The sequence below is a fragment of the Platalea leucorodia genome, assembly GCF_965183815.1.
Source record: "Platalea leucorodia genome assembly, chromosome: 6".
NCBI classification, from domain to species: Eukaryota; Metazoa; Chordata; class Aves; order Pelecaniformes; family Threskiornithidae; genus Platalea; species Platalea leucorodia.
The window spans coordinates 79890572-79954135 of NC_138828.1; the positions used below are offsets into that span (position 1 = coordinate 79890572).

The 63564-nt window shown below is 45.1% G+C and overlaps 1 protein-coding gene across 9 annotated transcripts; it reads right to left on the reverse strand.

Moving 5' to 3' along the window:
• Nucleotides 1-28977: 28977 nt before the first annotated feature.
• On the reverse strand, nt 28978-54498 carry ST3GAL5 (ST3 beta-galactoside alpha-2,3-sialyltransferase 5). Of its 9 annotated transcripts, none has more exons than XM_082315621.1 (7): nt 54400-54498; nt 41870-41991; nt 39964-40078; nt 37361-37704; nt 35737-35923; nt 32951-33109; nt 28978-31690 (listed from the first exon to the last, which is right to left on the reverse strand). In XM_082315621.1, the coding sequence occupies exons 2-7, from the start codon at nt 41911-41913 to the stop codon at nt 31427-31429; spliced, it is 1113 nt and encodes a 370-aa protein (XP_082171747.1). In that variant the 5' UTR covers nt 41914-41991; nt 54400-54498; the 3' UTR covers nt 28978-31426. The 9 variants fall into 9 exon arrangements, with proteins under 9 accessions (XP_082171747.1, XP_082171741.1, XP_082171742.1 ...); XM_082315615.1 differs by having other exon boundaries at nt 39970-40078; nt 41880-41991; nt 54400-54493; XM_082315616.1 differs by having other exon boundaries at nt 35755-35923; nt 41880-41991; nt 54400-54493.
• Nucleotides 54499-63564: the final 9066 nt, after the last annotated feature.

Sequence of the window (63564 nt, forward strand, 5' to 3'; positions counted from 1 at the left end):
AGAGACCATGCAAACCGCGCGCTATTGGAATCGGTTCAAACTTTTACAGTCCTTCAAATTGGGGCTGGAGCCGGAGAGGAAATACTAAAATCCTGTATATACAACTTCTGTCTGTGAGGGGGAGAGAAATTCCATGAAAATTAAGAACTCAATGATGTATAAATTTATATTCTGTTTAAAGGGTGGGTTGGGTTTTTTTCTTTTTTCTTTTCTTTTTTGGGTCTTTTTATTTTTCTCTTGAAGAAACAATTGAACTCTTATATAAAGAAACCTAGGATCTTTAAATAACACTGGGTCCTGCGAGCTGGTAGTAGAAGAGGGGCTCAATCTTTTTAAGCCAAGCCATCTAATTAGCACGTGAGCCAAGTTTTATGAAGGTGAGTCAGTTCAGACGTGTTGCTCCTGAGAAAGCCAAGCCAATTTCTTTTAATGGCATGTGCTGTGAGTAATTAAACCGGATTCTGCAATCAGCATATTGTCCTTCCTGGCTGCAAACAGCCGGCGGTAGGCTACAGTCAACAAGCACATCCACAGCAGCTCCTGCCCGGCAGGGACCCGCCAGCCCCACGGCCAGGATGGAAGGAGCAGAGGATTCAAGATGCTTTTAGCACCCTCTGATGGTTGCACGGCCTTGCCCCAAAGAGCCTCTCAGTACAAAAAAAAAAATCAAATAGAATAACCTCATCTTGGGGTTTCCTATCCCACCAGTGCAATGCCCAGTGCCTGGTACCCAACTGGCCCCGCTCCGCCAGTATGGCCCTAGCACAGCACCAGTTTTGGAAACACAGATGCCGTGACCCACCCTCAGTGGCTTTCCAAAGGGATCTTGCAGCCTCCCCGGCTTCCGCGGACGGTTCTCATCCAGAAGGAAGCTGCTCTAACCAGGACTATTCCCATATTGTTTCCATTATATTTTTATGACTGTCATGTGGACAGGGGAAAAGGGGAGGCAGGGGGAGACAAATAAAAGAAAAAGAGAAGCAGGACGTCAAGTTCTGCCTTTGAGGAGGGAGCTAACAAAAATGTGACGGTCAACTCCCTCTATAGCACATACTTGTAGACACTGAAAATCTGAGTGAGCACAGGCAGCCCCGCAATGGGAAGGACCAAGTGCTTCCTCAAATGCAGTTTTACAGCCCCTCTTGCAAGCAAGAAGGCTGCAACCTCAGTCCCCTTTCCTTTTTTGGGGTTTTTTTTTTGGCCTGGGCAATTTGCTCTCGATCACACAGGTCAGGAGAAATTAAGCACAGCAATTTGACAAATTGCTTTCTGCCTGGAAACCCACGCACGCCTCCAGCGGGATGCAGTGCTCAGCCCTTCGCCAGCCAATGCCACTTGCTTTTGCTCCAGTGGTGACACCGCAGGACCCTGTGGGTCACAGCACCGAAATGGGCACGTTGTAGCGGGGCCTAGCACCCTGGCCATTTGCAGCTCACGTCTGCAGGTTCACGCACACTGATGTGTGTCCCCAGATCCTTGCTGGCTGCTGGAGTGGACCAAACCGTTTTGTCCCCCATCCTTGTGACAAATATCTGACCCTGCTGGGCCCCATCTGGAAAATGGGATCGTTTAATTTCAGTCTGGGTCCCTCAGCTGGCTAGTGCTAATGGGTTAAAAAGTGCTGTGGCTCGGCCCCAGGTTGATGGCACCATGCTGGAGCAGGAGAGCTCATCTCTCTTACTCTACACCAGTGTCCATGCCACTGGGGTTTGGCTCTGCTGTGCTGGTCTCCATCAGTCCCTGCCCTTCCTCCACACACTGTAACATTTCTGGAGTTTGTCCTGCTGCAGAAGGGGAGAAAAATGGGAATCTCGTAGAATTTTTCAATGAGAAAGAAGTTTGCTAACCTGGTCAGGACATGGAAGGCAGAACTGAAGACTTCTCATTTGGTCAAGAAATGGGTGGTGATAACGGGACTGGCTATCAAAGGAAGAGACAAGAGAGACAGATGAAAAGGGGAAATCATCTTTTCCAAGTACTTTTACTTAGTAAAAATCCTGCACTGGATGCAAGCTCTTTCTATAGCTGGTCCTCACTGTGATATTTCTTAGAGTTGTGTCTGAGCACCTCACCTTAACTCTCCAATACCTCCTGAAATAAAGCATGTGCAGTTATTGCCTTTCTGTCAGGGTACAGGCAAGGCTCAAAGCAGCACATCACATGCAAAGTGATTGCATCCAATACTCTTATAACATGACAGTAAGGGCCAGGTGCACATAACTAGGGTGGATTATCTTGTCCATGTATGGCCACGTGTCCATCAGTATTGTTTTAACTTTTCCCCAGAAAATGTCATTTTTGTCACAGAAATTTTTTGACCACAAGCAAACCATCAGACCTAAAATGTGCATCGCAGTGCTTTATGGGAGCTGTGGTTTTCTCTTGGGGTTTCCAGGGTCAAGAGGCACAGCCAAACCATCTCCACAAATGCACCACAAGAACAGCTTTCAGCCAAAAAGGAGACATCAGGATGGGCAACCAAGTGGCAGAAACAAACCAGGATGGGAAAAGCAAATTACCACTGCCACTTTCAGCTGCAACATTTTCAGTTCCATTTTGACAGACCTGAAAAGACTTTTGTTTTCATCAAAAGTTTCTGCAAAAGAAAAATTGCTTTCAGGCAAGGACTCATTGTTTCCTTCCTTTCTGCTGAGTGATAACAGATCTCGCAGAAGCCCTAAGCATAGGTGGAGTAGGAGAACCACATAAATATAAGCTAAAATGCAGCTATACTTCCTTCCCGTGGAATATCGTAAACCCTTGTAAATTCTGCAACGTGAGCAGCTGGGTCGGAGGCAGAGGAGAACAATAAACGACGCAGGAAGCGATTGCTGGCATTGCTGGAGAAGCTCCTGGAAAGCCTAAGAGAGGGGTCCCCTGCGGTGCTGTGGGCTGTGTACTGAGTTCATGTGGTCCCCAGGGAGGTTACAGGCCAAAGAGATGATGAGAAAGCAAGGAGAGGTGGAATAGCTGCCACAGAGTCACCTAACACATCCATGGCAAAGCCATGCTCTCCATCCCTTTGCACCCTGTCTGGAGACCTGTGTGTAGACACCAGAATAAATCAAAGATGGGCAGCAACCTCTCGCTCCCACAGCTTGTGCCTCTTTTTCCATCCACATGCTCCATGATGGCTGGAGAGAGCGGGACAGGCTTTGGTACATTTTTTTAAAAGCCATCCAGAGGTAAAGAGTGCACCACCTCTCCAGCTGAGTGACTTATGATAAGAAGAGACATCTCTGAATGGAAATGTCATGGTTTGGTCTCATACTTGCACCTTCTTAAACTTCTTAAAGAAAAAGTAAAACGAATGACTTTGGGCTCTCTCACCAATGGGTTGTGCGTGGTTCCTGAAGCATCAGCACCGCTCCTTCCTCAGTTGTTAGCAATTTCTCAGCATCCTTTTGGATGTAGCACAAAGGCAGCACGACTGCAGCACACAATGCCACGCGGACTCAGTCTCTTGGGCGTTCTCACACTCGTGTGCTCCTACCTAGGACGTGCCGGCAGGGACATCGGCTGCCCAGGTTGCCCTGCAGCTCTTCGTTGGGACTGCACAGCTCACTCTGCCCCGACACCCCGGGGCTGCCACAGGCGCCAGCCACTGTCAGGCCAGCTGAGATGTGTCTACACATCTCTGCTCCCTAGGTAGTCATCTCCTAAAAAAGCTCATTTAGGCCACAGAATGAAAGCTGAGAGGAGACACGGTTGCTGTCTATAAATACATCAGGGGCAAGCACCAGGGAAGCAGTTGAGCTATTGAAGCTAAAAGACAATGTTGGCACAGGAACAAAGGGGCACGAAGAGGCCAGGAATAAATTAAACAAGAAATTAGAGAGAGAAGACAACCCTCTGAGAAGCTCTTGCCTGGAACAGCCTTCCAATAAGGACTACAAGACACAAAGCGCTTTTCTGTCAGATGGATCCGACTAAATTAATGAAGATGTGGGGTGGACGCGGGGTGGCTGTATGTCACTGCCCCCTGAAACACAAAGGGTCACAGCGTGCATCCAGGTGATCCCTCCTAGTCCCACATCCCACATTCTTATGAATGTGTAGGTACCACTATGCTAGACACGTAGGCAAATACAGAGATGTAGCTATAAATGCTAGATTTGACCTAGGCTGCCCCATCTCCCATCAAAGGGTCCATGTTTGGAAATGTAGCTAAGAGAAAAAAGCCCATTATAACTTCGAGTTTGGCCATTTTTGTTACCTGGTTTGTGCTGATACCCACCAGGACTCTACTGCAAAACGTGCTGATGAGTAACCATGGTCCCTGCTGCGCAGAGCTAGTGCAGGTCTTCTCCAAAGTGCTGGTGAAACTGGAATCCACCCCTCTGACAAGGAAGGGTTAGGACTAGACTGCTCATCCTATGGAAAGAGGTAAGGAAATGGCTTGATCCATCTAGAAGACCAGATGTAGGAAACCAGTAAGACTTACCTTTCTTGCTGTCAAGAGCCACTAAGATAACACATCCTGCCATCAGTGGTTGCCACCACCACCTCATGCCCCCAGCCCTCCGCAGTCAAAGGTGGAAGTTAGCCAAAGGGGTGCAACCACCCGAAGCATCACTGCCCCACGCTGGGGTCTGATTTTCCCCCTTGGCAGGAGGAGCACGCTGGCATCCCCAGGGCTTTAAACAGGTTGACAAGATCCAGCCTGCACAGATGGAGCCTCCCTCAATGCTGCGCCTGCTGCAGGGCTCCCCAAGCAGCCTTTTCACCCTGCGTGCTGCAAAGCCAAGGGTGGGCAAGGAGGTGGGCAGAGACAGCTGCAGTTCACTGCCTTGTTCATGCATACAAATTGGGGATTTATGGCAGCTGAAAGAGGAGAGCCCAGCTTTCCTGAGGAGCTCTGAACAATTCCCAGCAGCCTCAACACCAACATAAGACTAAGTAATAACATCTACTGCATGGAAAGCGTAGGTGCTCCAAAAACCATAATCATTACATAATTTTTTCTCCTCCTCATGCCATAAGAAAGCTCTGGTTTAGCAGCTGGAGATTTGCCAAAAGCCAGCCCCCATTATAAGGTCACACTTTTGAGAAGATTGCAGAAGTAGGTTTGTGCTTAAACATGTATGATGCATAAATGTATATGATAGACGGGTTCCCTGACATCCCTGAGATAACCTGAGTATAGTTTAGATAACTCAGGTACTGTAACTCAGATTCATTCTGTAAATGCTTCTAGGCTATGTTATCTTTCACATCTATTTTACTCAGGATATATTATCCAGATCATCCCAAATGAGAGCCAATAAACCCTTGCTACCACACCCCATATCATATGTTCCCTATATACTTCATATTTAACGGACAAAGGGCACTAGGGATGTTTTAATCATCTGATTGTTTTAAAAAAATACATCTAGAAAGCCAATTCAGGACAGATGGGTAGGTGAAAGGCCTAATTACTAAACTTATAATTCATATATAGCTCTCAATTCCTCTCTACATTCAGGTTCAATCCTGGGAACGCTGTAACCAAGCACAGCACTCGTTACGTATATTTTTTCAATAAAAATCAATGGCGGTTCTCACAAGCACAGAATCAGTTTACATAAAATCCCACAAGCTCTTCTTCTGGCCCGCTGTCTTCAAGTATTTTTAGGAGCTTTCTGACCATCGGAGACTCTGAAAATGTGAGCAATTATATCAGGTTTAAGAGACATTGGATGGGGGACTGTCAGGAGAGGAGCCGTTTCATGTAACTCTCCTGATTCCCAGAGAACCACAAAAGGCTCCACCATGTCTGCAAGTGCATCGAGAGGAAAACAACTGAACTTAATTCACTTTAACAAGAGAGAGAAATGCACACTTGCAGCCATGCAATAATCAACCATGCAATAGCCCATGCATTACAACCTTAATATTTACTCCAAAAACATTTTCACCTCAGATGCACTTGGTTTGCAGACTTCAGGAACATGCTCCTACTCCTCCCAAGGGAGATGAAGGCAGGGGACGTTTGAAAGTCCCCTCCATTCCGCATTGCCCAAAAACATTTGCCCCCTCACCGCGTGCCCTGAAGGAGCGTAGCACGAGCCCAGGAGCTAACCCCACACTTGTGAATTGAGACCATCGTCCCATTCCAGCACACGGCTCTCACACATTTTTGTTTCGAAATGAAACGGTGTTAAGGAGGCCTTTGGGAAATGAAACAAAAATGGCGTTTTATTTCTTTTTTTTTTTCTTTCTATCCATCACTTCTCCTCAAGACCTCAAGTCCCAGGACATCCTGCCTGACACAATCCAGAGCTGGCCCCTTCAGGCTCTAAATGAAGTCACAGCTTCAGGGTTTCCAGGTGGAAAGTTCACTGGAAGGGCCATGGGAAGGGTTTTGTCCTTCCTAAGGAGGATGAGAAGTTGCAAGAGAAACCTGGACGCTGGTTGCAAAGGTAGGAACTCAGCTCTTTAAGAAGCAGGACAAACCCATGAATAATTTTTCTTCTTGTGCCAGTATTGATGGTGTTTTAAGAAGGTATAGCTTAATTCCAAAGTGTTCACAGCAGCTCACAATAGTGACAAGAATAAATGAGCCGTGACATTTCACTCCAAGAGTGGTAGATGGGGAATTCACAGATGGGAATTTGTGAAACCTATGAACTCCCTGCAGCCCCCTCCTCTCTCTGTATTCATCTGAAAGACTCATTTTTCAGTTCACTGTTGTAACACAGGAACAGTCTCCCCTTACTCACCAGGCAGCCACAAGAACGTGAGATGCTTAAATATGCTTGCATGGGAACATCTCCTGTGTACGCAAAGAACATCCCTCCCTCCATACCCTCCCATAGAGGATAACGAGCCCCAGCTCTGCCTAAGTAACAGCCTCAAGAAGGAGGAAAGGAGCTGATCCCTTTATGCTTTTTGTACCCTAGAAGTAAGGAAGCATAGGAGGGGCACACGCTGCAGCTAAATATGCTTCTATTTCAGGAGATATTTCTCCTCTTTATGATCATGCATCACTTCGTTGTCACTGCGCAGGGACCTCAGTAGATATATCTGCTGTGTCTTCAAGCATAACTCTTGGGAGCTATGTGAAGACTCTCAAGTCCCTAAACTTCAACCTCAATTTCCTTGCTTTGCTTATCTTTCAGATGCAGTAAGAAAAAGGGATCCACCTTGAAACCCAGTGACAGCAAGTTAGCCCGTTTCACCCCCACTCAAAGCAGGCAGGAACATGCAATCTGGAAATCGTCATCGCCTTGTAAAAGTGGCCACTTATTCTGAGGACCCAATAAGTCAGAGTTAGATTCATAAGTGAAGTTTGGCACCACTTTCCTCCCAACTTTCCTATATGAAATTTTAGGCTTAACACCTTTTTTTCTGTAAAATTTGCTTTTGAGCATTCAACTATTTTCCTGCTAAAGTTTGCCTCATGCTGAGATACGAAAAGCAGAGATTTTGGCTAAAAATGAATCACTGAGGTCAGAAAGTTTCTACAGACCTCATAAACTCCAGAGCCCTAAGTGATTTAAGGCTACAACCCCAGGGTTTCTTTTGGGCCAGCCTTTGACCAAACCGGGAATTTGGTTGACCACTGTTCAGTTCCCAGTGGAGATTGTTACTTTGGGAGATATTTTACAATTTGAGATTGATTTCAAGATGGTGGCTCTGACAGAAGCATCTATTGTGTTGCATGGACCACTGAGACAAAGGTTGTTGCAGCAACAGAGCTCTGACCGCCATCCACACAATGAAGCAGTGCAGGAAGGGAGGAGCGATCCCTCCACGGGCTGCTCTCCTCCGTCTCTGGTCCTCAGCATCATAGGCTACTGGCTTCCCCTGCCACGCTCATATTGCTCCATCCCAGAGCATTGCAATCTCATTTTTAGAAATCTTTCACCATTTCCCTCTAAAACCCCCTCCTCTGCCTGCTGAAAGGTGGCTTCTTCGCCTCCCATGTTGGGATGCAGAGGGGCACCCACCCCAGCTCAGCCACCTGGGAGCCGGCAGCCATGCAGGATGCCAGGGCTGCGGTTTCCAGCGCAACAAAAATAACATCAAGACTATCAACCTATTTCAGGACCGTTCCCTCATGCAGGGCTACCCGGCCAAACTATTCCAGGCTGCTACTGTACTTGCTGAGGGACGCTGCCTGTGTGTGCCCGGCATACTGTACATTCCCTTGTAAGGGCTTGCCCCATTCCCTGCTATGCTCTGAGTTGTCATCTGGCCATTTGCCCCACACCTGCTGACGGGAAGGTCCCCGCAACACCCACTCTTGAAAACCCTCTCCTGAGGCTCTCCTGGGAGCTCCCTGGCAGGCTTTGATGGCTTTGAATCGAAGGAGGTGCTGCCAGGGCAGAGCTGAGATGGTGCATCGTGCTCCTGTGGTGCAGGGTCACGTTTCTCCGGTCGTGCAGCATCCCATGCAGCAGACAGATGCTTCTCATTAGGAAACTGCCTTAAACACCACTCCTGTATTTGTTAGATCTTCTGCAGTCAGCTAGAGCCTGGGACTAGGGCATTGGAGGAGGGAGGTGGATGTGAGAGTTGGGTCCAACACAGGATCCTCTCCTCAGTCTACATTGGAGATCCTAGAGTTGGAGCTTCGCTTGGGGTTTATCACTGCTGACATCAACGATTTATAACAGCAAACCCAAACTTTTACAAGGTTCACGGGGCACTTCGATCATCGCTCAGGAGCAAGATGGCAGCAGGCTGTGTTGGTGTAACACCTTGTGAAATGGGATTCTGGGCCACACCAAGGTCTGCAGGGATGAGTGATATTAATGAGGCAATCTTGGAAGAAAAGTAGATAAATGCTGGGGGATATGGGGCTTTCCAAGAGTCAAAAAACTTCAGATCTCAACGCAGAGTGCTAAGGACTGGGGTCTTGAATTCATCCTATCCAGCTGTATTTTTAATAAGATGTCTCACTGCCCTGTGTTTTCTTTACAGCTTGTGAAGACAATTCAAACTCTAGGTCTAGGGCAATTCATCTCTCTATTGACTTCACAGGGAACTTAGACCAGGTGCCACATCAAAGTTAAGGACCTGAGTTAGTGGGTGAACCTAAGCTGAAACCTCCAGTTTACCACCAAAGTGAACACAGCTCCTACACGAATGCCCCCATAACACATTGACCCTGATGTCTGCCAACACTGGCCTGTGGGGAACCCCTCAAGAGCGGGGAGGAGGATGTGGCCTCCATGGCCAACTGGCTGCTGAGTCTCTCTGCTGAAATAGGTGGTCATATACCCAAAATTACTGCCGTGGAGGGGATGACTTCTTGATTTTGAGAGCTCTTCAACAGCAGCCTGATTGAAAACAGCTAGAGATGAGCGAGTCCCTGATGGAGGTCAGCTTGCAAGCCAACAGGCTGGCTCTGAACTTTCTTTGGGGAACAGAGCAGCCCCTCTGAAGTGACACACTTAACCTCAGTAATACAAATGTGTTTTTATTTTCCCATCTGCGTTTTTGCCCCACTGAAAGCACAGAAGACACAGTGGTCAAATAGTATTATTTCATCTGTCCTCCTCTTCCTCACCACACTCCCTTCAAAATCTGCCCTGTATACAAGCTACTCTCTCCCTCTTCAGCTTTTCAAGGGCACATCTCCTCCAGCAGCCTGTATCCACCGAAGATATTGGGCACCTAAAAGATGCATAGCAGGGACTTTCAACTCTTAACTCAACATTCACATCCCTAAAATTCGCACAGCTGCTGCTTACTTCTGGAGATGCCTGACATTGGTAGGGACCACGGTTCCCACTAGCAAGGTCCCTTCCTGCCTGTTCGTGGGCAACACCTCGCTCTGTAGCACTGTTTTTTCATTCTGCTTTAAGGCTTTTCCTTACAAGAAAATGTTTAAATACCCAATTTAAAAATAAGCATGATTCTTACCATGCAATGCACGCCAAGCTAAAGAGCAGCATGAGTATAGAGAACCACAGCCCTCTCAAAAGACTCAAGACACATTTTGGCATTGCTCATTTCTCACACCACACACAAAGACAGTCACGGTGCTGTCAAACACTTGGGTTTTGCTCTGGAAATGGATCCCTCATCAGTGCAAAGCACAGCGGCTGTGACACCTCATGTCACCGGAGGCACTGAACACCTGCCAAGAGCAACAGCAGCGGACGGGGCCATGCACGGAGGTGAGCTTGCAGCAGGAGGTGCTGCCTCCTGCTCCAGCGACCCTCAACCATCTCGCACTCGTATCTGAGGAGCTGACAATGTGACTAACTGACACCTAAGCATGAGATTTTGCATCTAAGGAGCATCATTTGCTGCAAAACCTCCTTCCCATTTGCCATCCTTGGGGGTAAGTCAATCAGGGTAGTTAAGCTTTCAAAACCAACAGAAGCTCTGCAGCTTTTTGGCAGCGATGCGTCCCTGCTGTCTCTGCAATACTGCTTCCAGACATGCACAACCTTCAGTCAAAAGCACCGCTTGACACTAGGCACCTTCAAAAGTTCACCCAGCGATCCCGAGCCAGCTCACTGCCCCATCACCCCACATTTAGATGAACCACTTTGCAAAATTTGGAGGCCGTTCCCTTGACCCATCAGATAAGGCTGCTGCAGGAGCCAGTTTCTCAGCAACGCTCCTGGCCTGCAGCTGAAGCAATTCCTGCAGTAGCCCAGCCTGATAAAACTGCTGCTAGATTCCTCCCTTTTTGGCTGAAGATTTAATTTGAGATCTAGTATCCCACTGTGCACTCCCCCAGACTTCCAAAGCCTTCTTCTTTAAACAGCCTTCCCGTCTCGCGCTGCCAGGCTTTGCACATCTGGAGTCCAGACTTCATTGTCACTGACCCAGGACTCACCATAGTTCTCCTCCTCCAGCTCAAAATTAAACACATACAGCCATCCTGATCCGAGCGCAACCCTTCTGCCAGGTGGTGTCAGCATCCCACAGCGCCAGGTCCAACAGCTCATGTTCGCTTTTAAAACAAAACAGCCCCAGTTCAAGGCACCCACGCTGAATTTCTAGGAACCCCAAAAAAACTCCACTGTGTCCTTAGTAATCACTACGGCCTCTCCACCCACATCAGTCTGAGGATGAAATCAGGGAAAATCTATTATCAGGCTTTTTATTTCTCCCCAAGGGTGCAAAAAACCCAAAATAGCCTATGGAAATGGGCTGTAATGGTACCCCTGCAGAAGCATCGGCAGTCACTGGTTAAGTCCCCAGCGGTGGGAAGCCTCTGCAGGCGAACACGCTGGTGGGTGTAATTTCTGTCCCCTGCCGTGTAAGCCCATGCACCATTTGGAGTCCTGGAGCGGTCAGGATCAGGCCATGGAGGCCAGGCTGTCCCCAGCCCTGTAGGAAGTGCAAGGACTACCCTCTCCTCTGCCTCATTTCTTTCTGAGAAGGTTACCCAGCTCCATGCCTGCCTTGCGCAGGGTGTCTTCTGCCTGTACGTCACCCTGCCCAGAGCCATCACATAAACCTCTTGCAGCTGTAGACCCTTATGACGCCACAGGAGCACAGGAAGAAAAAAAGATCCACATTATATAGCCACTTTGCTCTAACATAAAAACCTTCCCCTGCTCCATATTCTACTGTGCAACCAGTTTTGAATTTGTCTGCAGCTTCTGGTGACTTTCAGGGCGTCACTGGAAACATTCAGGAGAGTAAACTTCTAGCAACTAAAACTCTTTCTTTTGCCTCACCAAGATTAATCCCTTTGCTTATGGAGCTTGACCCCACCCAGACATCCAGCTTACTCGAGCAAAGAAATTCTCCAGGTGCAGTTTCTCCTGCTCCTGATTGAGGAGAACATCCCCATCTTCTCCATCTTCTGCTCTGAATCATCAAGTGTAAATTAGCAGTAACATTGCCCACAAGGAGGAGTCTGGAGGAAACATGGACTGGACAGATGTTCCGCTTTCAGAAGACAGCAAGTGATCTATATGCAAGAACAACAGATGCTGTAAGGGGAGTGAGACTGCTATCTAGCAACCCCTGGAGGAAAGGGTCAGAACCAGCCACTGTCAGCTTGATGCTATCAAGCAAAAGAGAGAAGCACAGGGAGATCTGAATCCCTCCTTCCAAAACTTCCTCTAGCATCACCTAACCTGACCCTTGCTGTATTAAAAATATAATCATTATTGCTCAAAACTTGAATACTAAGGTCCAATCCATCACTGGACACTGTGATGGGTGGCAGAACCATGTCCTGTGCATGTGTCTCTCCTCTTTAGCAGGCACCTACTGTATCGCAGCGCATCTGATGTTGACAAGATGGGGTTTAACTTTGTAGAGCTCTTGGGTGCCAGAATGACAGCACTGACATCTGCTGCTGGAACGGGCGCTTGTTCAACACTGACGCAAGAGAAGAAAATGCCACTTATTGAACATCCAATACTCATTTCTCAACAACCCAAAGCTCCTGGAGGTCTCCCATCTAAATGCTAACCAGGCCCATTGCTGCGTGGCTTTTGAGACCTCACAAGAACAGGCGCAGTACAAGGAGGACGCTGAGCTATTCGGGGCAAATCGGGAGAGGGTCAATTTATAGAAAGACCCTCCTAGATTTTTAATAGGCTAATACTAAATGTCTTATTTGAGCTCTCCTGCTTCAAATTTCAGCTATCAGTGGGTCGGTGCATAAAATACACAGGTTTTGTTTGTGTGCATTCGTGTCTGAGTGTGGTGCTTTGAGCCAGGGAGTCTGTGACCAGAAGGGAAACAAAAGGGAGGAGAAGGAGGAGGTGGCTAGTCAAAGAAAAAAGATATTATTACCTTCACGCGTATTTTAGGGTGGTAGTTTTCTGCTGGCATCACCTCCCAAGGTCTCTGCAATCTGCTCTCACTGTACTTGTTCAGGCAAAAATCTATGGTCAGAATATGGGATTTCACCTGTGTTCCCGCCCAGCCCACCCTGAATCACTCACTCAAAATAAATTATGCCAAAGAGAAATCCTCCCTAAGAACTGTGCAAGAAGTAGCATCCTGCAGGGACTCCTTTAACCCGCCGTCGTTCTACCAAAGACCTGCACCAAGCTCAGCTTTTATGGGCCGGAGCTGCAGGCACTATCCTCCTCAGCTGGGGAAACGAGAGACGGAGCCTTGATCCTGCCAGCTTCTGAGCAGCCTGGCCTCATCCAGCAAAGCAGTTAAGTATGCGGCTTATGCTACAGCTTAATTGGCTTGCAATCCCTGGCTAAAGAGCCTTGGAGAAGAGCAAAATAGCGCTTGGCGTCCGTTGTGCATCCATCTGTCTGTCTGTCACTGCCCTCTGCCGGGGAGCGCGGCGGCTCCGGGACCCCGCGTGTCCGGCGTGGTCACACAGGCCCCGGACACGAGTGGCGTGAGTGTCAGGCAGCGATGCTGAGGATGGAGAGGGGAGGATGCAAACCTGCACCCGCTCTCAGGCAACCTTCAGCTCCCCCCCGCACCACGCCGGGAAGATGAAACCCAAGCCGGAGCAGTGAGCAACGCCGTGATGCCGATGCACCCACGCATGAGAGCCCGCCTAGCCAATGCAGACATCCATAAATTATAAACATACTGACCAGTGTAAAATTAATATTAACTTGCCTTGAACCACAGTACAAACTTGCTAAAATAGTGTAGCTAGCAAGAGCACGCGAGTGCTTTCTAACACTGATGACATAGCCAGACACAATTTTGCATATGTACGTCAGCGCCGTGATCACCAAAAAGGCAGACAGAGATGGTGTGGGCACACTTAGGAGGCGTCCCGGTAACAAAAGTTGCCAGAGGGAGGCCAAGATAAACACAAGGGGCTGCAAAAATGCAGAGCATCCCCCCAGTACACAAGGAGGATGGCTGGCAAGACAAAGAAAACATGGCAAGCGGTGCCAGGAGCAGAGGAACAGACCACCACCACCCCGCTTCCCCTTTTTGGGATCGGGCAGTTGCATAAAAACATCAGGCGTAAATGAAGAAAAATGGGGAAAAAAGAAAACAAGCAGTTTGGTTCTGACTTGCTCTCTCAAGCTTGGTCACCTCGACCTGGGTGACCAGGAGCCACCGAGACTGCAGCCACCAGCGCTCGCTGCACAGCATCCACCAGTAGCGTGTTTTTACAGCTGATGTATATTGGATTGCTGGAGGCTGAGTCTTGTGTATGGAGCGATGCTGATTAAGACGTGGAAGACCTGACCATCAGCAAGAAGCCTCTTGGGAATTTAGCAAAGTTTAGTTCTACAGCTCAAAACTGGCCTGATGTGCCAGTCTTCTAAATACTCCCATGGCAGCCATCTCTAATTCTGCCACAGATGGATGGATGGGTGTGTGGATGGATGGATGGACGTGTGGATGGATGGATGGACAGATGGATTCATATGCAACACAGGGCTCTGCTGGACAGGGGCTACAGGTTCAGCAGTGTTTCACTCCATGCCTGCTTGTTTAGGTACCAAACACCACCTCCCCTCTCCCCGGGCCAAAGCGACCACCCCAGCACCCAGGCAGAAGATGGAAGTGGGGAGCTGTACTCTCATCCATCGCCTGTGGTGTCTGCAGACCTCTCCTGTCCCCTTCGGTGGCTTTATTTGTACCAGAGACTGTGAGGAGCACAGCTAGTGACAGGGGGCCAAAGTAACATGGTGGCCATCAGAAGTAGTTGTCACTTACCTGCCTGGAGGGTTGGGGAACCCCCAGCCTGCACAGGTGCCTTGTTCTGCTCGTTGTTCACGAGGGGTTTGGACCCTCACACACCCCTTTCTTAGCCCTGTAATACAGGGTAGGGAGAAGAGAACGAGAATCGCCTCCCAAATGACACGAGAAGATACCCCGCGTAATCGCAGCATCCAGCATGGGGCTGGAGGCAGGTTTGCAACCCCAGCTCTCCCTGCCAGAGGCCCCCCTGTGCTGCCTTCTCCTTTGCTCTGAGAGCTGGCACAAGCACGACATTTGTCAGGAGCATCCTATTTACGCTAGGCTACACATGCTGCAAAGGAACAACGCAGCAAGGAAATATGGATCAGAGCTATGCTTTCTCCAGCACACAGCGATGGGAAGGTACAAGAAGACATCAAGGAAGCAGATATTTGGGAATCTCTCAACCACGAGGGTCTCCTCCTAAGCTCTAAGCGCTAGAGACAGCTAAGGCTTGAAAGCACTGTGCAGATCTGCTCCAAAACATGTTAGCATAATCCCATGTGGGTCTGGACTAGTGTTGTGATCCATACAAACATCCGAGCTCCTTTTGGATTTTGCTAAGTGCCTGGATTCAGCAATACTCTGCAGCAACATGTTCCAGAAAACAACTGCACTTTCCATGAGAAAACCGTATTCATATGCCCCTTGAATGAGGTGTGTGACATAAAAAAATACAGTACAATCACATAAAACAGTGGGAGATCCTTGCTTTGGAGAGCACAGCAATAGTTAGCTCATCTCAGAAAGGAAATTCTTGATGCTAAGGCCAGGTCCTCAGCCTGGATTTTTCCTGAGCTCTGCACTTCTCTAACCACGCAGCCTAGGAAGCACTGCAATTGATAAAGAAGTGAAACCCATCGCTTTTTAGCTCCTCATCCCTCCTTTTCATTTCGAAGGAGGCTATTTCAGCGCTGAGCTCCAGGATCTAAAGGCCACCAACTTGGGCAGCGGTCAATGGAAATTCTATCCGAGAGTGTGAAGGAAAAGAAACACATTCGCACGGGGAAATCTGGCATCAGTAGAAGCAGCAAATGAGACAGAGAAAAAGGTTTCCTCTCTCTCAGGGGGAAAGCACAAGAGCTATCGCAACAACTTTTATGGACCGCAGTCTTGCAGCCAAACCTGGAATCTCCTGGCTGCTGCGAAGGACTTTATGACGTTCCCCTGATAAGCGCACTGAAGTAGCCTGTTTCATACGCTCCACTTGTCCCTTTTGATTTATGTTCCTCAAGCTTTGTCTGCTGGAAGGAAAACAGAGCCAACGGCAAGTGAGGCACTTCAAGGAGAGCATGACTGCCTTTTGGAAAGGGCTTTGGAAGAGCAGCAGCACAAGGTGTATAATCACAGCAGCGAGAGCACGGGAGAGCATCTCATCACTTCTGCTGCAGGGCAAACGCAACGTGCAAGGCAACGGAAGGTGAGCGTGGTCCTTCCATTCCCTTCCAGCCCAACCTGGTGATGAGGCTGGGCTGTGTTTCCTGACCCTAACAGGATTCCCTGCTCATTGCTAGCAAGGAAGCTATTGAATCCACTGGTTCCCTCCGGTGAGGAGGAAACTCCTGCCTGCAAAGTCTCCCTGTTGTAATTTCAAGCATCATCTTTTCAAGCAAAACTGAAAAACACCACGGATCATGCTTCTGCACCCCTAAAGTCACCCCTACTATTGTACCTTCAAAAGCCAAAGTTAGAAGGTCTGTGAGCAGCAGGATTAAGCAAGCGTGGATTCCCACCAACTATCACAGCCAGAGCCGGCTGGCCAAAACAGGGTGGGAAATGACCTACCTTTTTCCTCCCCCACCCAGACACAGATATTTACATTGTTTATGAACTTGTAATACCTTTTACAACACTCCATGTGTAAAGTTTATTTAAAATTGGCCATGAGCTAGCTGGGGGACCAATGGGCAGAGGTCACACTGCGTCATCTTTATTTCTTCAGGAAACCTATTGAAAAAAGAAAGAAAAAGGGGAAGAATACTTGTCATTCAATGTACCAACAACTTGTTCAAGAACAAAGGGAAAGCTAGATGCAGGCTACGGTGGAGGCAACACGCTGAATGGCATCCATGTCCCCTCCTACCTGCCCTGCCTGCCTGCTGCGGGCATGCCTGCAAAAAGCAAACTGCTCTCATACTGAAATTGGGACCCGAGCTAAAGGGCTCACAGAGATCACGCAAAAGCAAAATTTGACCTGCTAAAAGATCCATCAGTTTAAAACTTCCCCTGGTGCTCTCCATAGGCAGCTAGGGATATTCCATGGTTCTCCTATGGGAACCCACTGCCGGACTTGCAGATCCTCCCGGAGCGACGTCCGTACGCGTATGGTGGATGAGGGGCCTCAACACCCAGTTGCCTCCTAGTCTCTGTATAAGAAAACACCCGCGTGTCCCCTGTCTTTCCAGGGAGCTGGTAACACAAGGGATAATTGCAGGCAATACCCTGGGCTTTGGGTTTCAGCTGCGGCTTTCAGTTTTGGGTTTTAGCAGGGGGAACCATGTGCCATGGACAGCACATTACACCTCCTGTGATGTTTCTATTCCTTTCTTTCATGCAGCCCTTTGATGAGATGATGAATTGAGCATCATTTAGTTCTCATCTAACAGCTAGTGCAGACGGGAAGAAAAGTCGGAGCCAGAATAAAACCGCTCCAGGTGTATTTGCTTCATTCCTGCATTTTGCAGCAGTATTCCTAACTGCTGGTTAAGAAATGATATGTTCTTGGCTTACACTTTTCATGGCAGCTTGACACTGGGAAACATCTCTGTCAAAGGATCGAAAGCTGCACAGGAATGTATTTTATTTGGAGCTCTGCGTGTTGATGATTGCCAGCTGCTACATCAGGATCTCTTCACGGGTACATCAGGAGGTTGTTGTACTACCAGGTGTGATCATTTTATGGCAACTCTGTCTTTTGTGGACTGCAGAGAGAAATGACAGCAAAGCTCTGATCTGGGAAGCACTGTTTGGAAGGACAGTGGTGGGATTCTCCCTGTCTGGCCCACATATGCTCAGGAATCAGCTTGGGGTTAAAAAGGATGAGACCTCCAAGAAATGTCAGCTGGAGCGAGGGCCCAAAAGATCTCATTGCATTGCCATAACCCACCACAGCCGTCACTAGCAGCAAGCAAACCAGTCCAGAACAGGAGAGGAGGCTTGGCTGTCACACATGCTAGATCAGGGACAGGCTACATCCCCTAATAACAGCCACATCAAGCTCGCGAGACTAGCTAAGGGCAAGAGCGTACGCCAAGAACAAATAATATGGGGTCACGCTTGCAGGCATATCCCAAAACAAGAACAGGAGTGGTACGCACACAATCCCTTTATAGTCAAGGATTGGGCCAGAGATAAGCAAAGCTTGGGAAAAATGCTCAAGTTTTCCAGGCCAGTATTTTAACCAATTATATTTTTCCTCTCTTCTCCTCTCCCATAATAAATGTGGAAATAACACAGTGATCAGAAAACTTGGAGTAGAGAAAAAACTGGGGTCCCCTCAAACACAAGGAAAAGATTCTCCAGGGACACCAGACGTGGCAGAAGTGGCTGCGGTTGATATCGATGAGTGAGCTCACACCCTGCTGTGGCATCAGTCAACGCGGCTCCCAGCTCTTTGCAGATCTGCGCCTGCAAAAAACCCACCATTTAGCGGGGAAGTGTTTTACAGCGTCAGGGTCCATTGCATCCCTCGGCTCCAGCTGGCTTCTCCAGGTTTCACACATTATTTTCACAGGAGGAGAGAGAAGCTAAAGGGAAGTGCAGAGAGTAGGTTTTCTGCAGTTTTTGAGCCTCCCCTTTATTTCTGCACAATGTGGAACCTCTTTTGTCCCCAGATCTCCTCTCCTAAGCTGACATTCCCAATCACCACTCAAGAAGAGAGGTAAGTCCAAGCCCCGGTGCTCAACGATACCTGAAGACTCATCTCCAACTAAATAACAAGCTGATAAGGTGTTTTTTCCAGGATTGTAAATTTAAAATCAATCCAAGAGATGCTCTAATTTTGGCCATGGTGGGGTTCAACACACAGCTCCTTCTGAATCAAGGGCTTGCAATTCCCTCCCCTCTGCCCCCAGCATCAACTTTAGCTACAGGAGAGAGTCTGTCCCCAGTGTTACAGCTGGGCTTAACTTTTTCACATGTCCTATAAGTAGAGCTAAAAATGCTTCAGGAGGAAGGGTGAGTAACCGCAAGCCCAGCATCAGTGTCTAATATCACACATCGAGCCGAAAGAGAGAGGCTGGAAAGAACACTCTCTTCCTCCCGCCGGGGCAGCTAAATCCATCCCCTGCCCACGGTGGGATCAGCTACAGCTGAAACAGTCCTGGCTGGAGTTCATCCAATGCAGTCTTCAAACTTTCCAGTGCTGGAAGACCTCCCGGCACAATCCATGCCAATGCTTCTCTAATCTCACATTAGAAAAATCTTCTTGCTGAACCTAAACCTCCCAGGATGCTATTTGTGTCCGTTACAGCTTGTCCTTTCCCTGGGATGATGCAGAGGGAAGAAGGGAATCACTCTGTCGTTGACCCTTTGCATCGTCTTCTCTGGACTAGTTGGTCTCCGTTTGCTCATGTAGCCTGGCCAGCCACGTTTTCAGAGATGTCAGGATTTTTGTTGCCCTCCAAGTCTCTCTGGTGGCATAGAGGACTGAGCCAGGCTGGACAGACCTCCATGCATTACTCCAGCTCCCTGGGAAATGGAGCAACCCACAATGTATGTAGCAACGCTCCCTCTAGAGCTGGAGACTGTTCCCTTCCACAAACCTCTGTACAACAAGATTTCTAGAGTATATGCACATGTTGCTCAAGCTGGTAGAAGTCCTGCTTTTCATAGAATCATAGAATAGTTTTTCTCCAACACGCCGTTTTCCTTAAATTTGTGCTCCACATTTCCGAACACAAAGAGCTAGAACTAAAAATAAGAGGGAAAATAGGAAGGTTTTCTCAACCAGAGCACAGGCAGCTACTGTCTGTACCTTCACGTGCCTGAAAAGACCATCTTGGAGTCTCCCTGTCCTGCCAAATACAGAAGGGTTTGGGTGCATTCAGCAGGCAAACACCCAGTACCTTCATCTTGGTGCAAATGAATCCCTAACAAGTGAGAAGCTACACCCCCAGAAGTCAGGTAACTGCTTGGTTTCTGCGTGATACCTCCCCTCCTCTGGCACTACACCTGCGTGGAGCCACCAGTACAATACATGGGAGTATTTTACTGCTCTGTAAAGTCAGCTCCTCGCAGACTTGGTCCAAAGCCTTTTGAAGTCAATGAGCCTCTGCATTTTAGTGAGGTTTGGACAAGGTCCAAAATGTCCTCTGTGGCAACTTCACAGCAGAGAACTAGGAAACACTATTGATTTCAAGTCTTCTCTTGAACAGCACTGTGAGTACCCAACGCAAGAGACAGATCAAGACTGACTCATCACTACAAGCTCATGGGCTCAGACTGTTCCCAGGGCTCAGTCCTGATCTCCTCCCTGTTTGCCTGTAGCATGAGCAATCTGCCAAAACCATCTCACACAGAGAGGTGTCAGTGCTGAAATGAGCTGCAACATTAGCCACCATCAAACGAGCTCTGGCTTATCAATTAAGTGCTTCAAAGCAAGGAACAAACTTGAGCATGATTCCCAGTGTCCTGAGTTAAAGCCAGGGCTGCTGAGGATTTTATATGCATCACTGTTGTCCTGTCCATTATGGCTGCCCAGACTTTCCCATGCAGATATATCTCAGCTTTCCTCAGATCCAGAAGATTCCTGCTGCCTACAAACCTCTGGGAATTGTGAGCAACAGCCTGTATGTCCATGCAGGCTGGAGCAGGAGGCATCAGTAATCCTGCCCACGCACTCCCACACCCAGAGAAATGAAGATCCATCATAAAATCTCTGTCTCAAGTGCCTTCTTCCACTTTCTCATGCTGGAAGGGAATAAAATACAGGGGAGATTCCTTCAGATGATACCAAACCTCAGTGCTTTGTGAATCCTCAGAGAACAGATTGTCTGGGCAGCCCGTGGTTTGCCTCCAGCCATAGCCAGGGCTTCAGGTTGGCAGTGAAAGGGCTGAGACCCCTTTTGAGGTCATTTCTGCAGGGCTCAGGGGTGCAACCACTGAACCAAGAGCCAGTTGTGCTGCATACAAAGGAGAGCTCATTCCTGAGCCCAGGGAAGGGCCCTGTGCTAGGCCACACCTGGAGCATCTGCCTTCCAAAAGGCCCTGCAAGGTGGTACGGAGGCAGCTCAGCACCGCAGCATCTCTGCTGCTCCGTGGCTCGGTGCCTAACGCCACAGTTCCCAGAGCAGGGGAGAGGCTTGAGCTTATGGAGGGAAGCAAGGAGACTCCTCCACGTGTGGGGAAGGACCACCAGTTCTGGCCTATCCAGCCCATGAGGTGGTTCTTCAGAAGCAGCACGAAGTAGGATCAGGGCAGGAGGTAGCAGAGACCTTGACTTATCTCCAAAATACTGTGTTGGAACCACAGAGATTCAGGGTTTCTGGTAAAGGTGGTGGTATTTTTTGGACTGTTCTGAAGAGGCCTGGTGAGTTTCCACCTTGGTAGGCAAGCTCCACGCTTCCATCTTCACCAACCTCAAACACAAAGCGAGCTTTTCCTTCTGCACTGCTGGTGTGCGGAGCAGCAGTGTCGCAGCCAAGCAGTGACTTTCCCTGTCCGTGCAACCTGCAACCACTCTCCAGCCTGCCCCTTCCAGGCCTCAGGGTGCTGGATCGGGCTGAGGGAACAGGAAAAATTCCCTTTTCCAAAATGCTCTTAAACACTGTACAGGGAATAAAATACCAACATCTCAAATCACTAAGTGGTCTCTCCCACCTATTTTCCCTGCAGCTACCAGAGGATGAAAAATAAATAAAGGCGGGACAAACCTAAATACCTCTATGCAGAGCGTGAAGACCCATAATTATTTTTCTCCAGGTGTGGGCAGTAGGTCCAGGGCTGGTGCTATGTTCTGGCCACCTGAGTGCCACCAGCACTGAAGTTGAGTGTGATGCTCTGCTCAGAGGACACACACTTGTGTCTGTGGGGCACAGAGTGGGGACACAGTGAGTAGGAATGGGGACACCAGCTCTCCGCCCTCCAGCCCATGTAGCACGTCCCATCTCTTCAGATGGCCTTGCTACAGCCGTGCCTTCGGTCCGCACCTCGCTTGCTGTGAGAACATGCTCCGCACCAACAGCCACCACCCACAGAAACATTGCTGTAGAGAAACTGGCTCGTCACTCAATGAGCTACCGAACATCACGCACAAACCCACGACAAGGCAGGGAGGAAGCCCTGCTATCCCATCCCTTGGTTGTCACTTTACACCCCTCCTGTATAAGAGCTCTACGACCCATCTTGCACCTACCCTGCGCTCCCGGCTCTTCTTTGGATGCCCCATTTAGGCTGATTTGTCCCAGGCAAAGGACACACAGGTGCGGAGCTGGACACCCAGGTCCTTCACCAGCTCTCAGATACTCCTGCCTTGGTCCAGCTCTCACACTATCGATGGAGACTTGAACTCTGAGGAAAGGGAATTTAGAAATATTATTAGATACAGGTTTTGCTACATTCGTGCCTACACAGAGGAAAGAAACTGAATTTACAATCCAAGAAAACATTATCTAAAAAAACCCACTTGGGTCCTCTCGGAGAGAGCCAGGCCTGGGTGTAGGTTGATATTTGCCACCTTGGGCTGCATCCTTTGCTGTGCTGTTGTTGGGCCAACAGCTGACTGTATTAAATACTCAGCCATGGGATAAGAGTCCTTATCCTGAGATCCACTTGTGTGTTGAGCAAGGAAAGCAGTTCATTCCCATGGCCTTCACCTCCGGCTTACCTTCCAGCACCCAGCCCACAGGCGTTGCATTAGCGGTTAAGGATTTTTCCTGTTTTCGTCCTTTGAAAGGGTGCATTGCAGCTGGCGAACCTCAGCCATAGCCTGAGCAGCACAATTCACACCAAAGCACTAGATGGGGCTACGCACCCGCTTCTCATTTCCAATCCTTCTGCAAATGGGAAATGGAAGAAAAGTCCAAGCTGCATTTACTGACCACAGGGAGCCCTCCTCGGTGCGGCTTTCATGGACCACTTTGCCACATTTGCTTTTATACCACAGCGTAAAATTCAGTATCTCTTATCTGTGAACCTCCAGATCTGCTGTCGGGCATGGGGACATCTCTTTTGGCACCCCAGTACCAAAAACCATTGACATTCCTAATGCAGCCTCAGCGTGAGCCATTACAGGCAAAGGCTGGGACTGTCCCTTTGCGGCAGGAGGTTCCAGCCCTGGATACCCCAAGTGCCTCCCCAAGCTGCAGAGCTACAAACTGACCTTCATCCATCCACTTCTGAGTGGCGGCCAGACCTGGGGACAAGCTGGCACGAATTGCTGGCTGGTGAGACGAGGGACAGCCCATTAGGGAGGAGAAGTAGGCTTAGAAATCAAGCCTAATAAAACCAGATGGGAGAAACGGTGACAGGCTTCAGACCCTTGTGACCACACAGAGGAAAACCCCTTGGGGTTTTGAGCTAAGCCCTCATCTGTCCCAATTAACTGCCTTTATACACAGGAAAGGACTTGCTTAAAAATAAGCCCAGACCTCTCCACACAGCCATAAAACTGAAAATGCTCACGATAATCTCGATACTCAACTGCTAGAACAAACTAACCTTTCTTTCTTTTTGAGGATTTTGCATAAAAAAGGCACGGGTCGTGGTTTAACCCCAGCCAGCAACCAAGCACCACAGAGCCTCGCGCTCACCCTCCTCCCCGGTGGGATGGGGGAGAGAATCGGGAGAGCAAAAGTAAGAAAACTCGTCGGTTGAGATAAGAACAATTTAATAATTGAAATAAATAATAAATAATAATAAATTGTAATGAAAAGGAAAACAAAGAGAGAGAGAGAAAAACAAAACCCAGGAAACAAGTGATGCAACCACTCCCACCCACCGACCGATGCCCAGCCCATCCCTGAGCAGCAATCGCTGTCCCCGGCCAGCTCCCCCAGTTTCTGTACTGGGCATGACGCCATACGGTACGGCACAGCCCTTGGGCCAGTCTGGGCCAGCCCCCCTGGCTGGGCCCCCTCCCAGCTTCTTGTGCACCGGGCAGAGCAGGGGAAGCTGGAGAGTCCTTGACCAGTGTAAACTCTGCTGAGCAACAACCAAAACATCAGTGCGTTATCAACATTATTCTCATCCTAAATCCAAAACACAGCACTCTACCAGCTACTAGGAAGAAAATGAACTCTATCCCAGCTGAAACCAGGACAGTATGATACAATGAACTACAATAACCTGCAAACTTCTTTCCCCAACAGAGCAGCACAGAGGGGTCATAAAATTGCCCCGGATTCACGTCCTGATCTTTTCCTGCAGGTACAGCAACGCCAAGCCCTAAAAAATCACAGCAGCTGCTTCTCATGAGCATCTGCGCTCCTCAGTGGAAAGAAGTTGGCCAAAAATTGTTGCTGAGATATTTTGTGGTCATTTATGTTACAGCAGCGTGCAAGGCGCAGGCAGGCGGCGCGATCGAGGGTCAGGCGGTGCGATAGAGGGTCAAGCCCGGCAGCTGCTGTCCCGCTGCAGGGGCATTCCTAAGGCTGCACTTGGATGTTCAAAAGAGATGCATCTATTCCCGCCTTCTCCAGCCCACCGCTAATGTCCTGGTTTCATTCCCCTCCAGACCTGCTTGTCCCAAACCTCCTCCCCACCGTACCCCTTGTTTCCCCAAGTCCTTTTCTCAGGTTTCTCTGCTGCAGCCTCTTAACCCCGCAGCAAATACCTTCACATGCCTTGGGCACAAACCATTTCCACCTGAGCTTCTCCAGCCGGCCAGCCTCAAGAAGAGGCCAGAGAGACACCGCAGCCCAGTGCAGCACGCAGGAGTATGCAAGGTGGCAGGGAAAGGAGTAAAACAGCATGAAAAAAAACCCAAATATATTGATGGCCCAAAATAAAGGAGGCAGAATCAAAAGGGATGCAAAGGTTAAAAAATGATGAGCAACAATCCAGCTCTTGCAGAGGAAAAACTCCTTTGCAGCTTCTCTATCGGCTCCACCGGGTCCTCACATCCTCTCATCCGTAACTCGGCCCGAGGTGGTGGGGAAATAACTCCAGGTTGTGCAAAATGTGCTTTTTTTTTTTAAGCTGAGATCAGGTATAAACAGGCTGGAGAAAGGCAGAAATCTGCAAGGAACCTTGTTTCTGCTTCCCTCTCGGGACTGGCTTACATACTACAGGCCCAAGCGGGGGCTCAAGGCTTCCTTGAGCTACAGGACAATTATTTTAGCTACAGCAGGAAAGCAAAGGCCGCTGAGAAGGAAGCGTGCAAGGCTTAGCACGGCAGCACCTGCTTGTATTTCTAGTTCTCGTGTCAGAAAGATGGAAAAAAACCAAAAGTTTGTTTTTCTGCAACGTGCCCATCGCGCTCCTGCTGACCCTTGGCAGCCCCTTCCAAGGAGCAGCTCCAGCGCCCGACCGCTGCCGAAACCATCCCGTGCAACTGGAAGCGCCTCCTTCCAAAGGCCGGGGCTCCTCGCTGCCCACGAGGAGGGAGCAGGAGCGGCTGCACCGAACAAGGCGGCTTTGTTCTCCTCAAAGACATATGTAGGAGCTGGGAAACAAGTTGGTTTTGGCCTGAGCACAAGAGAGGCAGGCTGTGAAAATGAATGATGGGGCAGATGACTCCAAAGGGAGGTAAACCACCTACGTTCAGCCCCGCTCAACCCTCTGAGCACGAGATCTAATACCAGTTCACAGGCTGGAAAATACAAGTGTTAACAGGTATAAGAATTTCAATCAAGATTCAATCACAGGGTTTTTTTTGTTAAACCACAAAGAGGTGAGGCACAAGTGCTTGGGCAAGAAGAAAATGGTAAATCAGCTGGAACAGGCAGGTAGCTGAAGAGATTAACAAAAATCTATGGGCCCTGCCACTCCACTTCAGCACCTGAAAACCCAGCCCTGGTAATTCCTGGCCTTGCATATCAATATAAACCACAGAAGTTGATTTAATGCCTGCCTCCTACCTTGACCATCAGAGTTGCCACTGGTGGCATCTTGCAAGAGTCAGTCACACGTGATAAAGTCTGAACCCCAGCTTGTGAGAAACACATACCAGGTCCCCACCAAAAGATCCCTTGTCATGCTTCAAAGAAGGCATTTTATTGTGTTCTTTTTAATTAGAAGAGTCTCACTGCTTTCAGCACACAGGTGCAATAAGCTTTACACAGAGAGGAGCAAGGAATAAAGGTAGGGCTTGAGCAGAAGGATTCCCTCACGGCAACGTACAGGCCCATCACCAGCGATACACAGGCCAGCACAGAGCTATGAGCCACTGCGGCTCCTTCCCAGGAACGGCAGGGAGGATTATATGTGTATAAAATGCGGCATGTTTTGGTTAAAGAGTAAGAGCGCTCACCTTGCGCCACGCACCCCCTGCGCCTGGGGACAGGTTGTGATTCAAGGTTGTGATTCACGCCACCGGTGTGCACAGGGGTGGGTGCTTCAGTCCCTGCTCACAGGGTCGTTTTAGGGAAAATAAAGAAAATAGCCATGGAGGCAGAGAACGCAGGAGACTCTGCTTGTAGCAAGAAAAGCGCTTTTTGTGTGCCTCTGCAAGGCGATGAGATATACAGGGAGTTGTAGGTGGGGTGTGACCAAGCCCCCCAGGGACTGGAGGAGGGGGCCGCCTGCCTTCCAGCCCCTCATGAAACATGGGGCAAGGCTGACGCCAAACCACTCCAACCTGTTGCGACCAGGATGCGCCTACATGTCGTGGTGTAACCCCAGCCGGCAACTAAGCACCACCCAGCCAGTGGGATGGGGAGAGAATCGGAAGGGCAGAACTTTATCTCAACTCTCCTGAGTTGACAGTTTAATAGTTAAAGCAAAAGCTGCGCACACAAGCAAAGCAAGGAATTCATTCGCTGCTTCCCACGGGCAGGCAGGTGCTCAGCCATCCCCAGGAAAGCAGGGCTCCATCACGCGTAACGGTTACTTGGGAAGACAAGCGCCATCATGCCAAACATTCCCTCCCCTTCCTTCTTCTTCCCCCAGCTTTCTATGCTGAGCATGACATCATATGGTACGGAATAGCCCTTTGGTCAGTTGGGCTCAGCTGTCCCAGCCGTGTCCCCTCCCAGCTCCTTGTGCCCCCCCCAGCCCCCTCGCTGGTGGGGTGGGGTGAGGAGCAGAAAAGGCCTTAGAATCAAATCATAGAATTGTCATCTAGGTTGGAAAAGACCCTTAAGATCATCAAGTCCAACCATTAACCTATCACTGCCAAGACCACCACTAAACCATGTCCCTAAGCACCACATCTACCCGTCTTTTAAATACCTTCAGGGGTGGGGACTCAGCCACTTCCCTGGGCAGCCTGGGCCAGGGCCTGACTACTCTTTAGGTGAAGAAGTTTTTCCTAATATCCAACCTAAACCTCCCCTGGTGCAACTTGTTTCCTCTCGTTCTCTCTCTTGTTACTTGGGAGATGGACCGACCGCCACCTCACCCTGGACTTCGTGTAAGCACTGCTCAGCAGTGACAAAAACATCCCTGTGTTACCAACACTGTTCCCCAGCCCAAATCCGAAACATAGCCCCATACAAGCTACTATAAAGAAAATTAACTATCCCAGCCAAAACCAGCACACTACTTTTGTCTACAAACCTAACTCCTGGGGCTTTGGGAAGTTTCAGGTCAAGCCCTGTGCTGCTGCAAGGCGGCAAACATTTCCAGGGCTAGGTGGCTGCAGAACAAAGGGGTGGCGCTTCACGGCGGGGTCAGCTGTCCCTCTCACACCCCTCCATTCTTTGGTTCCTATTTGGATCTGGTCGTCTGCCACTTCAGGCAATGGTTTCTTCAACAGCGCCCAGCTTCTCAGCAGTAGCATTCTCTCATTCTCCAGTTTTGCTGGAGCTGGGCACCATTTCAGCCCCAACAGGCAGGATTTTGCTGGGCTTTTTGTTCATAACACACAGGCAAAGTTGTTCTTTCCTGGGAAACAAAGAGCCTGCATTTTAGATGACAGCAACAAATGTTAGTTCGTCAGCATATAACCTGAATTTATTTAATAATAAAAGAGCTACGTGCAATACCATCACTGTAGGTACGCTGGAAATTAGGAAAGGCAAGAGCCTTCCCAAGCAACAGAAATTTCAGAGGGCAAGATCCAGCTGCTGGCAAAATCAAGCATTTGTACAAAACCTGGCTGCTGGCAGCCTGGAGGCAGGAATCCACAGCCAGTCTTCACAGAGGTGCAGGAGCTCTCCCTTCACCAGCCCTTGGCAACCACGATCCACAACCCGGGTTCGGCACTTGCCCACTCTGCACCCCCGTGGCTCCGTACGCCTCCTCCGGCAACGCTGGCACGTGCTCGTGGCATCCTAAGAAACAGATCATAACCTTGCCCACGGTAGTTTTCTCCGAGGCGACATCGGGTTGTCTGCAGCTGAAGATAAACCAGCTGGGTGCAGGACTCCTATAAGCGCTTGAAAAACAGCACCATAAAGTCACACTTGGCAATTCAAAGTTCCCATTTGTTTGAACAAATCGGATCTAGCCAAAATAATTATGCTGTTCGTCTCTTTTGCTATTCCCTAAGCGGCCATACAAGTCTGAACATATTGAAACAATAATAAAACAAAAGCTTCACTGATTATCTACATCTTCAAAACAGTTTCAGAATTGGTCAGTGCTAACACAGAACTTCTACTTATCTCAGCTGAAAGCCTAAAGCATAACAGATAATGCAAGTACATAACGACCACTCTAAATTCAAGTTGAAGTTCTGTTCCACACACAGGAACCATGAAAAAATTCAGCATCAGAACAGGTCAGACACAAACGTAACTGCGATAGCTCCTACGCAGAAAGCAGAGTTACAAAGAGAGATTCTGATGTGGAGCACAATGGCTTTATCGCAGCGCTCAAATTCTCCGTTGACTTTTTAAACGAACGCCGTTGAGGCGCATCTACAAGGGATGATGCGGACTCTTTGCAAAGATCCGGGACACAGCAGCACGGAGACACGCACGGCTTGTGTTCTTACCTCACCTCCAGCGAGACTGAAGCACAGACCAGAAGCTACAGCCTGTCTCCCCCATGGGAGGGGACGCACCCTTGAGCTTAAGGCCAGTGCTCTCACCCAGTCCAAAATCATCTCCACACTGGTCAGTGTGGAGATGGATTCTCGCTTCCAGGCACCAGAGAGAGAACTCCACTGACAGGTAATAAACAGGCATAAATGAAAGGAGAAAGAGTTATCGTCAGCCACTAACTCCCCTCTTCGTCAGTGCCTGGGATCGCACCAAGACTTTCAACTGGACCAGTAAGACACATAAAATCCTTAATAAATGAGGCAGAACAAACTGCAAACCGAGACAAATACGTAGGTAGAAAGTGGTTTCATCAGTTTATTGCTTTTTGCAACCTGAAAACTTTGCTGCCATTTCACGGATGGTTGAGTCTGTGCAGGCGTATTCAATGCAGTATACACTACCACGGAGAACAATGGTTTATCACAAGCCATAAAACCGCTGGGAAAACAATCTAATCCTACAGCAACGTAACTTGGGAATTGATAGTAAATACAGCATCTCCAAAAAGCTACTGGCATTTACGTTAATCAACCGATTACTTTTAAGTTACTGAGTAAAGCAAACTGGTGAGGGACCAAGTGCTCTGAAACACATACTTTCGGTGTATTCAGGATGTCCCAACACACACGTTCTGAAATCTTCCAAAATTTCACTAATACCAAATGAAATTAAGGTACTTCGCTTCCAGTTTAAATACCAGGCAAAAATAATTAGCGCATTTAAATATATTAACTAAAAGACTATCTGTATAAAACTCTTTGCACATGAAATATTTTTAAATTAAACAATACAATCGTTATACTTACAAGAAAAACACAGACTAGAAATTTATTGCTAGTACAAAATTAATGTGTTTCACAGAGGAGAAGAAGTTAGATTAATATTATTGCTATAAACACAACCAGTGCCAGAGACAAGAATCTGATTTTCAAATTTGTTCACCATCCACAATTGGCTTTCAAGGACATGTAGGTACATGGGACTTACGAAAGATGAGGTCCACAACTTTCTTCAGAGTTATGCTTTATGATCCGCTGTCATTTTATTGCCTTTTAGTAAAACGGCCAGAATCAGTCTGCTGCTGCTGTGTTCTAACATTATCATTCATTAGAACTTCTCTCCATGGGAAACACAATCCAACCAATAAAAAAAAAGCCCCAACCACCCTAATCTTGCTTTCCCACATTAGTATTTTTCAAAATTTAAAACTACAGCTACATTCATATCTTAATCAGCAACAAAAAAAAAAAAGTGGGATTGTGGAGAGTCTCCACAATGTGGAAAGTCCATGACTATGAACAATGTTTCTAGGCCGACCTTTGATCAATTTGCTAACAAGCTTTCATTCCCAAGGAAAGCTTTTTTCACATAGTGTAGATCGAGTATCAACACTACTCAGTGCAAACACAGTCAGACCTACTACTCTACTAGTAACAAAATGAATATGAACACCAAAAACCTGCTTGCAGATCCGCACAGTCCAGTTTCTTTGCAATGCACTGATTTCCAGTCACAAGAACATGTATTTATAGCCTTTTTTTGTTTTTTAAAGTATGCTGCTTTCAGCAGTTACCTACCTTGCTACTAGATCATACTACTTTCTCAAACTGATTTTATTCTTAACTTATACACACTCACCTAATTGCTGACTTAAAAGCTGATCTGGGAAAACCAACAACTCTACCTCTCCCTTCAATTAAATAGTCAACACTAGAGTTCATAAGGGTCATCATCATTGTAAACTATTACGGTTACAATATCTGTAAGTAGTTACTACAGGATCATAAAGTAAACCAATGGAAATTTTAGCCTAGCCGTAGATTCTATTATTGCTACGGGAAGATTTACACAAACCAGTGTTTCATAGAACCAGCAACTCTCAAGTCACTCAAAAAAAAAAGGGGGGGGGGAGCAGATTTTGTATTAATGCCACTGCTTTAATTGGGGTAGCTGAACTCTGCTGCAAATCAACTAGTTAGAAAAGTTTATCTGGGTATTAAGGAGTGGAAATGACAAAAGATCTGAGTCAGGTGAAAGTCTCCTACTGGCTAAATCCTCTTACAGTGTGCCCTGGGCCCAAACATGCCTCATGATAAAGCAGGATTCTAACCCAATACAATAATGCACCAATGATTTTAATATCAATCATGAATGCCAAAGTACTTATTATTCAGTTGTTGCCACAACAGTTCCTTTTCCTTCACCTCCGCTCCCACATTCCTCCTCCATCCCCAACAAAATATTAGTACAAAACCAAAAGAATATAAATATTTGAGGGGGAAACACAACACTCAAGTTGCAAGAAATGAAGGACTTGAGAAGCATACGCCTTTCTTTTCATGGCATGCATGAAAATGAGTCATACACCAAGAACTGGATCGACAAAGACAGTAGTTCGGTGGAAAATAACTCTTGTACGCTGTTAGACAACTCAGGCTAGCATTGTGCATACCACATACGTCTGAAAACAAAGACTCCACTTTTCAGACAACTTAAAACATTAAATATTTTAAATGGATCTCTTTCAACTCCAAGTTGTATTTACATAGTTATCCACAAAAAATGTGCAAAGTAAAATCTGACAAAATAAATGTAAAAGTCCAACAAATTGAACTTGACATTAAAAAAGGCAGCAGAGATTCCACGTCCATTCTATACACACTTTAAACTACTCCTTAAGACAGTGAAAAGGTTGTTCCAGCCGAACCTCTGGGAATTTAACGAATCCAAACCGTGCCACACTTCAATCACTAGCTGTCTTCCCCGCAGAATTCACAATGTATCCCACCAGTGAGGTCTTTGATAACTTTTTCTTTGATCAGTTTTTGCAGGAATTTTGTTTCGCTTGTCACATTGTGCATAGTTTGTCCGTTCATGGCAGCCATGCAGAGGTTGTTGTAATAGTGCAAAGGTGTGCTGGGCTGATCGAGGTCATATCCAAATCCTGCTAAGCTCACTTCATCGCATAAATGTGTGGCCAGAACAACTGCTGTGACCCCAATTGTAGGTACGTTCTAAAAAGGGGGAAAAAGAAGCTTGCTGAATTCAAATATATCCTCCTTTGCTAGTTTTATAAACACTTTACAAAATTTCATGGCTTTGTCCATTCCCTCTCCTCACTTAAAACTGAAATCAATTAATCAATTAAAACTAAAATCAATTACAACTAAAACTAAAAATGAATTAAATGATCAAGTAAAACTAAAAACTTCAGGGCCAAATACTAATACAACTTGAGTACTTGCCTGTAACAAGACTTTTGGCTGTCAACTCCAAGTTTTTTTCTGTGAAGGCAAGACGCCCTATTACTGTGTAATTAAACTACAAGTGAACCCTCGCTCCAAACACTCAAACAACTCCTGACAGGCAATTAAACTTGACATTTCTTGACGTACGCTTACTTCAGTCTTGAACAACAGGCTCTCTAAGAGTATTCTTCACGATATGACTTTTCACCGAATAACTCATGAAGAAGGCAAGTATACTACGATACAACTAAAAGATACATAGCTTGGTATGTTACATTATTTTTATAAATAAACCTGAGTAGATCCTTCAAACGTTTGTGCAATAATGCTACCATTAATTGGTTTCACACAAAAGGTAAAGAGATGATGGTTATTCGGTATTTTTCATAGTTCAAGAGAACTAGTGACATCCAGTTTCTCAAACAAATAATTAAATTAACAAAAATGCAGTGTATAATTAAAGCAGGCAATTCATCACTCCCTACTATTGCTGGTGCAAAGGACAGAGGGAGGATATACCCATCAGTTGCTACTGAGCACACCAGCAGTTGGAAGGTTGCTTTACAGCGGCCTGGTTTCCACACTCTCTGCTTTCCCTGCAGCTAGAGACACATCTGTCTATAGCTGATTGCTGGTTTGACTTAACAGCGCTGCTCTTAACACACTTAACATACATCAAATGTGTGTTTTGAATATTTAACGCCAGTCACGATGATGTGTGAGTGAATACACTGTACTGGGATGAATTTATGTCTCGCTGCATCTGAATGCTTTGTAAAACAGGCCATTTCATGTCAGCCTGCACAGGCATAATACCTCATCTAAAAAGGTGAGCTGAAATCCTACTTCGATTTCACACAAGAAAATACAAGAGCCTTTTGAGAGTGCATTAATTTCCCTATTACTTGAGAGCAGCTCTGAAATTGCACAGAGACACTCTATTGAAGGAAGAGCCCAAAACTTTTTTCAGTTTCTTATTTTACTTTGTATTTTATAGTCTCCTTCTCCTAAAAGGAAACTTCTTACCTTATCCCAACCCCAGAATTTTGATCGAGGTTCAGGGAACTGTAAAATGTCCAAAGCTGTCTCTTTGATGATGACTGGATTCAGAATCCGAAACTGCTTTGACGTAAAAGGAATTTTCTCAGCAACCTCCTTCCAAAAGAAGAGTCGCATCCACAGAGGCTAAGAGAAAGAAAAAAAACAGTTCAGCAAAGGCAAACTCAGACTGCAACGCATATGGCAGACAGTACACAAGTTACAGGATTCATCAGTGATTCTGAGAAATTCAGGAAAGAGTTTATAGCTAAGGTGGGTTCAGGAATACCAGCGTACAGCTCAAGTGACTGACCCAAAAGAGGAAAAACCTTCCAAGTATTTGGAATTGCAGAGAGGATAGCAGGAGGAAAAGTTGTTTTTCTGAGTATTTGACTGCAATTTGCGTTTAATCAGTCAACATGTCCCCCGGAATCCACAAGGTTCTTTGGACCTTTATTTAAAGAAATGGGAAAGGGAACGACAGTTTTCCACAAACATTAACCAGGCATTCTGAAGCAAGCACTGGATTTAAAACAATTTTGCTCAGACTTTGAAGCGAACAGCTGTTGTTTGACAGCATCCACCTAGTGATAAATGTAACACTTCAGAAGAGGATTTACACAAGACTCAGCAAGCCAGATTCTGATCTCATGCTGCTTCCAGTCAATTAGATGCATGCTAATGGAAAAAACAATACTAAATCAAGCTCATTTTACAAATCTTTCCATATAATGCGTAACACTAAGCAAGTGATAAAACTCACATAGCTGCAACACAGACCTATATTTTTTTTTAAACAGGCTTATTGCAACCCTAACCTGCAACTCTACAGCGGCTTAAACTGATCAAATCTAGGTTGCCATGGTCCCGTCTTCCCACCTGTGCTCTGAACAAGTTTACTGAAGTACCAATGCCTGCACAGAGAGCTGATCCAGCTGAAAGCCTAGTATTTGAAAGAAGTATGTTTTCAGTTCACAGAATCAGAGTGGTTGAGGTTGTAAAGGACCTCTGGAGGTCAAGTGGTCCAACAACCCCGCTCAAGCAGGGCCACCTGGAACCAGCTGCCCAGGACTGTGTCCAGACGACTTCTGAATCACTCCAAGGATGGAGACTCCACAACCTGCCTGGGCAACCTGTGCCAGTGCTCGATCACCCTCACAGTCAAAAAGTGTTTCCTGACGTTCAGAGGGACCCTCCTGTGTTTTGGTTTGTGCCCATTGCCTCTGGTCCTGTCACTGGGCATCACTGAAAAGAGCCTGGCTCCATCCTCTTTGCACCCTCCCATCAGCTATTTATGTACATTACTAAGATTTCTCTCTGAGCCTTCCCTTCTGCTGGCTAAACAGTCCTCTCTCTCAGCCTTTCCTCATAAGAGAGATGCTCCAGTCCCTTAAGCGTCTTCGTGGCCCTTCAGTGGACTCTCTCCAGTATGTCCATTCTCAGATCAGTTCCCAAAACTGGCTCTCTGCACCACCAAAAACACCAGAGCAAGGAAGGTGGTGGGAATCAGCAAATCTGCTCCTAAGCCATGCAAACCAAGAAAAGGTACTCTTTTCATAAAGCACATACTTCAGTCTTGTAACTCACTAACAGAGGATGTTGCAGATGCCAAAAAGCAATCACTCTTTCAATCCCTCCAAACAAATTTTAATACAGAAAGCCATCCTTGTACTAGTCATTCTTCAAAACCAAACCTTAAAACATGAAATAGCCAGATAGCTTGTAAAACAAGTTAGTCAGAGATTCAACTCAAGTTAGAAAGGCGCTGGTCATCAAAATTACCACACCGCTGCAGGGAAGGTCATAGACCAACATTGTCTTGTCCCTGGTAAAAAAAAAAAAAGTCAGGGAGCAAAAGTTCTTAAATTTGTGCAAATTCACGCATTCAGGAAAATCTCCCCTCTACAAAACATACTCAGATTATTCAAAACAAGGCAATATCCCTGCACACACTCTCGGGACTAAAGTAGTAGTAGACAGTCATGGTCAATATTAAACAGACCTTCCATATGCTCTCATGTTGTAAAACTCACAGAATTAAGAAGGGAACTTGGGGTACCTAGCCTAGCACGTATCAAATTGTTAACAAACTTGTCAGGCTTTCTTCTAAATCTATCTCAATAATTTAGAGCACTCATTTTCAATCTGTGGTCAGAGAAACCTAGCTACTGGTTTTCAATTTGCAGAAATTATCTGCCTGCAAACAGAGAGGTGAAAACCACCAACTTAAATAGAGTTTGGAAGCACGGAACCCTTCTATCAGTTCCTTAGGAATCTCTGCATTTCTTTAAATATTCAGTGAGAAATAAACGACCTCTTAATTTTGGAACCACAGACAAATGTGAACTAACAACTGCGATGCTTCAGTTACACATTAACTGCAGGTATGCCTATTGTAACAGCACAGGCTTTAGCTGTTAAAAAAAATGGACTGGCATCCAGAAATCTCATTTCTGTTCCAGGCTCTGCAGACTTGAACTAGTCACTTAAACCTAATCTGAACTGAATTCCACTTTAGTAACCACTTGATATGTCAACGTAGCTTGGTGCAAGCCACCAATATATGCAGAAAAAAAAAGTGTTATGTCAGTGTGGGGCTTCAACATGAATGCTGGTACCAACTGTAACTAGGACACATAGCTAAAAAACCCAAAGTTACATAAAAGATCCTTAGTATAATAAAACAGAAAGTAACAGATCAGCCAGCTTCTTATGCATTAGAGAAGAAAAACCAAACAAAAATCGCAGGTACCTAACACTGCCACATTACATACCAAGGTTTCATTTTTTACCATTGCTTGAAGCCAATTGAAATCAACACTTTTAAACAAAACAGCCACAAACAAGCTAGCAGGAGGATACTCGTGTTCAGAAAGGGGGGCTCCTTCCGGGTAAGTCATCCGTATAGTAGTTTTGTTACCAACGTGATCTGTGTATCCTTGAACTGGTGCATCATTTAACCTAACAAAAAAAAAAAAACCACAATGGAGAGAAACTGTATTTAATAAGCATGGGTTATAATCTCATTAAAGCATCAGACACTAAGCAAAGAACCTGTATTTGGCCCACAGATTTTTAACAGAGTGGAGTACAGCATTTTCTCAGTATCTCCATGTTCCTCGCCTCACACCCTGATCCATCCCTTATATTTGAGAGAAAGCCAATTCTATTTCTGGATTAACTGGCACAAGTGCAAAACTTCAAAAAGAAAAGCTTGAATAGGAAAGTAACTTAAAACAGCATTGCAGAATTTCATATTCATTGCCTTGTGCCAACTCAGAGAGGCTTAAAAGAGGAAGGGAAAGAAAGCACACAGGAAGTTACCTGCATTATCTTTTTTTTTTAATTTATTTTATATATATATACACACACACACATATACACACACACACTCTAGTATTACACACAGAAAGGCATTCAAATTATCCCTTCAATGCAATGTAATGCATCCTGTGGGTTTACATCATTCCAGCTCACCAAAAATTTCAGATGCTAGCACACTGCTGACAAGAACAGCATCATCCAGCTCCATCAGTTCTGCAGAACAGCGGAAGTCCCGCAAACATTTCTATATCAACAGGAAAGTCCCCTTCATGCTGCCAACCCTAATTTCAGAGAACAGTTAATGCAAGTTCTCCGCCCCTCCACATGTTAGCAGGATTGTTTATATGTATAAAAGATACTGACTCACTATACCAAGCCCTTCCCTTTTTAAGGGAAGCAAGTCAGTTTACAAAGCAACTCGGGAAAATGCTTGTATTAAATTTATTTGTGACTTTACATGATTCAAATTACAAAGAAGGAGAGTTCAAACAGTAATGTTCAGAAGGCACGAATACAGAGCATGTATTCGTTTAATTCAGCCATTAGAAAACACGGATAATCATAGAAAGCACACACTGATCTTGTAAAGGTAGGGAAAGATAAGCATGCTATACAGTGTGTAAGCAAACTGTATACTGGAACACTAATTAATTTTTATTGTGTTTGAAATAGCTGTTACAAAAAAATCCTTCAAATAAGCATCGCAACTAACCAAGGGGAAAAAGGCGGAGGCGAGTCCTAAAGCCTACCTCTGAAAGCTTAAACGTATGAATAGATAAAACCAGGATTGTCTACTTGTTGATTTCACTGGTTTCTATCTCATTTCTGCCCATGGCTTTTTTTGTATCTGAAGTCCCCAAATAATTACACTGAATTCCTGCCTTATGAACATGACAATTTATTTTGCTCCTAAGACTTCAAATTCCATGAAGCCACAAGTAAATTTTTCAAAAGCACTTTCAGAAACAGTCTTATAAGTTGCATAAACGTTGGAGATACTTTCCCCTTAAAAAACAAAGTCAGCTCATAAAGTAGAGTTGAAGTAGTTGGAATCCTTAAATGGAAAATACATACCTTATCACAATATCAAACTGATTCAATAAGTGACCCAGCTCTGATCCATGAAGAATTCCACCACTGCCAACAACAACACAACGCTTACAGTGTTTTGACTTCAAATCTTCTGGTAAATCATGCTCAGGTAAGAGTTCAAGGAGATTTTTAAGCTTATCAGAAAACTTGTGAAATCCAAAAGGAGGTTCATATTTAAATAAAGCTTCATCTTCATTTATATTTTTTCTTACGAAGGGAGATACGTCCACGCTATATTTCTCCACAAATAGCCTCCTCATTTCTTTCTTCACATAAGAAGGCCGACACTGTTCCTGCAATGCAGCACTGGCATACTGTTGTGCTCTCTAAAACAAAACATACATGATTTCAGTCAGGAAAGCTAGCTTCAGGGACATGCAAGGCCCTCTAGATGCAACCCACCAGCGGACCACCAGCAGTTTAGCAACCACAGGGGTTTATAAAGAAAGCTTAAACATGGAAATACAAGACATTTTAAAGCATTCACTCAAACGCAGATACTAACTAGTACAGGGTGAAAACCTGCAAAGGAATGTCTCTCCATCCACTTACTTAAATCTGGATAGGAGCTGTTCTAAAGAATAAATTAGGCTACTAAAAGAGATAAGTGAAAATCAGCCGTTTGAGAACATTTGTACTGTTACTTACAAAAACAGATTAAAAAAACCTGGATGTACTTCTACCCATCTAATTCAGCAGCAAGCCAGCAAGTGAAATTCTACTCTGCTGCTCACCTGTGTGACCCGAGTTCTGCCTGCAGTAGGATTTTTATCAGAGACAGATACACTGGGTAAAAGTTCTGGGAAATGGCAGGCTGGACTTGCTTACTTATCAAAATGATATAACACTTCTTCCAGAAGTATTGCTAAAGTGATATCGCTAATGACTAAAACACAACTTTAAAAGGAATGCAAGGTGGAGGTGTTTCAGGTCTTCTTTCAAAGACTAGTCACCAAAATAAAAAGCTACAGTTCCATATCGCATAAAAAGATTAAGCTGTTAGATAAAACTACACATTGATCTGTCTCAAAAAAAACCCAAACAAAAAACTATTCATATATGTTTTTTAGAAATCTGCAGTGGCAAGCCAGTATCTGATGTAAGGAAGAAGAAAAGTAGCAAAGGTATTATTTTTATCAGTTAAAATCCTTTTGCATGTTCTCTTCCCCAATATAACTTTGTTGATCTTTCCTCCACTGTAATAAAAAAAAAAAAACCCAAACAAAACCAAAATCCATGAGCAAACACAGTGGTCAGTGTCAAGATTCAAATCTCATGCTCACTCAGTTCCCCTTCTGTACTATTAAGGAAAGGGAAGTGTGTATCTGGGTGCACAAGGAAGGAAGTTGTGCTGCTTTTATTTTATTATTTTTTTAAACAAGATTGTTCTACAGAACTGCCTCCACCACTGCTAAAAAGGTCTCTGCAAGTCTGGGCATAAAAAACACATTTCTTCCTGGGCAAAGCACGACTGAGCAACTTTATGCTGTACTTTGCCAGCAAGAGTCAGTGCATGTTTGAACAGCCTCATTTTTAAGGCTGACAGCTGTGCATCCTATCCATAAAAATTAATGTCAATCACTTGTCAACTGCCCCAAACAGTTTGCAATCAGCTACTACCTAACTAGACAAAGAGCAACGCTATTTCCTCATCCTGCATCTAACACAAACAAAATGAATCGTGGGACAGCAATAAACACAGTTCACAGAGTCTTTAGGTTTGCTTGGCTTAAGGTGGTGGTTGTTTGGAAGCAAGAATGTTATTGAGAAAAGAAATAAGTCAAATGAGAAAAGGGGAGGCAAAGAGGCTCAGAAGGGGAAACACATGCACTGAAGAAAGCAGGAGGGGGGGGAGGATGCACACACAGTGATGCTATCTCAAATCAGGGCTTCTGCTTTAAGTTGTATCTTAGCATTGAGACATTCAAAGGCAGAAATGCAACAACTCTAAGCCAGGGTGTACTGTTATAAAGAACAAACAGGTTAAGTAGCAAAGGCAGAGAAACGTCAGCAAGTATTAAGAGAAAGCTTTTTGGCATCTGCTACACCAGCTTAAAAGCCACATGCAAAACTGCAGTTGAAGTAAGTAGCTGCTACCTTAAATAAATGAACTGAGAGCTGCACCCTCTTGTACATTTGTCCTGTGATTCCAAAAACAGCTGAGCAACTACAAGGCAAAGCAGACTGGGGAACTGCCTTAGGTAAAAATAAAACTTTGGTTTAATGTGTTGGGTTTGGGGCTTTTTTTTTGAAATAGGTTAATTTTCATTTGCATCAACTTTCTGATCACCAGTATCATCGACACTGACACAACAGTATGAAGACACGTCCATTTCAAATGTTATTCGTCACAGTTATCTCATTTTACCCCTAAAAATCCAGTTTCTCTGTGCACTTCCATTGTCACTCTACAAGAACAAAACCCAGAAGTTCTATGGCATGAAATGAAGCAAAATATATTTTTCCTCACAGGATAATTTCAGCATTCTAGTTCTTTGTTATAGACCCTTATAACTCATATTGTCAATTAATAACTTTTTTTTTTTTAAGCCAAGTAAAAAAAAAAAATGCCAAAAAATACCAACCCTTACACGATCGAGGTCCACATACGGCATTTTTGTTCTGTCACATTCTTCAGGCCCAAAATGTACTTTGAGGATATAAAGGAAGCACGCTCCAACCACAAACAGCGCAAGAAGTCTAAAAACAAATAGGAGGGTGTAGGGGTAGGAAAGGGGGGTGGGAGGGGAATCATCTTTTTTTCCAGCAATCCGTCAATTGTTAAATGAGTATTTTTAAACAAATTTAAGGCAGTTGAAGAACTTCAGGTGAATACTTGCATTTCATTCAAACCAAGAAAAACTATTGCTTTGTTCACTGCAAGTCTTTCACAACTCTTCAGAGCTATCTGCAGGAAAGTATGAACACATAGAGATGCTTTGATAAGGAAAATGTTGCATATTGACACTCTGATTTATGCAGTTCTATGCCTGCATCATATACTTTAAATGCATATCTGATGGGTCAAACAGCTCTCCTCACACAAAGAAACCAAAAGTGACTTTTGTTTTCCTACTTCAAAGGGCAACTTTATTTTGAAATAAATTTTTTCATGCAAGTTAAAAAAGGGATGGAACTCCAAATTGCAAGATTTTTGGGCCAATAGCCATCACTCACAAGCAAAACTTTCAACTCACTGGCAGGCTAGAATGCAGGATTTAGATGTTCAGGTTTATCTTGAGAAGACTAATTTAATTATTTACATCCCCAAAACATGCAAAAGAAAAAAAAAAACAACACCAAACTTTAAAATTGAGTACTATAGACTACCCGTATTTTTGATCTACTCATTTCTCATTCCTAAGGAATCTCACTGTTGATCACTTGGCTCGTTTCATGTCTAAATTAATTTGCAAAAATGACATCATTATTTGGTTAGAGCGGTGGTTGTTGCTCAAGCATGTAGTTTGAGCTTTATTATTGATTTTCATTTCCTATGGTTTCCCAAGGACCGGACATTTGTTTAAATGTCTTAAAAATATACAACCTACTAAGTGTTCAGTGCTTCTTGAAACTCTTTCAGATGAAGTTAATACAGGTTTCCGTAATTTTTTTTAAAAAGCTTGTACCATATGGGCTAACAGATGTAATCCTGGCACTTAATTTGCAGTATGTGCTGCAAATAAGGTGGTCACTGGAAAAGCATCACTGTTCTCGCATCTGATTTAACTAAATTAAATTTTGCACTTATAGGGGGTCTAAAACCTTCATTAGCATGTTAGGCTGCAACCCCTGGAAATGGGCTGAGTGGCAGAAACACGGCGTTCGCAGAAGATGAATGAGGCTGGTTCTTCTCCCCAGGGGTTTATCAAGTACCTCTAGATTCAGCTGGGGCTGCACCATTCACGTGCCCAAAACGCCCATGGATGTAACAGTTTGGCTTTGGGTTTTTTAAGCTTTAAGACCTAAAAATTCATGTGGCAGAGAGGCATCACAGTAGTGAGCTTTTTTTGGCTTAAAATATGGTTCTGGATGCACACTAGCACGCACTCATTAATTCCAATTTGATGTTACACTACAAACAATGGAGTAATGAAGATTTTGTGATGTAGCATTCCAGAAGTCTTCGTAAACAAATTAACTATGAGGGGACACCTCCCCAAAACACCCACTAAACATCCACTGCCCTTCAATTTCTTCAATTATCAGACTGTACAAAAGCCTCAACATTGTTACTTATCTGGATACAAAAAAGATTGGAAATACTTGTGAGTAAAGTACTGGGATCTCACACTGGCTTGGAAAAACAAGTACTATTAGGGGAGAGCCTAGGCCCTCAAAGTGTTTTAGGTGCCCCAGGGAAAGCTGTGTGCCTAACCCTCCATTCAGTTCCTGTGGCAATCTCATCCCTTGATTTTTGCATCCTTTTTGTAACTGCCAGGCTAGAGGGAGAGCAACTGACCTCTAGATTGCCATGACAATGACACTTACTTGCGAGTACCTTTTAAAAACCAGCTTGGTCTTCTCATCTTCATGTGGAGCCACCTTACACCATTGCACAGGAGGTGAACAATCACTTTTCGGCTTCACAGAGTTATTGTCACTCAGCATTGCTGTAAAAAAAAAAAAGAAAAAAATTACCATAACTTTTTCTGAATGGAAAAAAAGTTCAAAGGACATCCAATGACTGTTAACTTACTCTGTTTCCCAGATAAGACTGTGATTCTTGGTTATCTTGTCAAGAATACTGAATCATTCCTGACCTCCTTGTGATCAAGAATATACTCATTTCAGATGCACCACCAGGACATGATTCTAAAAATATGTACATGTTGCCAGGTATAGGTCTTTGCATTCTTCAAAAGCCTGAAGTCTAATAATTGCAACTACATTGGTTACTGTCAAACACTATTGCTTGATCTTGGTCAAATGCCATTTTGTTTGAGCAATTATTAGACTCCGGACAAGGAAAAAAAAAAAAAAATCTACACTGTATGCTCAGGGTATTTAGGATCCCTGTATCAGAGTGTCCAAGTACTACGCTACCCTGATCCCATCTCAAAACAGAAGCTATTATCTGAAAGCAACTCCCCGAGTTCCCTGCGGTTAAGCAAACCTGTCTCATCATCAGTCTGAATATACTGCTGACCCCTTCAGAAGCCCCAGCAACGTGGTCAGCAACTTCGACAGCAAGCACCAAAGAGGGCGTGCAGGAAATGTTGCCTGGCACGCAGCAGGACCAGGAGGCTGCCAGCACAAGGGCAGCTTCTGTGCACAGCAGCAGCTCCCCTCCAGTGAACACCGTGAACCCAGCAGGAATGCACAGTGCTCCCTCACAGATGGCCCAGTCGTCGATCATTAGCTAACAAGAAGCAATCTTGCTGCTTACTGTTTATAAGGTCCCACGAGTTTCTATCAGCATGCCTCAATTCTGATTTTGGAAATATTCAGACTGGCACATCAGCTTCTCACAGGCTGCTCCCATTAACCAAAGATGTGAGTAAACAAGGAAATGCCATGCAAAGCTTGCCCATACCAGCCTGCTGGTTTTGCCCTGAAAGGAGAAGCGATATGGGCAAGGGTTTTTCCTGCCTTACCAACCTCCCGAAGCAGCACTCCCTTTGATCAGCCAACCATGGAAGGGTGCAGCCTGATCCTCCAAGGGAGGGTTTCAGCCCTACTCATTCCCTTTGATCTCAGTGCTTAACCCTCTCTGCTCTCCACTGCAAAGATGTTCACGCTCTTCTGTTCTCTTGCCAAGAGCTCTGTCACAAGAGCTTTTAAAAAAAGCAGGGCTAAGGGAAGGCTTTTCTCTAGGGACAATCTTCCACATTCTCTTTTCTGCTCCTTTTATTTTATATGGCAATAGGACCCATTTGAACTAGCCTGTATTGCCACTTCAAAACACTGGTTTTTTGGACAAACAACTGATGTTCTTAAACATTAGGATGAAGAAGCTGATGAGACAGAAGTATCCTCTCCAGATCCTAAATCCATCCCACTGAAATTTCAGGAATATCTAATTCAGAAGATGACTCAAAGTCAGTCTCTCTTTGCACAGTCACACATCATTTCTCAGTAACAAATTCGATACACCTGGTAGAAGGTTAAAAGCCACAAACCATTGTGAGACAGGGTGAGGCAAGGAGAAAAAGATCAACACCAGCATCTTAAGTTCATTGAAGAGCAGGCAACAGTTAAGTGACACTTTTAGAGTCACATGCAAGCGGCCACAACCCACAAAACACAGCAAGGCAAGGAAAAAAAAAACAAAACAGTCTAATGGTTTTCACCAGCAGAAAACTTCACCACTTACTTCAAACATAGGTAACCTGGTTATTACGATACTAAGAACCTCAAATTACCCACTTAGCTCTATTTATAAATTGCACAAACTCTGAGCTGTAACACCCATTTGTAGGCCTTTGTCACAAAGCAGCAAAGGAGGCTGGCTCAGACCAGCACGAACAAGGGGTGCTCAGCACTGTTTGGCAAAAGGGAAGGGGATCGCTCGCTGATGCAGGTGGCTCGCTGCCTGGATGTGGTAACTGAATGCTGCATACGCCTAAGCTACAACGTACAACGAAACAAGAATTACATCTGTCCGTTCCGCAGATCTCTACATACACGGCTGGGGCAAAGTATAAAATGGAACTTTTAATTTTTAAAAAGAAAAAACGCTGAATAAAAAAGCAGGAAACAAGCTTCAGCCATTTTCCCTAGAGAACAATGCACGTAATAATTCTCTCTCAGCTAAACAACATAAAGAGGTGACGTGCTCACGGTCTATAGGAACCTAGATCAGAACAGGTCCTGCACAAAACAATCAGTCAGACGAGCTATCGGAGGATCCTGCTACCAGGAAATCATTGCAAGAAGGTACAAGTGACACCGCGAGGTTACTGGTCACATTTACGAGGGAGCACACTCCAGATTAAGCACGTATTTTTCCAGCAGTTTGAATCAAATCCATGAAGTTTTACAGCTTGAATTACAGGGGTAAGATTAAAGCCTCACTGCCTTCGCTTTGTTCAAAGCAGTTTGGTTTTTTTTCTTTGCAAATTAGTCTTCCCTATTCTAGGACCCAGGTTCTGTTGTAATTTGACAGGACGACTTGCTAGTGAAAGACTGCTCAATGCATATAAAACTTTTTATTGCCTAATGGCACTAACGTACTCCTGGAATCATCCTGCAACACGGAACAACACGGCCATCTCCTCTGCCGTATAAATCGCCAAAGAACAGTGCTCTGCAAACAGCACGCTTTTAATCACTTCCAAGGGAGAAAATTTCCTACTACAGAATTGTATGCAGAGATCCTACAACAGATGCACTTTTCATGAAGCCTTTCAAAACAAAGAAAAGCGAAGGCTGCAAGAGATCTGAAAGATGGAGAAGGAACTGAAGAGGTAGAGAGTGATGAAGACGGGAGGGGACTAATGAGGAATGCAAGACTGCCATAAACGAGTGCTATCAGAAAGTCTTCCCCACCCCTGAGCAACATAAATTCCAGTCGTCCCCAAACGGTTGCTTCACTCATCCCAGATGTTCAAAAAGCAACAAGGAAACACAGAGCGTTAAATTATTCACCACAGCACATCCTTCCTGAGTCCAACGCTTTGTACGCTCAAGGATTTTGTTTATATAACTGAAGTAATGTCAGTTTTCATTTCATTTGCAACAGTTTACTTCAGGTTGACTTTTGTCAGTTCTGTTTACTTCAGATGATTCCTTTCTTGATCAAGTCTATGTATATTTAGACAGATAAATAGACAGATATATGAAATCAAAGTACATCTGTCCAGCACAGCATTTTTTAAAAATTACTCAGGGTTTGATCCTGCACTCTTATCTAAGTCAATAAGCACTTTCTGCCGGCTGGAATGGCGTAAGCGTGTTCAAAAGAGCAAGGCCAGCAGTAACAAGCACCTGAGAGTGCACCTTTCCCACAGTCTTCCCGAGCTTCAAAAAGAAAAAAAAACACCAAACAAACCCTGTGAGTTTACAGAGAGAACCATGGCAGTTAAGAAACCAAGCACCAAAGACAAGCTGTGCCTATAACATCCAGATTTTGTTGTCTGCATACTAACACCACTGCCAAACACCTCTACACCCTTTCGGAAAGGGACAGTGCTACAGTTAATTTGGGAGCCATAAATGCAAATGTCTCAATTTGCGTACAAAAGATGTCTCAGTAGTAATGCTGTATCACAATCACATTTTGTATCGACATTTCCATAGCTACTCTTTGTGGTGTAATTAGTGAGGACTCGAGGGACTTAAATTTGCTTTTCATCTAGTGAACTTAAGTGATCTGTGTAAAGCTGCTGCGAAAGCTAAATTGTCCATCAGTAGGAATACACTCCAAAGCTTTTTGTGGTGCTATTCTTTTCACCATAATTTACTTTTATCTCATTGTTATTCTTAAGTGGACAGAATTTCCACACTTGGAATATTTCAGAAGCAATTAATTTAAGTCTTTAGGGTGTCTTTTCATGTGGGAATGCTAAAAACTAAAAAGCAGCACGTGTTGAGTTGTACATGACCACTGCCACACCCTGAAAAATTGTGTTTGGTTATGTACAGCACCTGAATTTACCCAAAGACAAAGACGAGGACTCTCAGCCCCCATTGTCTGAGTGCCAACAGCGTTACCAGGCTCGGAGAGAGGACCAGACCAGCCTGCACACAAGTGCAGAATGAGGCATGAGGCATATACCCACATCCCTCATCACCCTCTCATGAAGCCCCCAGAACTGTAACCCCACACAGGGGATGTTTCCGCTTACTTGCTTCGCCCTACCAATTCAAGCACATTCCTGTCTCCCCACACACGGAGGGTCCCGTTAACAGCCACCAAGGGTCCCGTTAACAGCCGCCACGGCTGAGCCCAGCATTTTACGTGGGCAGTTACTATTCCCAAATAACTGTCTGTGCAGAGGAAGCACCGGCACGGACAGTTACTGCCAGCTGGTAACTCTTCATGCAGAACCTTATCCCCCAGATCTACACAAGTACCTGCACATGAGCTGTTACCTGCAACCTGCAACTCTAGAGGCTCTTACCCGAGCCCGTGGGGAAGCTACCCTAGGCAGGCCAGGGCTGAAAGCCCAACAGGACAAGAGGCATCTTCTGTTCTACAGTTGTACAGCACCTAGCACAACATGATCTCGGACTGCACCTGAAGCTTGTAGAAGTTGAAAATACAAATTAAACTTTCCCTCTCATAGTACCACCAGAAGTAATAGAAACAGTCAGCTTTATGAGTCATTCACAAGACAGACCATCTCAAGGTCTTGCTGCACAATGCAGCCTTTGAAGTTCATGTAACAAGATCAAGAAGCTTGCAGCGTAACTTGCAAGTTGCTTGCAGAGCAACTGAATACTGAAAAGTAACACCTATATAAAGGAATTGCTAATCAAAAGCAATAGAGCTTGAGAAGGCAGTGGAACAGAAGCAAACAGAAGCAAACTAATGCAAAAACACCCAAAACCACCTGTTTGTTTCATGCTCCCTCCTCCAGATCAGATACACACAAATTACTTATGAAACATACTTTTAAAAATAGTAAATGATAAAATGAAAGCTCCTTGGTTTTGAGCAACATTTATGTTTCAAAAAAGAAAGGTGAAGTTAAAAGGCAGAGAAGGTGTTTTCACATGGAATAAACTTGAGCAAGACACTCTTCATTGAGATGTGCACATTAGCAGCGAGGAATTCTGCATGAACTTCCTGTTCTGAGGCTTTTTAAAACAGGAAAACAACCCACGGGCATACTGCACAATTTTACGCTAGGAGTTCAAAGAGTACATTTAAGAAAATTTAAACCGATTATAGACCATTTCCTGGGACACGTTTGGGGAAAACAGACGACACAAATTAAGTGACAACTTGTCACAGTTTGATCCCAGCCAGCAACTGAGCACCAGACAGCCGCTCGCTCACTCCCCGCCTCGGTAGGATGGGGGAGAGAACCGGAAATTAAAAGTGAAAATAAAGAACCTTGTGGGTTGAGATAAGAACAGTTTAAGAATTGAAATAAAGTAAAATAGTAATAATAATAATAAAACAATATACAAAACAAGTGACACATGATGCAATTGCTCACTACCTGCCAACTGATGCCCAGCCCTTCCCCGAGCAGCGATCGCTGCCCCCCGGCCAACCCTGCCAGTTTCTATACTGGGCATGACGTCGTATGTATGGCATAGCCCTTTGGCCAGCCTGGGTCAGCTCTCCTGGCTGGGCCCCCTCCCAGCTTCTCGTGCGCCTCCTCGCTGGCAGAGCACACGAAGCTGAAAAGTCGGTGACTTAGTACAAGCCCTGCTTAGCAACAACTAAAACATCAGTGCGTTATCACATTATTCTAGTGCTAAATCCAAGACACAGCACTATACCAGCTACTAGGAAGAAAATGAACTCTATCCCAGCCAAAACCAGGACACAACTACAACACTAGTATCTGTGATCACTTGCGAGAGTTGTGCCCATAAAAAGATTAAACATTTTAATATATCCTCATTATCAATCAAATAGATGAGATGTTAATTTTCATCAAGGCTTTCAAGACTGATACAATATTTGAATAGAAGTTTGTTAATTTATGTCACAACATGAAAAATAGTTTGGTAAAATTTATAGTTAGGATTAATTTTGTTTGCTTCTGCAAATATGCAATAAATGTCAGACATCAAACAAAGGCTGAGATGTAAAAAAAAAAGAAAAGAATGGTTAATTAGGTTGTAGTTTTTGTGGTTCTTTGGGTTTTTTTAAACAAATGTAAAAAACGTTTAATCTGTTAAGCAGAGCCTTTCAGTTGAAGAAACCCAAGAATATGAAATATTTAACTTCTTTATCATCTGGGTTTTTTTTAAGAAAATCATTAAAAAAACTAACTCAGCAATCAGTATAAAACTCTCCTAGTTCCCTCCCACATCCTCAAAAATGGTTCGACTCTCTTTAACAGGCAAAAGTCTTGACTCAGTGAATTTAAGTAATATAATTTATTGCCAATTAAAACAACTTCTAATCACCAATTCTAATATTGAGAAAAAGAAAACAAACAATTTAACCCTTGAGTAAACATCCTTCCTTCCCCTCCCACAGGCTAAACTTAAGCCAAACACTTCTCCTCCTCCCCTCCTCATCTCAATTTCCCTTATTTTTGCTAGGGGTTACATGGAGCCCATCCCAGCTCCTCTGGGGAGGCGACAGGCAGTGCAGGAGCTTGGGCTCACGTCCATAATGGTTTCTGCCTGCAGCTCCTCTGTGATTCTCACTGGGTTTCCTCTGCTCCTCTGTGCTTCTTACCAGCTCACCTGCTCTGGCACGGGCGGTCCACAAGTCTCCCCAGGGGTGTCCCTCCTCCAGGATTCTCCCTCCCAAGTCTCCTAATCAACGCGTGATACCTTCAGATCCTTCCTACACTTTCAAATTTCATCATCTCTTCACTGGAATCAATAAACCATAATGAAATAAATTTTGCAAATAATCTCTAACTTGTTTAAAAAACCCCTCATAATAAACAATTTTTATTTTTTTTTTTAAATCTACAGTGGATCAAGCCCTGTCCCAGCAATATTCAGGGAGAAAAATGATAATACAAAGAATAAAAAAGTGGAAGCTAAGGACAGTTAGTTGTGCAACTCAGTATACACAGAGGACTCCGCAGTTACAAGTGTTGCACAGTCAAACTGCTACCTTACAACTGCAAAGGATTAGAGGTATTTTTATTCATCCAAAACACAGGCTTCCTTAAATACAAAACCAATTTGGAAACAGACTCTCTCGTACCTTAAAGAATTTGTTATTAAAAAACCCAACCAACCTGGAACAACATGCAAGCATCCTCTAGCAAGAGGCACTCAAGAAACTACAACACAGTGAAGGACTGCCTCACTTTCCAATGACTTCTGCAGAAGTGAATCCAAATTTTTAAGCCAAGTTTTAAACACAGGTTTTACAGACCAGGAAAGCCAATTGAAAAGCTGCCTAGATACTGAAATTGGATTTCAAACCTATACAAGGGAAGTCAAAAGCCTTTTATCTGAACAGGCCCATTTGCCCTGTAGTGACAAAATACTCAGGAAAAAGCGGGGAAAGAAGAGGAACAGACAAGTTATCCCAAAGGAACTGTTTCTGATTGGGAAATCTCTCTATAACACAGTAAACATTTTCATAGGGTCTTTAAGACTCCCGTTTAATGGTACATGACAAAAATCCCTTAAAACCACAAGCATGAGGAAAAATTCCAGAGATATTAAAGATCTGAGGCAGACTTATCAGGGACACACTGAGGCATGAGACACTCTTGCGTTATAATCTGTAGCAATGTATTAACTGTTGGATATTTATCTTCAAATAATCCTCTGATCATCATCCTACCAATTCCTAGCAGAAACAGTCACAAGACGTGACACGACAGCAGCCTAGGAGCTCTTGTAGATTAGAGACCGACAGCTTCTCACCAGAGGAAAAACTGAAACTAAAGTTAAAAATTAAGAGACTTCTGTCAATTATTTCTTCTTTTGCAACTATATAAACCCCACAGTAAAGCTGGTACTCTGACATATTCAGATATTTGATAAACTTTCCTTGAATATCATCTCCTTAGCACCTATTACTATTGAATGAAAAAAGCATTTGACAGACATGCCTTTTCTGATGAACAGTAGAGTCTGTTGTTTTGGTTAATTTAATAAAGTCAATAGAAAGAATACATCCTTGATGGCAGTCAGAAGTTTAGCCTATAATATGGTTATAAGCACCTACAACAGGACATTGATTACATTAGTGTATAATGCGTCTTACAAAATGAACTTTGACTGGTAAGGCTTTTTAATCAGACAATAAGTAGTAAAACCCAATGTCGTCTGTACAATCTGCAATTCATTTGGTCAAGATCTGTCTCCTCAGAAAATGAGGATGAAATACTGAATCCTACACTTGTGGGCCCAATCGGCAAAAAGTGAAACAAAAAGTAAATGGAAATTTCGAAGCAGTTGATAGATGCTCTCAAGGGCACCGACAGTATCGCAGGTGAAAATTATTTTGCCTGGAGCCATGAATACCAGCAAGATCAATAGTACCTTAGAGGCATCAGCATTTTTTTCTCGTGGTCTTATGATGCTCTACTAGCATTTTCTTCTAATTATTTAATGGCTCATTCCTTCATCCTCTTTGTAACATCAACCACCAACTCATGAAATCATTAATAACCTTATATTATTGTGTCTATTTTCCAAGGCTTTTCCTTTACGAAAAATACACATAGCTAGGCTACAACTTGCTCTTAACCTTGGGTCATCCAGATTGAACACAAAAAAATTGGTTCCAGCTCAACTTCGGTCCAGTTACCAGCTTAATTAGAGATATTCAGAGCACAACACCATCACCTCCTCTCAGCAGCATTCACAGGAAGCTTTCTGGATATTAATAATGCCTGCTCAAATAACGTTAGAGGCAAAGAACTCTTAGCGGGGTTCTGAATGAAAGTTCAGTGTTCGAAACAGTGATCACCCTCTTGATTTCACTTCTGCCTCGGCATCCTCTTCTCTAGTCAAGCTTTCCAAGCTTTTCTGTGAAATCTCTTTCGGGTGCTCTAAAGTGAGGAACAGCAAGAACCCAGAACGCGTAAACACAAGAAATATCAACAAGATGTGCTTCAACACTTAAGAGAGCAGCTGATGCTTTGTGACAGATGAAAACGGTATCTGAATTTGGAATTTTTCTGACTCCCGCGTGAGTCACACACAGTCAGTGTTCCAGCCAAGCAGGAAGAAATAGGTGAGTGAAAGCACTGCTGTTGGGAACACTGTGGTATTAAAAAGATAAGTTTATTTCTTGCAGAGGAAGCTTTTGAGCCCCCCTTGCCCCTCCTTTTTTTTTTTTTTTAAGAGCAAATCTCAGTTTTCCCTTTTATGTTACTTGTGTAAGATACAGCGGCCTACCTGCTTGGGGCATTCAGAACTTGAAGTCAGCCACTCCTCTCAGCATCTGCTGAAGCCAGCAAACGCCCAGGAAGAACAAATTGCAGCGTAACAGCAGGCAGCTGCTACCCACAAACCCCTCCTGTGCACATCTCGCACGCCCCTTTCCGCAGCACATCCTCCTCCCCAGGCCCACAGACCCTGCATGTGTGGAAATGCTGCTCCGCTCCAGTACTTTGGGGAAGAGCCACGCCAGCCAGGCGGGGAGGAAGAGAGCACAGTGTATCAGCACATCACCCACCACCAGCTGGGTGAGTACATCTAGCACAAGTGGGAGGTATTTCTGAGCCCCCGCAAGGAAGCCGAAACAAATTAGGTCTTTCCCCTTACATGGGAAGTTTGAGGAATAAATCTTCCCTAAAAGAAATGGTCAGAAAAGACGGGGCAGGGCATAGCATTAATCTTTACTGGGCTAAGGAAATATGCCAACAGACTTACACAGCCAAGATGTTTCATATTACATCTGAATTATGCAGCAGAATAGCACTGAACAACTGGTAATTATGGAACAATGTTAATAGTACAGCAGCATTTTTACCACAGTATCATCTAACACTCCAAGAGATCATGGTAAAAATCACACTTGAGCCTACAGAAGCAAAAGAGGAGATGCCAAAAGCCTCCTATGAAGAAAAGGCTTAAAAGGAAATTGCAATATAGCAAAGAACATTGCTGGAACCAATTTTAGTGCTTAACTTCTGAATTCAAGACTTCAGGGCCTAACAGGTGGCAGAGAGAGCTGGTGGGATGGGCGAAGGAAGAGCTGCTCCCAAGGAGAACAGAGAGCCCCGCTTGTCTAGCTTCGCAAAACAGGTTGGGAGTTTGTCCTTGAATACATCAAACAGGTAAACACCAAAGCTGAAAGCATACAATTCAAACAAAAGGACAACGTTGGCTCACAGGAAAAAGTGGTCATAAACATATATATAATACATATATATGTGTATATATATGGACTACATATATATATAAACATATATATAATACATATATATATATATGGACTACAAGCAAAAGATTCCTGAGCAGTAAAAGAATAGCCTTCCCATAGCAGTAGTGGAAAATAACAGCCTAGACAATTTTTAAGAGAGTCTGTAATGATTTATGAATGACCTTATCATAGAGAGTTGACCACAACAGGGGAGGCTCCTCCATGATCCAGAAGTCCTATGTCCAAATTACCATTGTGTGGTTTTGAAGCGTTGGATGCGCCTGCTGCAGATACTTTAACCTGTTGTGTTGGAGTAAGTTTCGTTCAGACTCGCTTGTAATTTGAAAATTACTCCATGACAAATTTGAAGCATTGCCCGGGTCTTGTTCAGTAACTTAGGCTTTATCAAAACTCAAGACCCACTTAAGTTCTCCAGGATCTCTTATCTAAACAAAATAACCTGCCCTCCAAACACTCCAACTCTGCAGCAATGTTGGCACGTTCTGCATCCATCCCCTAAACGGATGCTTTTGCTTTTGTATGTAATGCAAACAAAATTAAACATTTTTAGCCCATTTTCCTCAGTGAAAGGAAGTTTCTGCTACTGCACTTTGCCTTCCTACATCCTGCCCCTAACTGCCTGTCAGTCATCTGGCTAATTTAATCAAACTCGACAGAAGGGGGGATGCTAAATCCCAAGAAGTTCCAGGAAACCAGAGGCAGGACAAGCCCATTTTTCATCAGCCCTCAGGAAGTGGCCAATGCACCAAAGTGCTTCCGTTCGCAAACTCGCCAGCTGCATTTTGACCTTTCAATGAGATTCCCTGCGTTTGTTGCCTCTTGTCCGGCTAGCAGAGGGCTTGGGAAACAGCTCCGGGTTTCCTGCTACGTGATCTAGAAGGGAGATAGTAACCTCGCTGCAGCAGAACAGATGGAATAACACAGTCTCCAGGAAAACCGCACACCAGTTCTAAACTGTATCTGTACAATCTCGTTGTAAACTGCATTTAAAAACATGTATCCACTTTAGACAAATAAAGAGCATTTATCTCAACAAGGTTTTTTTTTTTTAGAAAAGTAAGAAATATGCATCTTTATTTACCCTTTTTCTCAAAATGAGACAAACCCAGCCATTTACCACAGGAAAGCTGTTTACCTCCAGTAACTTTATTAATATTTCCCATTAATTTCCATAACTAAAGAGAGCTGCAAAATAAACATCTCTCCTCCATCAGCCTTATACTTTCATCTGATCTACTGAAATACAAAAAAAAAAAAAAAAAAACAAAACAAAACCAAAAACAGCTCAGCACAAAAAACTCTTTTTCCTGACTAGTGCTGAAGAAAATAAAAAGGTTTTGGCAGCCACGGCACAAGTCATTTCTGTTTTGCATTCTTATCGCTCCCGAGCACAACAAAATCACCCAAAAAAAGGTTATCGTAACCCACAGACAAGCAGAAGCCTAGAAATTTTATTTCAGGAGAACAACTCGAGACAGCCCTAACTACATTCCTCTCCCTTCCAGGAGAGGCCCAAGACAGACCTGACTTCCACTGCCCATCTCCGAGAACTCGCAAGCCGCCGCCTCGCTGCCCGGAGACCTCCCCGGCCCGGCGTCTCCTCGCCCTCCCCGGGAGGGCCCTGGAAGCAGAGGGGCTGGCGGGCACATCCTAAACGCCTCAGCCCCAGACGGCAGCGGGGTGGACGTCGCGGCCTGGCCCGGGTGACCCCAGCGGCCTCCGGGCACCCCCGGCCCGCTGAGGGAGCGGTACGTAAATATCGCCGGGACTCATCGCCACCTCGAAAGAGCACCTCCAAACGCCGGTGCCTTCATTCCTCAGCGCCACCTCAGACCTTTTTCAGCAGCGACGGAGGCTCCCGGGGTGCTTCTGAGGGCAAAGCCCCCTCAGCACCCCCGCCCTCCCCTCAGCACCCCGGCTCCCCACGCCCGCAGGCCCCGCGCCGCCGCACCGGCCTCCCCCCGCTAAAAAAAAAACACCAAAAAAAACCCCACCCTTCCTCCCCCCAAAAAATTACCCCACACCGCCGCCTCACACCCGCGGGCGCTGGGTCTGCGGGGGCCCGTCGCCGCCGCCCTACCTGCGCTGCGCTGGGTCCGGGCGCCTCGCCTCCGCATCGGGGCGGGGGCGGGCGGCGCGGCCCCGCCGCAGGTAACGGCCCGGGGGAGCCGGCGGAGGAGGGCGGGCGGGAGGGAGGGGAGGGAGGGAGGGGAGGGAGGGTAGGCGGGGGGGGCGCGCCGCCGCGGCACGTGGCGGAGCGCAGCCAATGGGAGGCGAGCGCGGCTCCGCAGCGGCGCGGGGGGAGCGGGGCCGAGGGGAGGCAGCGCCGGGTGGGCGCCGAGGCCTAGGGCGGGCGGGCGGGCGGGATGCCGCAGCCTCCCCGCTCCGCCGCCTTTTCTGGGGCTATTTCCCGAAATGAACATTTCCCAGACCTGTCTTTCCTCAAGAAATCGTGGGTTTGGGGTTTTTTTCCCCCACACACAGCCAAGAGACCCGCGCTCCCCGCCCCCCCGTCCCCTCAGCCTGGCCACTCCGTGCCTTGCTGCCTGTGCAGCGCCTTCACCCGCGCCCTGTGGAAAAACGAGATCGGTCCCAAAATCGCGCCGTTTTAGCTGCTTTTATTGTGCCTTACGCTCCCAGGAGCTTGGGTGCGTGAGGGTTTTCGGGCCTGTCCGCAGCTGTCTCAAGAAGCTTGTTTTTCTGATAAGGCTCGCCCAGCGCTACCACCACAAACAAAATGTCTGATGTAGCGGTGGGCCTGTGTAAATGGCCACTTGACTTGCAAGAGAGGAGAAACAACCTTGTAGACCTGCCTGACCATGGGCGTAGGAGTCACATGTTGAACCACCAAAAAAAAGAGCTGAAAACCCACTGGAGCAGAGCTGGGAAGGCTGGGCGCCGGCTGCGGGAGAGAGCTGATGAAGCAAGAAAACAGATTAAGTCATTACAGATTGTGCTAGCTAGGAATTTTTTTTTTTTTTTTTTAAATATCTGGCTTATTGCTATGGTATCAAAAAATTGCTCCCTACCCTAGACGATTGCTGCAAAACAGAAGCAGCAATTTCAGACAGCAGCAGCTGCTAATACATGAGTGCTGGTATTGCAGTGCACAACAGACGTGGTGGCCATGTCAGCAGAGCCGGAGGGATACACTTGCCCTTAGTCAAGGTGGGATAAAACTGGCCCTGTGGTGTCATTCGTAATTAAAAAGGGGTGATGTGGTAGAGGTCCGCATCGCTCTCCTGTGACAAGAACGGCTACACAAGATCTGCGAACAACCACGTTTTTCAGACGGGTATATATATGTTCCCTTCCTGCAAGGGATGGGTGAGCTCATGTCCTGAAGCAGGATGGTTTAGATGCTTTTGAATTTTAAACTATATAAATGCAGGTGTGGTTTTTATCCATATTAAAAAAACACGTCTTCACGGTTCTTGCTAAACAGTGTCTCTTAGTCTCTACAACAGATGATCTATCGCTTTTGTGTTCTGTTGGCTCTTTGGCGGTTTGATTTCTAATCAGGGCAGATCCTTGATCACTTTTTGTACAATTCAAGAAAAAATATATAAATGTCAGAAACAAAATATTTCCCTCTCCATTTTTTCAGCCATTGGTGTAACCGAGGACAGAAGATATATTTAGGATTAGCTCTTAATTCTAGTTCCCCATAATTGCAAGCAATCATTCATTGGTTTGGACTTTCAGATGAAGCCAGAAGATGCAAATAAAGACCCCGACTGTACAGCCAGGCTTGCACAAGGGTGTCACAGGGCCCGTCACATCGGGCTTCGGCTGGGAAACAACGAGGCTTTGCAAGCAGCCTTGAAGAAGAGCAACTGCAACAAAGATGCATTATATTCATTTCTTTAAAAAAATGCAGGAGTGATCTCAGTGGATCAGAAATAAAACCGTAATAAATCTGAGAAAAAACATCATTGTAAGAGAAAACATGGCATCTGGGGGGGGAAAAAAGAGGAATAGCAGAAAGCATTTCAGAACATGTTCACTTCCACCAGAGTCAAAAAGGGCTAGAAATAGATTTCATATCAGTTTTCAACTGCTATATTTGCTGCTGAAAGTATGTCGCTACGGCAGCTTTGACAATGACAGCGTAATGCATCGTGGCGGTAAATATGTTTGGATTTGGGAGCTGGCAGAGGTGTGGACCGTGCTGCCGCCGGCTCCTGCTCCGGCCGCGTGATGTGGGCGCTGGCACGCCGCGGCGGGTCAGCGGTCTGGGGTTTGGGCGCGAGCGGTACGCACGGCGGTCTGCGCGTAGCTCGCACCGCTGGGCCATGCTGGAAGGGTGGATGGGCAGAGGGGCAGCATCTCATCAAACATTGTATGAGAATAGTTCCCATGATCTCTGAGACTTGCGGTTATGGACTCAGTGATTCCCAGAGACAGTTAGGTGCTTAAATATACAGTTTAGGCATGGAAAGGGGTTTTTAAGTGCATCAGGGCACTTCTTCACTGCATCAGTGGGAGTTAGGCACCAGAATGCTTCGGAAAGCCTCACGACGTTTATCCTCAGTATCTTTATTTAAGCAAGCCTGAGAACACCATCCCCTTGGCATATGCACCAGCTGCTAAAAGAAAATCATTTATTTGGGTCTGGTTTTAGATTTGTGTGCATCTGTTATTTTCTAAGCTCTTTTTTTAGAATTGCTTTGTTACCTGCATTATTAAACTGTGAGCTTGTGTCTAGCCATTTCCATAAACTTTACTCTTCTGAGAGCTGGGACCCTGGTTGCCTTTCAGTTTTTATCAGTGAACAGGAGCAAGCCACTGCTGAATCAGAGGCCTCAGAGATCTCAACTCAGCATAATGAGGTCCACACAAGAAAAATGTTTTCGGGGTCAATCATCAATTTTGCCTTCTAGGAAAAAGATGGAATCATGGGCTCTGCTGCTTCCCATGTTCCAGCTGTCCTACTTTGATGGGTGGCGTAAGGTAAGTCATCACTTTAAAAGGATGCTCCATTTAAGTAAATGGCTTTCTCTTATTACCAGTCTTTGTAATTATTTCTGTGGCACAGTTCTAATGGTTTTATTAAGCTGTGTTATGCTTTAATGCTTATTCTGATTGGTGAATGAATTACAGAATAGTGACACTGCTGTTGTACTAGAGAAGAAATGCTCAGACAGTCCCGCTGTAGTTCATAGGAGAAGCATTTTCTCAACAGAGTGCTTTTGTAACTAGGTGTTTGTTGCTAAAAATACAGGCTGTTTTCCACAGTAATTTAAAAAAGTGAAGTTTCTTCTGTGGTTAGACATAAATTGTATACCTAGAACAGTGTATATAGTGGCATTAGTCATCTGCATAGGTGGGACCTGCCCATTTTGCATGGAGGACAAAGGCAAAACCACATGGATATTTATCGTCTTCATGTCCAGTCCCACACTCGTACCTGGAAGATGACTTCTTCTGTTACTGGCCATGAAAGATGCTTAGTGCCAGCACAAAGAAATTGAAATACAGTCTAGAAACAGTTAAGGACAAAGTAATGGAGGTAGGACTCCACTGTAGAAATCCACACACCCCAGCTATGCTAACAGAGGACCAGTTACCGGAATAATTATAGAATCACAGAATCATTAAGGTTGGAAAAGACCCTTAAGATCATCAAGTCCAACCATTAACCTATCACTGCCAAGTCCACCACTAAACCATGTCCCCAAGCACCACGTCTACACGTCTTTTAAATACCTCCAGGGATGGAGACTCAACCACTGCCCTGGGCAGCCTGTGCCAGGGCCTGACTGCCCTTTTGGTGAAGAAGTTTTTCCTAATATCCAACCTAAACCTCCCCTGGCGCAGCTTGAGGCTGTTTCCTCTCGTCCTATCGCTTGTTACTAGGGAGAAGAGACCGACCCCCACCTCATTTATGCAGTATGCATATACCCCCTTGCCACAAACAGCATGGGAAGCCGTGACCTGCCTGTCTTTTTTTCAAACTGAGACAGGAGCCACAACATTATTAAACTCAGTGGGAAGATAGCATCAGATTTCAAAAGCTAACAGGAAAAGTGAACAATCAAATTTGTTATGTATTTCATTGTTGAAATGTAAAATACAAAGGCAGGATGAGGCATGCCAGTGGATGGGTGATGCTATACTTTAAGGAAAGCTTAGAGGCTCTTCCAGTTACCAATTAACTCTGTTAATAAATAATGGAGAGTCTCAGTGGATTGAAGTCCCAGAAATAAACAGGAAAAAACGCAGTACTAGGACTGCATCACCAGTCTAGCTAAGAAGGAGGGAAGATCAGAAACTGTCCGTGATCGCTAGTTGGGAAGCCAGAAGATGAAAAGAAATCCCTGGTTTGGTCCTAAGCAGTGTCATAATATTATTGACAAAGAAAGAACCACACTGTAGCAATAACTGTAGCATCCTTGGATTCGACACCCTTGTAACACCAAGAAAAAGAAAATCAGTAGTATTCTGCTTTCCTTTCAAAAAAAGAGGAGGAATATCAAACAAGACACACCTTTCATTAAAAGGGGCCTAAAAGGAACATCTAAAAGAGTTAAGTCTTCACGGGTGGCATGGAGACTGTTTAAAGCCGCTGTTGTGGAGGCAGAACCAATGCACCAGAAAAAGAGAATTTCTAAAAGGAAGACTGAGTAAAAAGCATGGTAAGGGATATTACGAGATGAAGTAGGCTTCCTTCAACAAGCAGAAGTTGCATCCAAATTAGGAAAAGAAGAAACTATAACCTCTGGTGGCTTAAATACAAAATCGTGATAAGTAGCCAGAAGGAGGTTTCAGGGTCAACTTGCAAAAGATACAAAAAATAATAGCAAGTCTTTCCTGGAACAAATCAGGGAGCCCGCCAGAGTTTGACTGCTCTGTAAGGCAAGTAGGTTGTTTAAGATGCAGAAGAAACATCTGGAGAAGATACAGCCGTAAAAGAAAAGCTAAATGGATTTTTGCATTTGTGAATGGGATGGATGACCTTGGGTAAACTCCAATACTGGGAGGCTTCTTTAAGGGAAGGGAATTGGGAAAACGTGTCTCAGATTAAAGTATAAGTATAAAAGATGAAGGAACACATTAACAAAATGAGCAGTAGCCAACTGCTGAGACCAGATGGTGCTCAAGCAAGAGTTTTCAAGCAGCTCAGAGACGAAGTAGTTCAGGTACTAACTGCTGTCTCTAACTTCTCACTTAAAGCTACCTTGGCATCAGAGGGGTCTGGAAAGTTGCTCGTGAGACACCAGATTTTTGAAAGGATTTCGGAGAAGATTTTGGAAGCTGTAGATGTGGAAGCCTGACATCCTTACTAGACAAATAAGTAGAAATAATGCTAAAGAACAGAAAAGACTTAGTGGGCACATGGAGAAGATGACACATTAGAGGAAGTCATTATGGCTTTTCTAAAGCAAATTAGTGTCTCACAAATCGGTCAGCTTTCTTTGAAGACATCAACAAGCTCATGGGCCAGGGAAGATTCGGTTAACCATCGATGATGATTTCCAAAAGGACTCAGTAAGATTCCTCCCCAAAGGAAGTAAAACAATAGGCTGCTAATGGATATGAAATGTGGGGAAATAACTGATAGAAATGGAGGCAAATAGTGATTTACAAAATGTGCTGATGCTAGTAAGCTATTCCGGGTAGGGCTAACTGAGAAAAACTGTGAATGACTTTATGTTACTAATAGACTCAGTGACAAAATGGCAGGTGAAATTAAAATCAGATAAATGTGAAAGGATAACATGTGAGGAAAAAAAATCCTAACTTTACATAGATACTGAGGAACTTTGAGTTGACTTTTACCACTGAGGAAAAAGGCCTTGGGATCATGAGAGGTCGTTCTGTGAAAACATCAGCTCAGGGTTCAGCAGTGATCAAAATAGAAACTGAGAACTGTTAGGATTATTGTTAAAATTTATTAGGAGAGAAATAGAAAACAGAAGAGAAAGAAAGATTGATTATGCCATTGTATAAATCCCTGTTGCACCTGCATCTTGAATTCCCTTTGCAGTTCTAGTATCCCCATCTCAGAAATAATATGGTAGAACTGGAAAAGATTAAAAAAAAAATAATAGAATTATCAGAAATAGTAGGAGGGCTTCCAGATGGGGCATGGCTAACTCAGTTGGGTCTCTGCAGTGGAGGGGAGATAATATCACAATCTATATAAAATCCTCAGTGGTCCAAATCAGGAACAGGACTCAAGATTGTTCACTAACTTCTCAGACATGAATACTGAGGTACATCAAATAAAAGTAGAACTTGGAAGGCTGAGAACAATCGACAGGAGATAATGCTTCATACAGTCTGTAGTTAAGCTAGAAGAAGTCTTTGCTTCAGGATATTGTGGATACCAAAAACTTTGCACGGGCTTAAAGAGCAACTGAAGAATCATCAAGGACTCTTGATCTAGCTCAGCAAGTTCCTGACTTGCAAGTTGCTGGAGCTGGGAAGGTATTTTGGAGAAATACAGAACGTGTTTGCCCTGTTCTTGCTCTCTTCCTACGCACATACTATCAACTGCTGTCAGAAACCGCTGGGCTAAATGGAGCTTTCATCCGACCCACTATCGTTTTTTATGTACTTATGATTATTTTAACGTAGTGAGCCTGACAATATTACCTGCCAACCCCAGATCCTCCAACTGTCATAATCTCCCCAAACTATTTCAGATCACTGAGTAATTGCGTAGGGTTCCTGCATCTCCTTTTTGTCTTTGCCTTAATTCCTTCACCTTTTCGTGTACCTTAGTATTATGTTTAGGCCCGCATGCATTTTTGGCACTGCCCACTATTTTGAAAGAAAAAATCTCATTAAAAGTCTTTAATGTGTTCTTCCCAGAAGCATTAAAAACAAATTAATGCTCGTAGGTGTACTGCCTTTCTCACTTCCAGGGGAATGCAGGCTGTCAGTGCAATCCTAAATACAACCTAGATGGAAGGAGCAATGTTACACGTAGTGTGCTGCTCTAGAGGAAAATAATACATTTTATTGCGGAGAAGTCAGTGCTCAAAATGGGTGGATGCAAAGCAGTTTGTTATTCTTCAAACGTCTAAGTTGGCTTTGTGAATTAAGGGGAAGCAGGGTAGAAATATTCATACTTCCTATTTTAACTGGTGCAGACAGGCTTAGGACTATTGGAGTAAAGAAGTATCAATACAAATGTGTAATTTATAATGATGATAGACCAGATATGATTTGTGTCCTTTTGAGTTTCTTTTTCCTAGAAGAAAATATTTTCATGCAGTTCATATTGTTTTAAGTCTATTAATAACTGTACAAAGCCTTAACAGCAGAGGTTGTAATGTATATATTAATAATGCATTTGCAGAGAAAAATGTATTAATGCTTTCCTAAATGCTCAATTAAGCAATTACCTAATGCCACAAAGCATTAGTAATAGAAGGCAAGAATAACCTTAAATCGTTTCATGAGACTGTAGATGTCTAGGAGTTTTTCTAAGAAATCGAAGGGAGGAGAGCACGTGGAGTGAAGCAGTCTGAGAGGAGAAAAGCACCCAGCCTGCTGTGACAAACAGCCCTGGGGGGTTGTCACAAGCTCTGTCTCCGTGGCTCAGCTGGCCAGGAGGCATACCTTGGCCACAAGGCTGTGGACTGCCACTCCCAGGAATATTAAATAGGATCACATCAGCCTGAGCCAAAAGGAAGACTTTTCTGGCTTCTTTCTTCCCCTTCTTTCTCCCTTGCCCCAGCCCTTCCTGGAAATGTCCATGTTAAAATGGAAACTGAATCCATTTAAAACACCAAGCAAAAGGAGCAAGCCTGTAGATTTGTTTAGCAAGCTTTCTTTTGAACTTAAATAAATTTTGCCTTTTTTATTCTAGAACATTACTAATTCCTGTGCAGCTCCTGTAGCAATTATCTTTAAAACCCAATAAAAATCATTGATACGGTTTGTCATTTTTTTCCTGAATTTTGTTTAGGCAGATTAGTAGATTTCTTCAGAATAAAGTATAAGCACTTATCACCTGCTGGTTTAAATTCCAACACTGTGGTTTTGATCAGCCTGTGTACTTAGCTTATCTTCTGTAACCTTTGGCATATCTCTGAAGCAGGGACCTAAAAAAAGAGTTGTTTAATGGGAAGTATGTACACACCACAGACCGCACTCTTTTTGTGCAAACTTTCAAGTCACCTAGTCTACCATTTTTTAGATAAGCTACTCTGCAGATAAACCTAAATGACATACATGAGGATCATATGGCAATTCAGGTTAGAATGGACCTCGGGAGGTCTCTTCTCCAGTCTCCTCAAAGCAGGGTCAGCTCTGAGGTCAGGCTAGGTTGCTCAAGATGTTATCCAGTCGAGGCTTGAAAATCTCCAAGGATGGAGTTTGCACAACCTCCCTGGGCAACCTGCTCCACTGTTCGGGTGCTGTCACAGTGAAAAATTTTTTCCTTATATCTAGTCAGAACCTCTCATGTTTCAACTGATGCCTGTTGTCTCTTCATCCTCTCACCACGGACCCCAGTGAGGAGCCTGGCTCCATCTTCTCAATAACCTCCTCACAAGTACTCGGGGGCTGCAATCAGGTCTCCTATGAATCTCTTCTCCAGGCTGGACAAGTTTCCAGTTTTCTCAGTCTGTCCTCCTGGGGCATGTGCTCTAGCCCTCAACCATCTTGATGGCCCCCTCCAGATGTCTAATTTAAAGTGCTAGGTAGAGGGGTATAATCAATCTATTGCCTATGATCCTGCTGATGCAGCCCAGGATGCTTTTTGGCCGCCTTTGCTTCCAGGGCACACTGCTGACTCATATGCAGCTTGCTGTCTACCAAGACCCCAGGTTCTTCTCAGCAGAGCTGGTCCCCACCCAGTCATTCCCCAAGCCGTGTTGCTGCCAGGGATTCTTCCTTCCCCAGTCTGGGGCTTTCCATGTGTCCTTGTTGAATTTCGTAAGGTTTCTGTCATCCCATTCCTCCAGCCTGTGTAGGTCCTTCTGAGTGGCACCCCTGCCCTCAAGCACGTGGACTGGTCCTCCCAACCTGGTGTCACCTGAAGGCTTGATGAGAGTGCACTCTGTCACCTCTTCCAGCTCATGGATAAAGACGTTAAACAGGACAGGGCCCGGGACAGACTCCTGCAGTGCTGCACTTGTTAGCAGCCTCCAGGAGGAGTACACCCCATTAACCACTCTCTGAGCTTGATTATCCAGCCAGGTTTTTACCCATCTCATTGCCCTCCCCTCCAGACCATAACATCCTAACTTGGATACAAGAATATTGTTGGAGACACTGTTGAAAGCTT

Bases quoted from the DNA above. Each gene is read 5' to 3' on its own strand.
- ST3GAL5 (XM_082315614.1), bottom strand. From the start codon at position 54,436: ATGCGGAGGCGAGGCGCCCGGACCCAGCGCAGCGCAG. The intron at 40,079-41,879 runs GTACTCGCAAGT...ATTTGTTTTTAG, and splicing joins ACCAAGCTGGTTTTTAAAAG to ACTTCTTGCGCTGTTTGTGG. The intron at 31,691-32,950 runs GTAAGAAGTTTC...CCCCCTTTTTAG, and splicing joins AATTCTGGGGTTGGGATAAG to AACGTACCTACAATTGGGGT.